Below are 71,142 nucleotides of genomic sequence, written 5' to 3' on the forward strand. Positions count from 1 at the left end.
GGAGGAGGGTCAGGGGCTGATCTTGTCAAGCCTCAGATGAGTCAGGGATTGGACTTTCTTCTGAGTGGGGGGGAGGGGGGGAAGGCGGGGAAGGGGGAGGGGGAGGCCCTGGCAGGTTTGAGCAGGTGAATACGGTGAGAGGATGCAGAGAGAACTTGAGGGGTTCCTGCCAGTCCTGGGAAATGATGGTGGTCACAGTACGGGTGGTGAGAGGTGCCAGGTTCAGCACAGGCTGCAAAGGTCAAGTCGAGAGAATTTTTGAGGGGTCAGATGTGGGGTAAGAGACAAAGAGAAGAGTCGAGGACAACTCCAGGGCTTTGGGCTGAAGCTGCCGGGCCACAAAGGGAGATGCAGGGGAGGAGAAGCAGGTTAGGAGGGGTTAAAATGGAGAGTTCAGTTTCGGAAAGGTCAGGTTTGAGAAGCCTATTAAACCTTCAAATGGAGTCAGATACAAGCATTGGATTTCAGGGCAAAGGTCAGGACAGCAGATATGAACGTGGATGGGCGTGGTCCACACTGGATGGACTTTACATTCCTGGGGCCGCCCAGCCCAGTCAGGAAGTGAGCATACAGAGAGAGGACACAAGGCACGGGAACTGAGAGGAGAAACACTCCAAGAAGGTGGGAGCCCTCAGCTGGGTCAAATACTGCCCAGAGGTGGGTGAGGTGAGGGCTGAGAACGGCATCAGGAAAACGGAGGTCATTGGTGGTTTTAACCAGCGGGTTTCAAAGCCAAGGAAGGTTGGTGGAAGTGGAGTCCAGAGAGGATGGTGGAGAGGGTGGGGCGTGGTCACCTCTTCCGGGGAGTTAGTTGTGCTGTAAGGGGAACAGGAAATGGGAGGGTAGCTGGAAGAGGCGCCCCGTAGAGTCAAGGAGGGGTTTGTTTTAAGATGAGAGATATTATGGCTTGTTTGTAGGCTCACAGGGATGATCGACAGAGGGGAAGATAAGATGCAGAAGAGAGAAGCGACAGCGGCAGAGCAAAATCCTTGGGTGGGTGGGAGGGGCTGGCGTCCTGGGGGCGGGGGCGGCGGGAAGGTGTGTCCAGATGGGAGCTCTTGCCGCACCTCCGCGGGGACAGGCAGGTCGCTGGGAGAACGCAGAGCTCTCTACTGATTGTTTCTTTCTTAGCGGAGTAAGAAGCAAAATCATAGTGCAGAGCAAGGAGGCAGGAGAGGGTCCTGGTGTTTTTAGGAGAGGGCCGAGTGGAAACGTCACAATGCGCGTGGAAGGGTGAATGGACCAATGAAAGGGGTGGGATTGCCAGCACAGGTGCCCACTCGAGGTTTGTGGAGATCCATTTAGAATGAAGCCTGTCATCCGGTGTGTTTTGTCTTCAGACACGTGGGCACCTGTGCTATGGGTGCAGGTGCAGAATGGGGGGTGGGGTGGGGAGGAGGAGGGGGAGAGCCAAGGGAGGTGGAGACAGCTTGGAGAATGAGGTGCTCCCGGTGGTCTCTGCAGGTCCAGGCTCCACACGCAGTCCTGAGAGCCTTCTCCTGAGAGCACATGCTGTCCTTCCACAGCCTTTACCTGCTGGAGACTCATAATGACCCAGTGAGCTTATAATGCCCCCACATTAGAGAAGCAAACCCAGCGGTCGCCTAGCCGGTAAGTGGCAGAGCTGGGATTTGACTTCAAACGTAGTTCGGTCTTCTCCCTTTAGGGCAGCAGGGGTATGCACACTGTGTTTAAGAAAGTCTTGCTTTCAGAGGCACATGAAAAGCTGCTCAACATCACTGTTAGAGAAATGCAAATAAAAACTACAATGAGGTATCACCTCACACCAGTTAGAATGGGCATCATCAGAAAATCTACAAACAACAAATGCTGGAGAGGGTGTGGAGAAAAGGGAACCCTCTTGCCCTGTTGGTGGGAATGTAAATTGATACAGCCACTATGGAGAACAGTATGGAGATTCCTTAAAAAACTAAAAATAGTATTACCATATGACTCAGCAATCCCACTACTGGGCATATACCCAGAGAAAACCATAATTCAAAAAGACACATGCACCCCAGTATTCATTGCAGCACTATTTACAATATCCAGGTTATCGAAGCAACCTAAATGTCCACTGACAGACGAGTGGATAAAGAAGATGTAGTACATATATACAATGCAGTATTACTCAGCCTTAAAAAGGAATGAAATTGGGTCATTAGTAGAGACATGGATGGACCTAGAGACTGTCATACAGAGTGAAGTAAGTCAGAAAGAGAAAAATATCATATATTAACACATGTATGTGGAATCTAGAAAAAGTGTACAGGTGAACCAGTTTGCAAGGCCGAAATAGAGACCCAGATGTAGAGAACAAATGCATGGACACCAAGAGGGGAAAGTGGGGCGGGGGGGGAATGAATTGGGAGATTGGGATTGACATATATACACTAATACGTATAAAATAGATGACTAATAAGAGCCTTCTGTATAAAAAAAAAAAGAGAGAGAGAGAGAGAGAGAAAGAAAGTCTTGCTTTCACCCAGATGGTGAAAAAAACCAAGCTTGGCTGTTGGGAGGTTGAACTTCAGGTGTTCCGTGCCGTGGCCCAGGCTTTGTCACGGTTCAACCATAGTGACTTGCTGCCACCCACTGGCCACTATCAGTATTGCATCCAAGCAGAACCTGCATCGCATTTGCTCAGCTAAGGAATCAGTATCTGGGTCCAAAAACGCCTTATTGGGGCTTCCCTGGTGGCGCAGTGGTTGAGAATCTGCCTGCCAATGCAAGGAACACGGGTTCGAGCCCTGGTCTGGGAAGATCCCACATGCTGCGGAGCAACTAGGCCCGTGAGCCACAACTACTGAGTCTGTGCTCTGCAACAAGAGAGGCCATGAGAGTGGCCCCCACTTGCAGCAACGAAGACCCAACAGAGCCAAAAATTAGTTAATTATTTTTTTAAAGTGTCTTAAAAAAATGCCTTGTTGAAAAGGGCTGCAGAGGAGTTCTCTTCCCCCTTTGACAAATGAGGAGAGAGAAGTCGAGAGAGATGACTTTAAAAAGCCATCTGCACCCGCCTACTCCATCCACTCAGTTGCTCATTCATTCAATAAATATTCACTGAACACCTCTGTGCCAGACACTGTTCTAGGCGCTGGGATTCAGCAGAGATCATTGCTGTTGTAGAGCTGACATTCCATGGGGTGGGCAGGGAGGACAGGTACCAATCAGGTAAATAAACCAGATAATGCTAGATTGTGATGGGTGATGTGAAGGAATTAGAGTGACTGGAGAGGGTGGTGGGAGGTGACATTTGAGGAGAGACCTGATGACTGGGAGGGTTCAGGAAAGATGCTCCAGGAAGAGGGAACAGCACTGCAAAGGTTCTGAGGCTGTGAAAGGTGTGGGCAGGTTCCAGAATGGGTGGAGCCCACCAACACCCCAGCCCACAGCTGTCTCTGTAGAACTAGTAGAAGTGGGAGCAGAACTTTCTAGAAGGAGGGTCATGCCATTAACCTTCACTCAATCAGTCCACAGCCTTGATCAGCACCCGTCTCACTCACACAGCTGACCACTCTCTCCTGGAAACTCTCTCTTCTCTTGGTTTGTATGACACCAACCTCTGGTGGTAGGAAAAGCTATGATTATTCTCCTGTGAAAATTAAAGCTTAACGATCAACATAGAGAAGTTTCTGGTTTGAAGGAAGCCACTGACATGTCAAAAGCTAGAGCAGGAAATACTGGCGTGTGGAGCCAAAGGTCAAGGTCGACATTTCTGGGCTCTGGGACAGGAGCATGTAGAGGAGAATTGGTAGAGATGTAATCAGTCTTGCTCATAGCTGTTGCCATGTTATAAGTGTGTGTTTGTGGACCTGTTTGCTGCTAATCTGTGAGCCATTCTTGGCAAAAAAAAATGAATATTTATAAGTTTATATATATAATATGAGTAAGCTTTACTCAAATCCTATGAGTGGTGTTCCAAGAAATAATAAGTTTTGGAAGCAAAACAAGTCCCTAATTTGGTAATTTCACCATGTTACTCGAATACTACCCAATTATGTTAGCTGGTATTTTCCAGTGTTTGAATGTTTGCTCTAGGCTATAGTTCTCTGTAAAGCAAAATTGTTCATTACTAAAAAGAGGAAAGTTATATGAAGTAACATGTACCTAATACCCAGCTTAAGATGTGTTTGAACACACTCAGTTCAACCAGCATCAGTGCAAAGTGAAATCAGTTCCTCCACACCAGAAATATTTATCATAAAAACAAAAGATCAAGGGCAATTAATACTTTGTGTTTTAAATTTTCATTTTAAGACCCTTTTAAGTAGTAAGCATTTATGATATCACTCAATTTTTTAAATGACTTTTATTTGGCATTTACGTTAAGTTAATGTTTCCCCTTTTTAATTTTTAAAAATATTTTATTTATTTTTGGCTGCATTGGGTCTTCATTGCTGCGCGTGGGCTTTCTGTAGTTGTGGCACGCAGGGCCTACTCTTCGTTGTGGTGTGCGGGCTTCTCATTGCGGTGGCTTCTCTTGTTGCGGATCACGGGCTTTAGGCACGCGAGCTCAGTAGTTGAAGCATGCAGGCCCTAAAGTGCGCAGGCTTCAGTAGTTGTGGTACGTGGGCTCAGTAGTTGTAGCGCAGGGGCTTAGTTGCTCCACGGCACGTGGGTCTTCCTGGACCAGGGATCAAACCCGTGTTCCCTGCATTGGCAGGCGGATTCTTAACCACTGCGCCACCATGGAAGTCCCTAACTTTTTTTTAATGATCAAGTGTCTATACGAGGTAGAGGTCATTGTTACATGTTACTGAAATACAGTAGTACCCCCTTATCCAAGGGCGATATGTTCCTAGACTCCCAGTGGATGCCTGAAATTGTGGAGAGTACTGAGCCCTGTATGTACTATGTTTTTCCCTATCCATACATATCTATGATAAAGTTTAATTTATAAAGTAGGCACAGTAGATTAACACCAACTAAAGAGAACAGTTATAATATACTGCAATGAAAGTTATGTGAATGTGGTCTCTCTCTTTCTCAAAATATCTTATTGTTCAAATTTCATGCCTTAACTAAGCACTTATCTTGCACTGTGGCCATAACTTTTGCACTTTGAGGTGTGACATCCAAACTAGCATGAATTTCTTTTTTCTTCACAATTTCAGGGATAGAAAATTTATTCTTACCATAGATCTTAGCAACCTCAGCATTTTTTCATTCCCTATAAGTTTAGGACTTTTGCTTAAAGGAAGGACTTTACAGCCTCTGTTTGGCATATCTGAATTGCCAGCATCACTACTCTTGGGCTTTGTGGTCCTTATTAAGTAAAAATAAGGGTTATTTGAACACAAGCACCAAGATACCACTACAGTCAATCTGATAACTGATGGATACTGAATGACTCATGGGCAGGATTACACTGATAAAGGGATGATTCATGTTTCCTGTGGGATGGAGTGGGACAGCTAGAGATTTCATCACGCTACTCAGAATGGCACTCAATTTAAAACTTATGAATTGTTTCTGGAATTTTCTATTTAATATTTTTGGACCATGGTTGACTGTGGGTAACTGAAACTGTGGAAAGCAAAACCATGGATATGTGGGGGTTGGGGGATTACTATATACCACCCTGTCATATAATGGCTTATAATAATAATAAACCATGCATCTATAATCCTGATTTTTTAAACAGGAAACCTCTGAAATGTTTAGTATAACCCTCTTACAGAAAAATTTTCACTGTTTATTATTATGATCGATCATTATTTTTCCAAAACCCATAAAGTGTTGGGGAAAATACAGAATAATGTATGATTTCAGGAATTCCTGAGAATTTCCTGGGATTCTGACATCTCATACCCAAATCCCAAAGAATATCTGTTGGGAATTTGGAAATGCTCTTTGACGTTTTACCTCTGTAACATCTCTCGACTCTGCATCCCTTCCCATCCCCAAGACCACTGCTCTGATCGTCAGACCTTTGTCATCTCTTCCGACCTTGTGAGTCAGACTCCAGACTCCTCCAGGCCATCCTCCACGCTGCAGAGGGATCTTTCTGAGGCACAAACTCAGCCTGTCATTCGGCTGCGAAATCCATCCCTGGCCCCCCCAATTCCTTCACCAATGTTTTTCAAAATGCATCTTGGGACAGTGGTTACATAAAAACATCTGTCAGTTTCTAATAAGTGGTGGTTTAGGTAGCTTCATTCAGAGATTCAGAATCTCTGGGAGTTGAAGCCTAAAAATCTGCATCCACATCTTCTGAATGATTTCTTTAAATCCTTTTTATGGTGAAATACAACATGAATACAGAAGCCACATAAAACAAAGGTACAGATTAGTGAACCATAATTAGGCAAACTCCCCTATAACCACCACCCCTGTCTGAAGGCAAATCCTTGCCCGCCACCCCAGAAACTCTCCGCACGCCCCCTCCTTAATAACCCCTTCCCACCTCCACCCCCAAGAGCAACCAGCTGCCTCTCACTTTGCCTGTTTTTTGCTTATTTTAATGTCATTAAATTTTGTTTAATCCTTGGTTCTCTTTCCATCTTTTTTTCTTCTTCTTGTGATTCATTTGCTAATGAAACCAGGTCATTTGTCTTACAGAGTTTCCCACAGTCATTGCTAATTGCATCCCCATGGTGAAGGTAGCATATTCCTCTCTTCTCTGAATTTCCTGTTAATTGGTAACTGGATCCAGAGACTTAATCAGATTCATATTTCTTTTTCTTTTTCTGACAAGCCTACTTGTATAGGTGATGTGTGTTCATCATCAGGGGCTCATGACTATGTTTTCACTTTCTCATCTTGTACATTTCCCACCCCAGATCTGAAATCAGCCCCGATATCTGGGGTAAATACCTAGGAGTAGAATTGCTAGTTCGTAAGGCAGAAAAATGTTTAACTTTCTAAGAAGCTGTTAGTCTTCTCAGGTGGTGTACTTATTTACACTCCCATCAGCAATGTATGAAAGCTCTAGTTGCTCTAAATCCTCACCAGGATTTAGTAGGTGAATCTTATTTTAGCCATTCTAGTGGTATGAAATGTTATTTCATTGTGGATTCAGTTTGGAGTTTCCTAACAACCAATGATGTCGAACACCTTTTCATGTGCTTATTGGCCATTTGTATATCTTCTTTTGTGAAACCTGTTCTGCGTATATATTCTATATGTGTCAATTGAGTCATACTGGTTAACTACTTTGTCCAAATCATCTATACCTTTACTGATTTTGTTTATTTGTTTGATTGAGTTTTGGAAAAAAGTGTGTTAAAATCTCCAACTGTGGTGGTATGTTTGTCTATTTCTCTTTTAGTCTCAACAACTTTTGCTTTATGTACTTTTAAGCTGTGTTACTTGGTGCATACAAATTTAGAATTATAATATCTTCCCATTGAATTGGACTTTTATTGTTATAAAACATCTGTTTTTATTTCTAGTAATACTTTCTGTCTTAAGCTTATTTTATCTGGTATTATTATAGTGACACTAGTTTTTTTTTAAAGTAGTTTGAATGGTATACCTTTTTTCATCCTTTTGTTTCTGTGTTTTTCTATTTTTTAAGTGTTTCTTATAAATGAATACAATTGGGCTTTTAAAAAATCCATTTTAATGATATCTGTCTTTAGTCAGTTTGTTTAAACCCTATATATTTAATGTAATTACTGATAGAGTTGGATTAAGGTCTACCATTTGCTATTTGTTTTTCTGTCTCATGTGTTCTTTGTTCATTTATTCACCCACTGTTCTCTTCTTTTGGATAATCAAGTTGTTTTTATTATTTAATTTTTTTCCTTTATTAGGTTCTAGTTATACATTTTTATAAAATTCTTTCAGTAGTTACTATAGAGATTTAAGTATGCATCTTGGACCTATTACTCTATGTCTTAGTTCAAGCTGCTATAACAAAATACCATAAGCTAATTGGCTTAAACAACAGAAATTTATTTCTCACAGTTTGGGTGGCTGGGAAGTCCAAAATCAGGGCATCAGCATGATTGGGCTCTGGTGAGAGTCCTCTTCCTGGTTTGCAGACAGCTGTCTTCTTGCTGTGTCCTAGCATGGCAGAGAGAGGAAGCAAGCTCTCTTGCCCCTCTTTTTTTTTTTTTAATTAATTAATTTATTTAATTCATTTATTTTTGGCTGTGTTGGGTCTTTGTTGCTGCACGCAGGCTTTCTCTAGTTGTGGCGAGCAGGGGCTACCCGTTGTTGCAGTGCACAGGCTTCCCATTGCAGTGGCTTCTCTTGTTGCGGAGCATGAGCTCTAGGCACGCAGGCTTCAGTAGTTGTGGCTTGTGGGCTCTAGAGCGCAGGCTCAGTAGTTTTGGTGCACGGGCTTCATTGCTCCGCGGCATGTGGGAACTTCCCAGACCAGGGCTCGAACCCGTGTCCCCTGCATTAGCAGGCAGATTCTTAACCACTGCCCCACCAGGGAAGCCCATACTTGTCAATTTTTAATTTTTACCCACACATTTGTCCTTGCCAGTTACCTGTATTTCTTTCTGAAGGTCTGTGCTTTCATCTGGGATTTTAATTCAGCCTGAAGAATTTCCTTTAATGTTTCTTGTGGTAGAGGTTGGCCAGCAATAGATTTTCTCAACTTTTCTTTGTACAAAAATGTCTTTGTTTCACCTTAATTCTTAAAAGATTGTCCCTCCTCTGTATAGAATTCTAGATTAGCAGGGTTGGGGATTTTTGTTTTTTTGTTTTTCGTTTTCATTTCTGACCTTTTAAAATGTCATTCCATTTTCTTCTGGATTTATAGCTTCTGTTGAAATTTAGGCATCAGTCTTATTACTGTTGCTTTAAAGATAATGTGTCTTCGTTTATCTAGCTGCTTTTAAGATTTTCTCTTTGTCTCAGTTTTCAGCTGTTGACAATGATATGTCTAAGTGTGGTTTTCTTTAGTGAAACCTGTTTGGGTTTTACTAAGCTTCTTGAATTTGTGGGTCGGTATCTTTCAACAGTTTTGGGAAATTATAAGTCATTTGAAGTAATCCTCAAATATTGCTTCTGTCCCAACTCTCTTTTCTCCCCTTCTGGGATTCTAATTACACAAATGTTAGAACTCGTTATGCTCTGTTCCTGCTATATTTTTCTCTGTTTCAGCTTGGATATTTTCTGTAGGATTGTCTTCAAGTTTGCTAATCCTGTCTTTTGTCTTTCTGCTGTACCCTTTTGTTGTTGTTGTTGTCATTGTTGTTAAATATATCCAATAAGTCTTCGGACTTCCCTGGTGGTGCAGTGGTTGAGAGTCCGCCTGTCAGTGCAGGAGACACGGGTTTGGGCCCCAGTCCAGGAAGATCCCACATGCCGCAGAGCATCTGGGCCCATGAGCCATGGCTGCTGAGCCTGCGTGTCTAGAGCCTGTGCTCTGCAACGGGAGAGGCCACAGCAGTGAGAGGCCCACGTACTACAAAGAAAAATAAATTAAAAAAATAAAGTTTCCAATCCCATAGCATTAAAAAATATATATATATATATACATATATATATCTCCAATAAGTTCTTGATTTCAGGTGTTGTATTTGCCAGTTTTAGAATATTTGATTATTTAAAAAAATTTATTCCACTTCTCTATTGACAATCTCTATTTTATATCCACCTTGTCAATCTTTTTTTCTTCTATGTTCTTTAACATATTATCAGAGTTATTTTAAAGTTCTTGCCTGCTAACTCCAGCATGTGGATCATTGTGGTTCTGACACTATCTTCTATTTTTTTCTCTTGACTACCAGTCATGTTTTCCTGCCTCTTTGCGTGTCTGGTAATCTCCAATACATGATATTGTTCAAATTGTAAATTATCCCAATATGATAAGTGTGTAGTAGCATCTTACTGTGGTCTTAATTTGCATTTTTCTGATTACATGTAAGGTTGAGCACTTTTTCATATGTTTATCAATCATTTGGTTTTCCTCTTTTGTGGAGGGCCTGTTCAACTTATTATTTATTATTTATACAGTGGTCCCCTCTATTCCTAATAATACTTCTTTTTTATTGAAGTATAGTTGAGTTACGATGTTGTGTTAGTTTCAGGTGTACATCACAGTGATTCAGATATATTCTTTTATATTCAGATATATTCTTTTTCAGATTCTTTTCCCTTATTTGTTATTAAAAATATATAGTTCCCTGTGCTATACAGTAGGTCTTTGTTGGTTATCTATTTTATATATAATAGTGTGCATATAATAGTGTGTATATGTTAATCCCAACCTCACTTTCTCCTTTGGTAACCATAAGCTTGTTTTCTATGTTTGTAGGTCTATTTCTGTCTTGTAAATAAGTTCATTTGTATTTATTTTTGATTCATGTATAAGCTATATATATACCAGAAGCCATTAACAAATAAGAAATATAAATGGCTTTTAAGCTATATCATATGATATGTCTTTCTCTGTCTGGCTTACTTCACTTAGTATGATAATCTCTGGGTCCACCCATGTTGCTGTAAATGGCATTATTTCATTCTTTTTTATGGCTGAGTGATATTCCTTTGTATATATATACCACATCTTCTTTATCCATTCATCTGTCAATGGGCATTTATGTTGCTTCCAGGTCTTGGCTATTGTAAATAGTGCTGCAATGAACATTGGGATGCATGTATCTTTTCAAATTATAGTCTTCTCTGGATATATGCCCAGGAGCGGAATTGCAGGATCATACTCTATTTTTAGTTTTTTAAGGAACTTCCATAATATTCTCCATAGTGACTGTACCAATTTACATTCCCACCAATAGTGTAGGGGGGTTCCTTTTTCTCCACATCCTCTCCAGCATTTATTATTTGTAGACTTTTTGATGATGGCCATTCTGACTGGTATGAGATGATACCTCATTATAGTTTTGATTTGCATTTCTCTAATAATTAGCTAATGTTGAGCTAATTATTAATTATCTTTTCATGTGCCTGTTGACCATCTGGATGTCTTCTTTGGAGAAATGTCTATTTAGGTCTTCTGCCCATTTTTTGATTGGGTTGTTTGTTCTTTTGATATTGAGTTGTATCCTAATAGTACTTCTCGCCTTAAAGCCCACTCTGTCTGATGTTAATATGCATAGGTATTTGGTTAGTAACCTCACCCAGAGGGGACTTCCACTTCCTTTAACTGACTTGGGAATTATGCTGTTTTTATTGTGTTAATGTTTATCCTAGAGGTTATAATCTACACACTTAACTTCTTCAAATGTAGAGTTAATCAACCCTCCCGCCAAAGAAGATTTTCACTTGCTTTTTCCAGGAGGCTGGAGGCACACAGTCTGGGGGCACGTCAATCTAAGTTCAAGACTTGAGTTTACAGACCATCCAACCGATATAAGCTGGGGCTGCAAGTCCACACTAGGGCTGGCTTCTGGAAGCATGGCTTTCGGGATTCCTGGCTTATTGTGGGGAAGGTTTTCTATATGATCATTCATTATGTACTCTAACTTTATCTGTGCCCCTTGCGCAGGGGAGTCGGCAAAACAACAGTTCCAATTGGCCAGAATCAGAAAAAATGACTTTCTTGCTTAGTTTATCTGTCAAACTTTCTGTTTTCCTTCCATTTTGTTCTGGTAATTCCGTACCCTCTGGTTACACCAGTTTACCAGCGTTTTTAGTTGTTTTCAATGGGAGAATTGATCTAAGTAACTTAGCCTGACATTACCAGAAAAGAGAAGTCTAACAGACCCCAGACTCCATTTGACAGAGATGGAAACTGTGGATCAGTGGGGGGTGAGGCCACTTTCCCAGGGTCTCAGAACCAGTAAGAAGTGGCACCAGCCTGCAGACTGAGGACTGTCCTACACCAAGTCTGGTGATCTCTCCACTCATTCCCTGGCAGTACCCTCTTTGAGACTTGGTTTCTCCATATGTAATGAAGAAGTCAGACCAGACGGTCTTTGAGGGCCCACTGGACTCCGAACAGAATTTCATGGTTTTTTAATCCTCTGAGACCCACCCAGCCTCCTCCCCAACCTTCAGTTCTGGATTGGCTCTTCTTAGATCCGACCCCTGAGGTTAGTCACAGATAATTCCCAAATCAGCCACAAGGGGGCAGTGGTGTGCAGAGATCGCCCAGGTTCTGAGATGATGGCTGAGCCAAGGGCTTCTTCTTGGAGGTCTTGGCTTCTCACTGTCAGAGTAAAAGGGAAAATGATTTTGCCTGTGATCCAAAGCCCCCTGTCCCTTCTGCTTCATTTCATTTGACAAACTCTGGCTGGTGCACGGAGATAAGTCATCCCCTGCCTCTACCCTTGAGGACTTCATGGTCCACTAAATCCTTCTCTCCAGGCTAGATTAAAGGCTGATTTTTCCACCTCCCTGTTTTTGCTCCTGCTGTTCTCCTTCCCCCATCGCTGCCATTTATCCTCATTCTTAATGCTCAGCTGAGATGCCAACTCCTCCCTGGAGCCTCCTAAACACTCCCATCAGAGTCCCCCTCTCCCTTCCCTGTGCTCACAGCCCTGGCTCTGTATTTCGAATCCTGGTCTGGCCATGTCCTTGTCTCATTCCTCAGGCAGTGCAGTGTCCCCCTCAACTCTGGGCCCCCTGTGCCAGCCCAGGACACCATGAGTGCTGGAGGGAAGGAGGTGGAAGGTCTGCTGGATGGGATTTCTGGCAGAGCTGCAGTGGATTGGAGCCCAGCACTGAGAGGGCTCCACCATGGAGGCTCATTTCTCTACCTCAAACCCCAAGCCTTTTTGGGATCCAGCTTTGCACTCACTGCTAAGGAAATGACAAGAAAAGCTTCTAGTTCCAAGAACCAGTGAATACATAATGAAACCATAAAAACAGCAGAAGAAAACATAGAAGGGTTTCTGATTAACTTTGGAGTTAGAAAGACCTTTCTATGACTCAAAACCAGAAGCCATTAACAAATAAGAAATATAAATGGCTTTTAAGCTTTTGAAGAAATCCTCAGCCTTTTTTTTTTTTTTTTTTTTTTTTTGCTGTACGCAGGCCTCTCACTGTTGTGGCCTCTCCCGTTGCCGAGCACAGGCTCTGGACGCGCAGGCTCAGCGGCCATGGCTCACAGGCCTAGCCGCTCCGCGGCATGTGGGATCTTCCCGGACCGGGGTACGAGCCCGTGTCCCCTGCATCGGCAGGCGGACTCTCAACCACTGCGCCACCAGGGAAGCCCTGAAGAAATCCTCAGCCTTATTTGTAAGAAGATAACCACAGATTAAAAATACATTGAGGGCTTCCCTGGTGGCGCAGTGGTTAAGAATCCGCCTGCCAATGAAGGGGACACGGGTTCAAGCCCTGGTCCGGGAAGATCCCACATGCTGCAGAGCAACTAAGCCCGCACGCCACAACTCCTGGGCCTGCTCTCTAGAGCTCACGAGCCACAACTACTGAGCCACGTGCCACAACTACTGAAGCCCAGGCGCCTAGAGCCCATGCTCTAGAACAAGAGAAGCCACCGCAATGAGAAGCCCACGCACCGCAACGAAGAGCAGCCCCCCGTCGCCGCAACTAGAGAAAGCCCTCACACAGCAACGAAGACCCAACGCAGCCAAAATAAATAGATAAGATAAAATAAATTTTTTAAAATTATAATAAAAAAAGCAATGTACTTTAAAAAAATACAGTGAGATTCCATTTTCACCTATCAGATTGGCAGAAATCCAGAAGTTTGATATCATTCTTTATGTGACACTGTGGAAAAGCAGGCATGCTCAGCGTTGCTGGTGGAGGGGAGATCCCATGGGGGACCAGATGGCAATATCTATCCAATTTACAAATACCCCTGTGTTAGATTGGATTCTAAGGTGACCCTCCTTGGCTTTCAACTTTGTGTGATCCTTTGCATGTGGGCAGAATCGGTAAATATGATGAAAATATGGGCTCAATGATTATGTTCCATTATATGGCGAAAGAGATTTTGCAGATGTAAGTTAAGGTCCCAAATCAGTGGATTTTAAGGAAGAGAGATTACCCTGAGGGGGCTGGACCTGATCAGCTGAGCCCGTTAAATGCAGAGAATTTTCTCCAGCTGGTCTCAGGAGAAGTCAGAGATTTGAAGCGTGAGAAGGATTCGTTGTGCCATTTGGAGGAAGCCACATGGTAGAGTATGTAGGTGTCCTCCAGAAGCTGAGGGAGGCCCTCAGCTGATCGCCAGCAAGAAATCAGAGACCATAAGGAAGCCATCTCTACAAACGACAGGAGTGAGCTTGGAAATCGATATTCCCCGAGGCTCCAGATGAGGACTAAGCCTCACCAACACCTTGATTCCATTCTGAGCAGAGAACCCAGCTACAGCATGCAGGACTGACCTATAGACTCTCAGGGTGTTATTTTAAGCTGCTGAGTTTGTGATACTGTTATGCAGCCACAGAAAACAAATACAGTACCTTCAACCCAGCCATCCACTGCTGGGAATTAATTCTGCGAGTATACCTTTAACATGTATTAAACAAAGTATGTACGTGATTATTTATTGCAGCATTATCGTAATACCAAAAAGAAAAAGAAAAACTAGAAAGGACTCAAATGTCCATCAATAGGGAATTGGTTAAATGAATTATTTCAGTCTACAATAGAATATTAGGCAGTGATATAAAAGAACAAGAAGCTCTATTGGCTGATTAAAATCTCTAAGATGTGTGGCTAGTGGGAAAAGGTACAGCACAGTATATATAGTTTGTTACGTTTTATGTAAAAAGGGCGTTCTGAACATTTATTCATTTTTGTACGTGCATGAAGCAACTCTGCAAGAAAACCTCAGATACTAATAAAAACTGGTGCTCAGGGCTTCCCTGGTGGCACAGTGGTTGAGAGTCTGCCTGCCGATGCAGGGGACACGAGTTCGTGCCCCGGTCCGGGAAGATCCCACATGCCGCGGAGCGGCTGGGCCCGTGAGCCATGGCCGCTGAGCCTGCGCGTCCAGAGCCTGAGCTCCGCAACGGGAGAAGCCACAGCAGTGAGAGGCCCGCGTACCGCAAAAAAAAAAAAAAAAAAAGAGTCAATGGGCGCTACCTCCCTAGATTCTTTCTGGGCCTGAGCCTGCTCCCTTGTTTTTCCCCCAAAAGTTGATTCTGGGGCATGTCCTCCACGGCACCCTTGACCTCTGGCATTCCATCCTCATTCTCCCTTCTGCCCTAGGGGAACTAGAGAGACAGATTCAAATAGCTGTGTCTGAGCACGTCATGTCTCTGGAACTCAGTTTTTCCATCTGTGAAATGGGGATGATAATACCTCTGAGGATTGTTGGGGGATTAAATGAGATAATCCATGTCAAGTGACCCACCTGTAGAAGGTGCTCCTGGCATTTGTGCTGGCTGGGATGCAGGAAAGGGCAGTCCTCGTGGAGGGAGTTTATCGAGCACATAGTAGGTGGACCACAAATGACAGTTCCCTCCATTTCCCTCTCACTCACTATGTGACCGTGGCCCAACTCCTCCCTCTGTCTAGTCTCCATTCCTTCAGCTGCAGATGAGAAGTTTGGACTGAATGAGCTCTCCGTCTTGTGTATGAGTTTGGGGCCCTCGGTGACCATGGAGAGCTCTCTCTCATTTCAGATATGGGTTAGTGAGGCCCAGACGGAGCGATGACTTGTTCAATGTCACACAGAATGTCAGAGGCAGAGCCAGGACAGGGACTGAAGGCCCCTGACTCCCACCCAGGCCCTTGACCTCTCTCTGCCCAAGCTCATCTGTGCCCGAGCAGCCATGTCATCACACAGAGACTCTCCCCTGGGCCTCTCCTTATCTCCCCAGCTTCTGGTTGTTACTACAGAAGGGCTGCTGCCCACCCAGCCTTGAGTTGAGAGGCTCCAGCTCCCCTGTAAGCCCTGAGGCCCAGCCAGGTGTCTCCCCCAGCCCCTCCCCACTATCTGCCCCCTCCAGCAGGAGACACAGAGTGCCACAAATGCCCTGGAGAGAGTACCCCTGGGGAGGCATGGAGCCAGTGAAGGGCCAGGGGAGTGCCTGTGACCCCTGGAGTGAGCTGCCCCACAGAAGCCTCTAACTTTTGATCTCTCACCTGAGACTCCCAACCTCCCGAGGGTCTCCCTCCCCTCATCCTGCTGCTCACTGAGCTACTGGCCTTGAGGGAGTTGCCTTCCCTCACTGGGCCAAAGAGAGAGTGGGCTTGGGTTCTGACAACCTTCTAGATCTCCATGGACTCTGAGCATACTTTTTGCCCCTGAGTTTCAGGAGATTCTTAGGGATCCTGGGTCAAGATATCCCAACTTCTGTCTAATTAACGTGAGGTTCGTTCTGAACATTTGAGGCTCGACCTAGGATAAGTAATTTGAGTGTTTCTTTCAGCAAATGTTGGTTGTGCTTCCGACAGGGAAATACGTCTCGGTCTCTCTTAGATGTGGATTTACTTCCATGGCCTCTGCCTATGCATCATTCTCACCCCTGGGAGATGTGTGGGGCTGTTTGTTACCGTCCAAACTGACACACACAGAGAACAGAGACCCTTCGCATGTGCAAACGCATGTACAGATTCCAGACCTGCTCTGATCCTATTTGACTGCTTTAATCTGGTTTTTGTAGGGTTGACCCAAGAGGTTTGAGCAAGTTTACATTAGTTTCAGCTAGTTTTAACTGGTTTGACTCACTATATGTAGGCGTAAGCACATTTGCATCTATTTGACTATTCTGAGCTCATTTGTGGCTGTTTTGATTTGGGTTATTGTAATAATAGCAGACACTCATATCGCACCTGTGATATGTCGGCACGGTCAGTTGCAAGGGCTTTACGCTAAGTCATATAATTCTTACAACTACCCTGCAGGTGGGGACTGCTGTTAGTGTCTTCATTTTACACGTGGATAAACTGATGCACAGAGAGATTCAGAAAACTGCCCCAGGTTTCCTGGTCCCCGAGAAGTGGAGCCGGGATTTGAGCCTACTCCATCTGGCTGCCAAGTCTGTGCTCTGAACCTTGACGTTAGGCTCTATCACTGCCGATGAGTCTTTGAACCACTTCTTGATAAGTCAATTCTGTCTGAGCCCGTTTGTTCTGCTTTTGCCAGTACAAGCTGCTTGGTGCTGGTTCTGTCCGCAAACAGACTTGAATTTGGCCCATTCTGATTGACCCACAGATCTCAGGCCTCACAGAGCCTAGAAAGGGAAGACCACTATATTAGTTTCTTGGGGCTGCTGGAACAAACTGCCACAGATTTGACTGCTTAAAATGGAAATGTGGGGGCTTCCCTGGTGGCGCAGTGGTTGGGAGTCCGCCTGCCGATGCAGGGGACACGGGTTCATGCCCCGGTCCGGGAGGATCCCACATGCCGCGGAGCGGCTGGGCCCGTGAGCCATGGCCGCTGGGCCTGCGCGTCCGGAGCCTGTGCTTTGCAATGGGAGGGGCCACGACAGTGAGAGGCCCGCGTACCGCAAAAAAAAAAAAAAAAAAAGGAAATGTATTTTCTCACGGTCTGGAGGCCAGAAGTTCAAAATCAAGGTGTCAGCAGGGCCATTCTCTCTCTGGAGCCTCAAGGGGAGAATCTGCTTCTTGCCTCCTCCAGCGTTTGGTGGCTCCACGTGTTCCTTGGCTTGTGGCCGCATCACTCCAATCTCTGCATCCATGGTCACATGGCTTCCTCCTCTTCCTCTGTGTGTCTCTTATAAGGACATTTGTCAGTGGATTTAGCACACACCTCCAACGGCCCCCCACCCCAGATATTCAGGATGATCTCATCTCAAGATCTTTATCTGCAAAGACTCCATTTCCAAATAAGGTTGCAGCCACAGGTTTTAGGAATTAGGACTTGGACATATCTTTTTGGGGGGGCTCCATTCAACCTATTACAGCCATTAGGGTAACATCACAGCATTTCCCCCTGAGAATCTAGCTCTTAGAAGTGACTCTTTCTATCAGATTGGGTTTTTACCCAACCTTTAGGGCTTTATTACTTTCTGCTTGGGGATTAAAAGGCAAAAGTGTTCAGTGTGCTTGCAGCCACGGAAGAGCCTCTTGTACTTTTCAAGACCCATTTATTAATATTCCTGGCCGGAAAAATCAGGAATTACTGGAAACACCAAGCAAGGTGTGGAAATGTTTCTGTAAATAGGCACCGGAAAACAGAACCCGCTTTCTAAGATGTTTGCTGATGATAACACCAAGCTTACTGTTCCCTGGGGAGCTCTCTTTAGTGAAAGTAATGCTGAATCAAAAGAGGGCAGATAATTAAGAGATGAGGGGGAGCCGTTAATCCCCCCAAAAAATCTCCGCACTCCTGGCCCAGGGTTGAAAGGAGCTAGTCATTTAGATAAAGATAGAGATGAAGAAATGGTGTCCTTACTCAGCAAATAGACCTTGCAAGGAAGCAGCACTCGGGGCGCTTTGTACTGAACTGGCCCCAGCACCAATATACTGAAGTATAACAGAAAAAGGAAAGCCCTGTTTCTCTTTTCTGCATTTCCCCACTTGCACCCATAGCGGACGACCATGAACACTACCGGCTGTGAGAGTCAACTTAGTCCTTGGATAGTTTTGGCATCTGCAGAGGCTTCAGGGATTGGGCTCAAGGTCCTGCTCTGCCCCTCCCAGCTGTGTGACCTTGGGCAAGCCAGAAAGTCTTTCTGAGTCTTGACTTTCCCATCTGCCAATTGATTTAATAGGATTACCTGGGGAAAGGCCCACGTTTGGCACTTGCCGTGTATGGCAGAAAACACACTAGTAAACAGACTGGCCGGCCAGGGTCATTACAAATTCACAGTCAGCAACTTCGAATGGTCACTCCTCACTGCCGGAAATCCTACTCTGTTTCTTTAGTGGGCTTGACTGTGATAACTATTTCACATTTAATCCTTGATCCTCCGTCCCCTCCTCTTTTCCTGTCTCACTTTGGCTGCAACTTGCTTCCACTCCACTGGCAAAATAGAAACCATCAGAGGAGGTTCCCTCAGCTTTGCATGGCTGATTCTACAAATCCACCTCCTCTTCTTCTGCCTCTCAGATGATTGTCCCTGCTCCTATCAAACGCCAGCTCTCTCCTCCTGTGCTCTGGGTCCCCTCCCTCTTACTTTAGCAAGAACTTTGATCCTGGGAAATCCCGTCTCTCTGTAGCATCCGTTCCTCCCCAGCTCCTTGCCATCAGCACAGAGATACGATGTTATAGTATCCATATTTGGACAAAACTCTCCCTTCACCCTCCTTACTTCCTTCCAGCCAAAGCCCCATTTCTCAGCTTCCCTTTGCATTAAAACGTTCTAAAAAGTGGCCAGTGGTTGTTCTCTCTGGTTCATTGGCTCCTATTTGCAGTTCCACCCGTGCCATTCAGCTTCCATCCTCATTCTTCCACTAAGACTGCTCCGTCAAGGTGGCCCCAAGGTCCTTGCTGCCACATCTAGTGGACACGTCTCTGTCCTCAGCTTACTCGACCTTTCCACAGCATTCCACACAGGCAGCTCCCCTCCTAGGTCTCGAAGCACTCTCTTCTTCCCTTGGCTTCCTGACAGCTCTCTCACCTGGGCTCCCCCTTCCTCCCTGACCAATCCTGCTCAGCCTACGGTGCCCTCTCCTGCTCTCTGCCCAGCTCCTGATATAGGAGCGTCCCCAGGCTCTGTCCTCCCGCTTTTCCAGTCTGAGCTGGAAACCAGCCTAGGTCACACAGTCTATGTGGGTCCAACTGGTCCCCAAGCCTGCCCAGACTCCAGGAAGGGGAATAGCAGAGAATTTGGGACCATCCTCAACCCACCAGGTAGAAACCCACAAGTCCTCCTCAATTCCTCCCCTCTCTCATCCATCACCTCTGACCTGCCAGCAAGTCCACAGTAGGTCCCCAACAAGCCTGCTTCTCATGATCTCCACGGCCCCCAGCCTTGTTCAGGCCTCAGCATCTCTAGCCTGGGTCACACCATCGCCTCCTACCTGGGCCCCCTGATTCCACTCTTACCTTGTAGTCATCTGTTCTCTACAGAGCAGGCGGAGTGGGTTTTTGCACGTGTGAATCAGATTATTTCACTGCCACGGTGAAATCTCTTTAGTGCTCAGAAGACAACTCAAGCTCCTAACTACAGCCTGAGGGTCCTGCGTGCCGGCCACGCAGCCTACCTCCCAGGCTCATGTTGCTCCTCTGCCCTCCTCGTTCACTGTAGAGTGGCCACTCTGGGCTTCCTTCTGTGTCTCAAACAGACCGATTTGTGCCCGGCCTCAGGGCTGTTGCTCATGCTGGCCCGGCTTCCTGGAACACCCTCTAGGAAGGGCTGCCTCCTTCTCATCCTTCAGCCTCAGCTCAAATGCCATCTCCTCTCTGAGACCCCCTTGACCATCACATCACTCCAGGTTCCCACGCCATGTGCACGGCTTCATAACACTCAGCACCTAGCACAGAGCCTGGCACATAGTAAATGCTCAATAAATACGTGTGGAATGAATGAGAAAAATCAAACAGGAAAGCATTCCACGGCTCAGTACAACAGACTTCCACATGGCCCCGAATCTCATCTCCCACAAGCTCCAGCATGCTAAGGCAGTGCCACACTTTGCCACACAGCCCTGCGGGCAGTGCTTTGATAACACAGTCCAACAGGCCCCAGGAAGCCCGACATGTCACGACAGGGCCCAAGAGAGACAACATTAGGCCTGGATCTCAGACTCAGCTCCTGGTATCACTGCTCCAAGCTCTGGATGTGTCCAGCTGACCACAGGGGCCCACAAGGGACCCAGAGCTCTAGCTGTGGTGCCGTTTGGGACCCAAACATCTGAGCCCCCATGCCTCAGGTGGTGGGTAGTCAGCCACAGACCTGGGCTGAGCAGAGTACAATGGGTCTTTGTCTTCCCAGGAGGCCCTGCTCAGCCTCCAGAGGAGAATGGTCCATTCTGAGCACCCAGAACAGCTGGGGAAGGGGGAGGTGGAGGAGGGGCAGCACTGGACTCCCGGGGAGAGGAGAGGAGGCCCAGGTCTCTGTTCTGCTGTGCAACCTTAGGCATGTCACTGCCTCTTTTTAGCTTCGCCTCCCTTTTGTAGAAAGAAAAGAGCATCACAGGGCCTCTAGGGAGCATCTGAGTACAGATGGGAAACCAAGGCCCAGAGAGAGGCAATGTCTGCCCAGGGTCACAAGTGAGGGAGGTCAGAGTCACTGCAGAGCCCCAGGCCACCTGCCTCCCAGGAAGCCAAAGGGCTCAGAGGGTAAGGCCTGCTGCTATCTCCTCACCTGTTGCTCTGCCCTAGGTCCTTGGACAAGAATAAAGACAGAGAATGAGTCACCAGGAAAGAGAGGGGCCATGGAAAAGGAAAGTGGTTTCCAGCCCCTCCCCCAGAGCCCTGCCCTTTTCCTTTCCTCTTTGGCCAAGGAACCCAGTGAGTCACAAGATTCCACTGGGGCGGGCTCAGTGCCAAGCTCAGTGATGATGAGGGACCTCGGAGCCATGCTTTTGGCTCTGCTCTTTCCCCGCTCTGTGTTCCTGCTTCCTAGGCATGGACAGACAGGCAGGCAAGGACAGGCAGATAGCTAAAACCCGTGAACAGACACGAACAGACACCTACACAGACACACGGACTCCTAGCAAGACAGACACCTAGTAGCTAGGCAGACACAAACAGGGACAGTCACACAGCTATACACAGCGACACACAAGCCAACAAGCACACAAATACAGGCAAACAGTACACTGATGGACAAGACAGACAAACCCATGACCACACAGACACAACATCCAGACAGATATGCAGGCACATAACAGGTAACAGAGAGACAAGCAGACTCAGACACACTCAAGCAGAAACACCTCACAGACTCAGATACACGTACAACACTGACAACATGGGTGGCCTACAGGGGGGTGATTTGGGGCAAAGAACAGGCCAGATGCCCCCGGGCCAGCCCCAAGCCGCAGAACCACACTGAAACTGACTCATGAAAGTGGGTTCTCTGGGCATGAACTCTTCTGAAGGCAGCATTCATCTGCTTCCCAATACGAGGGGCCCACCTTGCAGTAAGATGAATGGAGGTTAGACATGGAAAGGGACTTCCCGACCAGGAGAGTGTTGAGACCTGCAGTGGGTGACTAAGGGTGACAGGGGAAAGGAGTGGAGTGGTGGTAGGTAGGGAGACTGCATTCTTGCTGTGTGCCCTTGGGCAGCTCTGTCCTTCTGAGCCTCAAGTGTCTCATCTAGGCCCTGTCCTCCGGGGTCCCCTCAGGGAGCAGATGGCCAGCTCCTGTGAGTGTTCCCGCCAACGCTGGCCATTACTCCTCCATCCTCCGCATGCGCACCCAGGGCAGGATTCCCTCGTTGACTCCCTGCCCAGTACCCCCTGGCAGGGGGTAACCCAGTCAACCCAGTCACAGATGCCCGTTGTCCTGGTCCCTCCCCTCCCCCTGGGGCTGGCCAGCTGAGGATGCCCCAAGGCTGGGGGAGGGGTGCAGGGAGGTCAGAGAGAGGGCAAAGGGAATCCCCGATACTTGAAGCTTCCCTCACCTAGGGGCGGCTGTGAGGCTCAGGCCAGGGATGGGGGGATCTGTCCAGGTGGAGTCTCTTTCATCCTCCCGCTGTTAGAATCCTCTGGCCCGGACCCAAACTGTTGAAAGAGAGGGGACTTCGCGATGGGGAGGTAAGAGGTGATGGGCAGGCCTGGCGGGACAGAAGCCCCATTGTTTGGGGCCCAGGCCAGCCTGGGCAAAGGCAGGGTTTATAACCAGGGCAGGAAGGGGGGGCTCTGCAGGGGGCGCCAGCTGGCAGGGCTCTTCCTTTGGACCCTGGATGGGGGACAGGTCCCGAGCAAGCAGGATGCCCCCTGGCAGCAGTGTTTGGCGAGCTGCCGGAACTGAGTGGGGAGGGCGGAGGCAAAGAGGGGTCTCAGGGCATGGAGACAGCTCCCACCCCACACCCACCCCGCCCCCTCGGGAGGATGAGCAGCCCAAGGGTCCTAAATCCTCCTCCTCCAGATTCCAGTCATTCCTGGGAACGGAGGCGGCTTGGGGCGGCTCCAAGCCTAGTGGGGGCGGGGGGGGCACTGTGAAGAGGGGTGTGCATGGCTGTCTTTATTACTGAGGGGTCACGGGGGGCTTAGAGATTTTTGCCGCCCACACTCTCCCCATCATTTCCCACACTTAGGTCCCAAACTCGGAGCTCCGCTGCCCCCTATCTTCCCTTGTCCGCGCGAGCCCCTCAGCCCCACGGCGAAGCCCACTGGGCAGTCCCTACCAGTGTCACACCACAGTTGTTTCTGCTTCGGTTGGAGTTCCGCCCCTAAGGGAACGGCTTCCACCGGAGACCCAACAAGGTCAGTCACGTGCTCACGGTCCCTCTCCTTAGTCCCAATTTCGGAGTTACGCGGGGCTATTCCAGGTGCAAAAGAGCCGGGGCCCCTCCCTCCCGCCGCCGGGGCCGGGGCGGCGCGCAGGGCGGGGCGGTACAAAAAGCGATCCCGCCCCGCGTTCCTCACTTGACTTTGAGTGTCCGGCGGTCGCGGGAGCGGGAAGGCGGAGACGAGTAGGGCAGTCGGGCTCAGCCCACACCCCTCACCAGGTAGGGACGCTCCCCTACTCAGAGGGGAGACGGTGTAGACAGAAGGATCAGAGAGCATGAGGGGCCAGGTGGGGGGACCAAGACAGGTGGCAGAGAGGGAGAGTGGAGGGGGGCAGAGGGGCACAAAGTCAAGGACCCCCATCAAGGACGGAGGCTGAGGGAAGCACAGGGATCCAGAACAGGAGGAGACCCCGGGTGCGAAGCATGGGTGTTGAGTGGGGAGCACCAAGAATGCCACCATCCCCACCTCCTGTCCTTGAAGGTCCCCCGGCAGGTCAGGGAGGGGCTCCGTTTCTTGCCTAAGCCCCTTCCCCCGGTAAGCCAGGGCACGTAAACTGTGGCTCCTTACCCCTGTCCTGCCTGGGGACACAGGAATCAGGGTCCCTGCTGGGACCCCTTGGACTCACAGCCCCAGTAAGCTGGGAGATCAGTCCCTGGGGTGCAGGGAATATCTGTTGCCCACCACTTCTGACCCCTGAATTCTGCCCTCCCTGGGCCCAGGAGGCACCATGTGGCGATGTCCACTGGGGCTGCTGCTGCTGCTGGCTGGCGATTTGGCCCTGGGTGCCCAGCGGGGTCGTGGGCGCCGGGAGCTGGCACCGGCTCTGCACCTGCGGGGCATCCGGGACGCGGGTGGCCGGTACTGCCAGGAGCAGGACCTGTGCTGCCGCGGCCGCGCCGATGACTGCGCCCTGCCCTACCTGGGTGCTACCTGTTACTGTGACCTCTTCTGCAACCGCACCGTCTCCGACTGCTGCCCTGACTTCTGGGACTTCTGCCTCGGCGTGCCACCCCCTTTTCCCCCCATCCAAGGTGGGCACCAGACGGCCAGGGGTGGGTCGCTTTGTCAAGCCCAAACTCAGCAAGGCTCAGGAGCAAGGCTGATGCATTGACATTTCCAGGGGGAGGTTTTGTAGAATCTGGGAAAGAGACCCTGCCCCTCTCTCTGCGCTTCTGGGAAGTCCCCACTCTGGTCTAACTTGAATCTCTCCAGTAAGATGGAAAAAGAAGAGCCTCGGTCTGTGGGATTTTAAGTTGGCCCAGGAGAAGAGCAGCCTCCTGCCCTTTCTCCCAGTCCTGCCTGTCTCCATATTCTGGACTTAGAAGGTGCTGGCCACACCTGCTGACTCACCCTCAGACTGATAAAGCACACAGGGGTTGGTCAGCGTCATCTTAACAATTCCTCTGCCTTTGCTCAGGATTCTCTACCCCTGAGATGGCTGGTCACTCCTGGGAGGTGGGTTAAGTCTGTTCCTGCTCTCAGCTCTCACCACCATCCACTCGCCCTTATGCAAAGGAGAGTCACTTGAATTCTTTCCCACAATTCCATGTGGCTGCGGGTGTGAGACTGTATACCTGGGTTGTCACCCCAAAGTGCTGTGTCATCTTAGGGGAGTCACTTACCTTCTCTGGGCTTTGGCTTCCCCATACCCCTTCCACTCCCCATCTCCAAACCCCAGCTCATTTAAATGGCATAGGATCTAAGGAATGTTGTGGCTGGCATCCAAGTTAAGCAAGAGGGATCCAGGTTGGAGTCACTGAAGAACTTCCCAAGTAGCAGCTGGTGTGTGACCCTGTAGGAGATGTCTTAAGTTATAGCTTGGCTTTAGTTTCAGTGAGGGCTGGTGTGTGTGTGTGTGTGTTTGGGACGATTTGGGACACCTGACCTCTGAGGACCTGGCCATCTCAACCCATCGTCTCTGGTCTTGGCTCCACTTCTCTTTCTGACTTTCCTCCCACCAGGATGTATGCACAGGGGTCGCATCTATCCAGTCTTGGGAACCTACTGGGACAACTGTAACCGTTGGTGAGTGTTGGGGGCTTGCCTTGTGGGCTTTGTGGAACAGACTTGATTCAAACCCTATCCCTGTCACTCACTTGCTGGGGGCAAGGCCTTTCCCTTTTCTGAGCCTCAGTTTCCTCATCTGTAACATGGGAATTTTTACACGGACCATGTCAACTTCTGTACCAGCATTCCAACAGCAGTCCCCAGGAGCAGTCAACCATGGATGCCCAGCTCCAGGTGCAGCCCCTCCTGCCTGGAGCTAGGCTACTGCCCCTCCCAACCTTTCTCCCTGTCACGGGCGAGTCCAAGAAGGGGGCGCCAGGAAGGAAACCTCTGACTGCAGCATCCGTTGCCCTGGACCGGATGAGGGTCAGGGATGGCTGAGCTGGCAGCCAGCCAGACTGTGTAGCAGGGCCTTCCCTGGAATGTGGCCCCTCCTCTTCCCCCACCCCTCCCCATCATTCCCAGTAGGAGGATGAAGGGGTTGGGGTGCCCCCCTACCCTAATCTGAGGCCTGAGATGGGAGGTGCGAAGGCTTGAATGCCTTAATGGAAATAATGGGGACCCTAAGACTTAGAGGAGGAGGCCCTGCACCCACTCCACCCCGTGCCCTGGGACTGAGAGGGCCCCAGGGAGGAGGAAACTTTTTGGAATGCATTACGCATAAGCTGTTTCCATTGCCTCACTGGCGTGAGGGGTGCCTGGGTCACAGTGAGAGTGGGGACTCTTGCATTTTAGCGTGTGTCTGGATAACAGAGCATGTGTGTGTGTGCATGCTTTGAGTGTGTGTGACCTGTGTGTGTGTTTCAAAAGATGGAGCATGCTTGCATGATTCTGCTGTTACTGATAGGATGCCTCTGGACATGGAGGGGTTAACACTCTCTCTCGGTCCCTTCCCTAGGGCCTGGCCACCCAGGCCCCCTCTGGAATGCTGGGACCTGCTGCCACTAGTCCTGCCTAGACCTGCTTGGACAGCCCTGGGGGGCAAAGAGGGAGGTGGCAGGAAAGGACTGACCAAGCCACTGCCCTCCCAGGCCAGTTCTGGCTGTGTTCCCTGCACTTGACACCTGAGGGAGGGTGTGGGACAGTGTCTGTGGCCTCCCAGGCTCTGTGAGCCCTCGAGGATGCTTTTGAGAGTCAGAGGGGGAAGGGAAGGACGAAAGCCTCTCTGAAAGTGCCCCCGCAGCTCCTGGGGCTGGAGATCCCAGCCATACTGGGTCTTCGTCCCCTGAGGCTCCTTAAAAGGGAAGAAGGGAGGCGGGAGCCTTGGGCAGGCTTGAAAGGATGCAGTTTAGCATCTTGTCATAGCAGAGTTATGAGCTTGTAAAAGCACTATAGAATTCATAGAATTCAACTGTTCAGTCGACACCTATTAGAGACCTACTATGTGCCAGGTGCTGTGCTGGGCCAAGGAGATGCAGCCAGAATGAGGCAGACAGTCCTTGTCCCTGCAGTAGAGCCTCTAGTCTAATGGTGACACAAATAATAAACCTGTCATTACAACCTTACAGGTGTGATGGGGGGAAAAGATGTTACTGGGGGACCCTAGTTTAGAGTGGGGTGGGGGCGTGGGAAGGCTACTCAGGAAGGGATATTTATGCAGATACCAGGGAGATGAGAGCATGAGTGGCCCAGGCCCAGAAGGAGGGAACATGGGGGGAAATGGCTTGTGGAACGGCCAGGAGGTGGGACCGAGCTCATTGCAGCTGGAGCTGTGAAATGGGGAGAGAGGCCCCGAGGAGGGGCAGGCCGCGTCCCGTGGGTCTCATAAGCTGTGCCAAGGATTTTGCATTTTGCTCTAAGTGTCGTGCACAGCCACTTAGGGAGCACACAGTCTGATCTGTGTTGTTCAAAGATCTCTCTGGCTTTAAGAGTGGGGTGTATGTATTGGGCAGAGGGAATCACAACGAAGCAGGGAGCCTGGTTAGGAAGCCACTGCTGGGGTCCAGGTGAGAGGGGATAAGGGGCCAGAGTAGGGTGGTGGTGGTGGTGGAGGGGTGAGAGGCAGGTGGATTCGGAGTCTTTCATGACCGGCTGATAGGGCAGGCTGCTGGTAGGTGGGTATGGGTGAGGGGCAGGCGGTAGGGGAGACACCACGGACCACATGGAGTTCTGGCTTGAACAGTTGGGTAGATAAGGTGCCATTTTCTGAGTTGAGGATGTTAAGGGAGGAACAGGTTTCGGGGGAGATAGTTTGGCCATTCTGAGATGCCTTTCACCTACCCAGAGGAGCTGTCAGGAGGCCAGCTGGATATGAGTTCGAAACTCAAGGGGGTGGGGAGCTGGGGTTCCTGTAATGAGAACAATCATGGAAGATAACAATTCTTGAGCACATCACATGGGCCAGGCCCTGGGCTGAGTACTTTGCAAGCTTGCCTTTTAATCCCTGGAAGGTGGTACTATTATTATCCTCATTTTACAGACAACATTGAGGGAGAGTTTAAAATAACTTACCTAAGGTCACATGACTAGTCAGCTAGACTCTGAACCCTGGATTCAATTCAGAATCCATGCTCTTAATCACTTCACTGCACTGCTCCATCCATTCATTCATTCATTCATTCCACAAATATCTATTGGGTGGCTACTATGTGCTAGGTTTTGTTTTTAGGCACTGAAGCTATCAAACAATACCTGCCCTCAAGAACCTTTGATTCTGTGAAGAAACAGGTATAGACAATATAAAGAACTAAAGATATAATACGTCAGATAGTGATGACAGGCTGAGGAGAAAAGAAAACAGGGAAGCAGGGTAGGAAGGGTGGAGGATGCTGAGATAGGGTGGCCAGGGCAGGCCGCCCTGAGAAGGTGACATTTGAATAAGGACTTAGAAGAAGTGAGGGGGCCATGAGGATGTTGGAGGAAGAACAGTGCAAAGGCCCAGGGGCAGGAGCATGGCTGGTGTCAACAGTCAGGACCAGCCTGGCTGGGACCTCAGGAACCAGGACGGGGACGAGGGGGTCAGAGAGGGGACAGGAGGACAGATCGTGCAGGGCCTTGTTGGCACTGGAAGGACTTTGGCTCTTATTCTTGATGTGAAGCCAGTGACAGGTTTTGGGCAGGGGAATGGCATGATATGATTTGGGTTTAACAGGATCGCTTGGGCAGCTGTGTTAAAAATATACCGAAGTGGGGGAGGGGGGGCACAGCGCAGAACTGGGGAGAACAGTGAGGAGGCTACAGCAGAATTCAAGTGAAAGGTGATTGGACCGTGGTGGCTGCGGAAAAGAATGAGACGTGGTTTGGATTCTGGATGTGTTTTTAAGGTAGAGTCAACATGATTTGCCGGTGAATCGGGTTAGCATGTGAGACAGTCAGGGGTGCCTCCCAGGCTTTTGGCCTGCGCACCAGGAGAGGATGGAGTGCCGTTTTCGAGGACTGTGGCAGGCACAGGCCTGGGAGTAGGGGAGAACAGGAATTTGGTTTGGGATGTGGTGAGTGTGACCTGTTAGACACCCAGGAGGTGATGTGGTGTAGCAGTAAGATCCTTGAATCTGGAGTTTAGGGAGAGATCTGAGAAGCAGATATAAACTTGAGAATCATAAATTTGAAATTGACATTTAAAGCCATCAGGCTGGATGGGATCATCTGGTGGTCCTCTCATAGGTGCTGATGCAGAATTTCAGGCCCATGTTGACCTCTGAGGCCTCCTCCCTTCCAAGGACGCCCAGCACCACCTCACCTCTTCCTTCCCTCCTGTTCTTCCAGCACCTGCCAGGAGAAAGGGCAGTGGGAGTGTGACCAGGAGCCATGCCTGGTGGATGAAAACATGATCAAGGCCATCAACCAAGGCAACTATGGGTGAGAGGCCCTAAAAATGCCCCGAGTGGACACCCATGCACGTGCACACGCATACACACATATGTTCTGCCCGAGATGCATGTCCTGCCAGGCACACCCACACTCAGATCTTATTCATGTGTACATTTAGCTGGTAGGCATCTCTCCCACCCACATGCGCATACCTCCAGGACCCCCAGCCTTGGCCGGTCTGTGACCTCCATCCCCTCTCTTTCAGCTGGCGGGCTGGGAACCACAGTGCCTTCTGGGGCATGACCCTGGATGAGGGCATTCGCTACCGCCTGGGCACCATCCGCCCGTCTTCCTCCGTCACCAATATGAATGAGATTCAAGTAAGTCCATCCCTGCCCACAATCCTGCCATCTCCTCTTGGCCTACGACCCCAGGGATGCTGGCACCCTGTGCCCTGCTTCTCCAAGGGCCTAGGCCTGTCCCCTACCAATAGGCTGTGTATCCCTGGACAAGGGACTCCCCTTCTCTGGGCCTTAGGTTTCTGCCTATAACAAGATATGCTGCACTGCAAGAACTGAGGCTCAGATTCTGAGTTTTGTGGTCCCAGCATCTGACCCTCCCTAGCTTCTCCGGCCTCTCCGGCTTGGGAAAAATGTCATTGGTCCTAGTATGGCTGGGTTAGGGCCCTAAGGGCCAGGAGGTCACCTTAGTATTTTGGGAAGGGAGGGACAGGCACTCCTCCAGCTTTGGCCAGAGAGCAGCAATTCTCGGAAACAAACGCCATCTCAGCAGAGCCCCCAGGGAGGAGGGGGTTTCACCCTTCCCACCAGTGGGACCCTCCAGAGGGAGAAATGAGAACCAGACCCAGAACAAAGGGTGAGGAACTTCAGCGGGACAGGGCTGGGGCACATGCCGGAGGCTCCTTCCATCAGTGGCCGGCAGGGAGGAGGTGGTGGCTGGCCAGAGCGGCCCTCCCTGCAGAGGGAGCTCAGCTCAAGGCTGAGGTGACCAGACCCTGCCCCTGCCCTTACTCCCCTGGGCCTCCGGCTATTTTCTGCCTCCTGCTGTTTGCCTTGGCAGCCTGCCCAGTCACGGGACCTTACTGCATCTTCCCTCCCCTGCCCTTTGGGGCCTGAAGCCCAAGGTCCTGGTGGGAAGAAGGATGTAGCAGATCAGAAGATACAGAGGAGGGAAGAGGCAGGGGTTGAGGATGGAAAGTGGCCCGACCACTTCCCTATTCCTGGCTTCAATTGCCTCACCTGTAAAACAGGACTAGTCACCCCCCACCTGACACTAGAGAGTCACTAAATGGTGCCTGGGTCTTCCTCTGGGTCACCGTGGAGGTTGCTGGACTCTCTCAGCAACAGAGGGCTCAAGATCAAACTGCAGAAGGCCCTGGACTCTTTTTTTTTAACATCTTTATTGGAGTATAATTGCTTTACAGCGGTGTGTTAGTTTCTGCTGTATAACAAAGTGAATCAGCTATGCATATACATATATCCCCACATCTCTTCCCTCTTGCGTCTCCCTCCCACCCTCCCTATCCCACCCCTCTAGGTGGTCACAAAGCACTGAGGCCCTGGACTCTTGGGAGACCTCCAATGCCTAGGGCCCCTGAGGGGCAGTCTGGGGCAGAGGCAGGAGGCAGACAGAGTGACCTTTTCCTTGCAGACAGTGCTGGGCCCAGGGGAGGTGCTTCCCAGAGCCTTCGAGGCCTCTGAGAAGTGGCCCAACCTGATCCACGACCCTCTCGACCAGGGCAACTGTGCAGGCTCCTGGGCCTTCTCCACGGCAGGTACGTTCAAGGGCAGGGGCTGGCCAGGTGGGAAAGGAGGGCAAAGGCCTGAGCCCCCTGACAGCCCCTCTACCTCCCCTCCCACCAGCTGTGGCATCTGATCGAGTCTCAATCCATTCTCTGGGGCACATGACACCTGTCCTGTCGCCCCAGAACCTGCTGTCTTGTGACACGCACAACCAGCAGGGTTGCCGCGGTGGGCGACTTGACGGTGCCTGGTGGTTCCTGCGCCGTCGAGGGTGAGCAGCAAGGGGGTAGGGAAGAGGGCATGAGGCGGGGGTCTTAGGAAGGGAAAGCCTGCAGGAAGGGCCTGGGCCAGGCTGCCCCATGCCCACTCTGTCCCCACTCCCTCCTGCTGCCCCTGCAGGGTTGTGTCTGACCACTGCTACCCGTTCTCGGGCCATGGGTGGGACGAGGCTGGCTCCGCACCCCGCTGCATGATGCACAGTCGGGCCATGGGTCGGGGCAAACGGCAGGCCACCGCCCGCTGCCCCAATAGCTATGTCCATGCCAATGACATCTACCAGGTCACTCCTGCCTACCGCCTCGGCTCCAACGTAAGTCTGCACTTGGGTGAGGGGGCAAAGGCAGGAGAGCTGGAAGGTTGGCCAAAGGCTTGAGCCTCGCGCCTGATGGATACTATCCTCCCCACCCCCTCACCCTCCAGGAGAAGGAGATCATGAAGGAGATGATGGAGAATGGCCCTGTCCAAGGTAAATGCCCCTCATCCTGCCCCCTGATTCCAGAAGCTTGTGCCTGCTTGAGACTGGGCACAGAGGCACAGGTGGTCCGTACAGCATTGAGCAGCAAGTCCATTGGGGCCAGGAGTTGGGGGACCATGTCCCTTCCCCAGGAGCAGCACCTGGAGGGGGCACTTTGAGTCTTGGTACCAGAGGCCCCGGGGCCTGGGCATGCATCTCCAGGCTTGGGTATCAGTGCCTGTGCTGATGGGCTGAGCCAGCCCCGTTTTGACCTCTGCCCACAGCCCTCATGGAGGTGCACGAGGACTTCTTCCTGTACCAGAGCGGCATCTACAGCCATACACCAGTGAGCCTTGGGAGGCCGGAGCAATACCGCCATCATGGGACCCATTCGGTCAAGATCACAGGGTAAGGGGCTTGGTGGGAAAGGGGGTTGGGGGCAGCAGGGCTTGCACTGGGGCCTCGGAGTCTGCCTTGAATCCTTACCACTTCTCTGCAGAGCTCCATTTCATAGGGGAGGAAACCGAGACTCAAAAAGAGGAGGTACTTGCCCTGGGTCACACCAAGAGTTAGGGGCCTTTTAAGGTGTTCTAGAACTCTTCCTTCCTTACACACTGGGAAAACTTAACTCCAAATGAAATACAGACAAGGATTCAAGAGTTGCTCAACCTCTCCCCAGCTCAGCACCTGTCCCAGCTCTGCCTGACTCACTCCCCCAGCCCTCAGTTTCCCCAGCTGATATAAGAGGCAATGCTAGAGTCACTGATTTCAATAGTCCAACCAATGAAATGTACTTTGCACACACACCCCGCCCCCCGCCCCCCATCCCCCACCAGGTGAGGAGGGAGGGCAGGCAGATGTGTGAGGTCCCAGAGAACTGGTCGCTGGGATGTGGATCCCTGGAGGGTGGAGGCCCAGTTTCCCTCCTTTTCTGCTTTCCCCTCCAGTTATCCCTTTGGGACCGTCCCCACACCGGGCACAGGTGCACAGAATTAGAGATGTGGAGACTGAGGGAGGTGCAGAGAGGGACAGAGAGCTGCCCAAGTCCTGAGGGTGCACCCAAGTCACCAATGGCAACAGGGGCCTGAGCAGGGAAGGCCGCGGGTGGGAGCTCCTGAAAGCAGGTGAATCAGCGCCCTTCCCCTTCCGGCTCTGCCCCGCAGGTGGGGGGAGGAGACGCTGCCCGATGGAAGGACGCTCAAGTACTGGGTGAGTCCCTGCGCCGCGTGCCCTGCGGCCGCTGTCACCTTCCCCCGGGCCTCCTGTCCTCCTCCCTCACTCCGATTCCCGTCCTCACGGCTCCTCCTCATTCCCAGACGGCGGCCAACTCGTGGGGCCCAGCCTGGGGAGAGAGGGGCCACTTCCGCATCGTGCGCGGCGCCAACGAGTGTGACATCGAGAGCTTCGTGCTGGGCGTCTGGGGCCGCGTGGGAATGGAGGACATGGGTCACCACTGAGGCCGCGGGCACTACGCCGGGAAGAGCCCTCTGTGGGGCAGCAGCCCCCGCCCCGCCCGCCCCACGGAGCTCCGGGCCCCAGGGGCCTAATCCTCGCGCGCGCGAGGGTTCCGCTGACCCAGCGCCTGGCTTGGGAGCCTCGGGCAGGCGAGGCTGGCGGAGCCCCCAGACCTCCCAGCGGGGGCCGGGCAGGGCCTGGTTGGGAAGGAGCAAGACCACCGAAGCTAGGACACCCCCTTCTCCGGCCCCACCACTCCACCCCATCCTTGTACTCTTATTTCTCAAAGATATTTATTTTTCTTTTCACTGTTTTAAAATAAAAACAAAGTATTGATAACTATGTATCTTGGAACGTCGGGGCGTGGAGAGCCAGGCCAGAGTTTGTGTGGCATATGGTTAGACATCAGAAAGGACTGCCTGAGGCCATGCTGGTAGGCAGGGGTGGGGGGTGGGGTGGACCAGAAATCTTAGCCTCCATTCAGCCCTAATTGTCAGTGGCCCTGGACACTGACCCACTTGGAGGTGGGGCATGGATGGCATGGCCTTTGGCCCCTAGAGAGTCGTGGGCTCGTGGGAACCACTTCTCAGACGCTGAGTCAGCACCGCCTGAGGCGGGGGAATCCAACCCACCAATCAGCAGAACTGGTGCCAGTGCCCAGCAGGCAAGGGGGGCACAGCCCCACAGAAGCTGGAGCCTCTGTCTCTGCAGATCAGCCTCTCCAAGCCACCCAGGCAAAGAGGACCCCCCTGCTTCTCCTACCCCTAGGCCAGGCTGGGCCTGCCTCTCTGAGCCCTCTCCCTCCTCCACCTCCCGATGCTCCCAGTGCCAGGAGAATTAAGTCCAGGCCTCGGCCTGGCATTCAAGGCCATCAGGACCCACCCCACCAGCCTCCTCACCAGCTTCTTCACCCAGTGCCCAGGCGACTCCAGAGTCCTCACTGATCGCTAATGTCCAGTGCACACACAGACCACTGGGCATTTGTACATGCTGCTCTCAGTCCAGATGCCCTTCTGTTCCACCCCCACCCCCCGTCCCACTGCTGTTTCAAAGCCAACTCCAGGGTTTCTTCAATCAGACAGTACTGGTGGAGAGTAACTGATGTGCCAGGTGCCGTGCAAGGGACCCATGAGTCCCCAAACCACCGCCACCCCACTTAGCATGGCTTAGACACCCCCTCCCTGAGCTCATCTGCATCTTGCCCTTTCACCAGTATTTCACATTTCCTTCTTATGCTGGAAGTTCCTTGGGGGCAGCGACTGGGTCTGGTTCATTGATGAGTCCTGGTACCCACACCTGTACACGGGATAAGGTGATGTTACAGTTTGTGGAATGGTTGAATGAATATAACCCATTCTTTTCCCCCCATTCCCTTCTCAAGACTCCCAGCCCACCCCTCTAGGCACTGAGGTCAGTGTGAAGCCCTGCCTTTCCCGGAGCTCAGCGAGGCTGTGCCTGGTGATGGGGCCTCCCATGGCAGAAATCCTCCTTGCCCCCACCCCCAGCTGAACAGGAACGCGGGGGAGCCAGAGTCTCTGAGCAGAGGCAGCAGGGAGGTCTGTCCCCTGGCAGGCATCTCCTCAGGGCCAGCCTTGTCGCCCGGGGCCGCTTGGGCCTCACCTGAAAGGAATGCGGGGTGACCGATAAGCCGCTGCCTTTGTTTCGTTTCCTGTTTGCTAGGACGTCCCAAGCCGGCCCGCCTGTCCCCAAGGAGCCAAGTCTGGCCCGGGGCCCTGGGGACAACGAAGGGAAGGGAGTCCTGAGCAGGGGTGACGGGGGCTGCCCAGTTACCACCCGCCCTGCGGCTTTGGCTGCCAGACGCGCTCACTGCTCCCATCCCGCTGGAAAAACCCCGGTCCAGGGGCGCGGCTGGAATTTTCTACAAGGACCTTTGGCGGAAGCAATGGGGGTTGGGAAAGGGAGGGGAACAGGGACGCGGCCGGGTCTCCAGGCTCTTAGCTCTGCCAGCCCTGCTGGGAGGCCTGACCCTGTGGACCCAAGTGGGGTCGGCCCAGCTGTGTTCCTGGGCCAGGGGCCCCAGGCCCGCAAGGTCCGCTGTGGAGTGGGAGAGCGTGTGAATGGGGCTGGGGGAGGGCTTAGCGGGTGCCTCGTCAGCCACCCCTGGTTCTCTCCATGAGAACCAACACTCAATGAACATGTTGTTGTAAAGGGAGAGGCAAACCAAGGACCTCCAACCAGATTACTGCCCTTGAGTGGGTCCAGAAAGAAATTCTGGCACCCCAGCATCCTGCTCTGTGTCCTGAGGCTAGTCCCTTGCTCTCTCTGGGCCAAGGGCGTCCTTAGACAAACCTGAGTTTGAACGCCTACTCTGCTTGTTCCCCACTGGCTATGTAATCTTGACCTCTCAGAGCCTCTGTTTTTCTATCTTTAATGGGGATAATAGTACTCACCTCCTGGAGTTATTGGGAGGATTAAAAGAGACAAAGTATGCTAAGCATTTAGCACCATGCTTGGAGCTTATTAAGGGCTCAATAAATGGTAACAGCTCCAGTCTTCTAAAGGTTGGGGTGGACTTGATAATGTAAATGTTTTTCATAATGAGCTGAACATTTATTTAGTGCTTAACCACAGCCTTCTGACAACACGTTGTTCTGAGTGTTTTACATATATTTAATACTCATTTAATACTAAAAATAAGCCCCTATTTCCTTATTTTGCAGATAAGGAACAGAAGCATAGAAGAATCTGAAGGTTGGTTGAGGCAGGATTAAACCCAGGCTGTCTGACTTCTCATACTAATCAGCTTTGTACTAATAGTGGTTGTTTGGTCCAATGTCTTTTTCCAAGTCCTTTCCCTGTTTGACAAACTCTTATTCATCCTTCAAAACCCAGCTCAAATGTCTCTCCTCTGGAAAGCCTTTCCTGGTGTCCACCTTCTAGACCTCCAGGGACTCCAGCATACATCCCTGGCACAGACAACTTTTCCTCCCACAAAAGGTTGGGGCAGGAGTTTTTTTCTTAGTCCCGTCCTTTCTTATGCACCAAATGTTCCGCTTGGGCATTCATTCTGGTCTCCCATAGAGCTCTGCAGGGTCCCGAGGCACCTGACTTTCGTTTCCCCGAGAGCTGCTCAGTTACATCACTTCACTAGTGCTGATGCTTCACATCTTCCTGGTATCTTGCCAAACCCCATCCTTGCCAGGTGCCCATTAAGGGAAAGGAATCCATGCCTACTGAGTCTGCAGTGGGCCAGGCCTTGGGCTGAGCGCTTCACACACTTTAGCTCATTTGATCCTACAAACAACCCTGTGAAAAAGTGTATCTTTAGAAACCAATGCCAACAAGTGAGGTGACCCTGGGAATCTAAGGTTGGGGGGTGAACTTCCAGATTGTGAGCAGGGCTAGTGGACCCAGGCACAGCCGGAACTAGGGATCCAAATCCTGCCAGGGCTCACTCACATACTCTGCCTCTCTCTCCCCTGCCTCTCCCTCTCTAGACTAACTCTGCCATGAGGTAGGACATTTGACCAGTGACAACTCCTGAGCCTCTCACATTTTCACAGCCATCTTCTCAGTTTTGACTCAGAACAGAACAGGGAAGGCTTCCGATTGGCCCAGCTCTAATCAGGTGTCCACCTGTGGGCCAACCATCTATAGCCAAGGGACAGGATCATACATGCCATGACTGCCTTGGCTGAACCAGTGTTTGGAGGAGAAGATCCTAAAGAAGGGGAAGACTGCTGTTCCAGAGGAAAGGAGGGATGCTGACCAGATGATGGAAACAGTCCATAATAGCTAGGGACTACTGTTACCACCATTGGACAGATAAGGAGATAGAGGCTCAGGGAAGTATGGGATTGGTCAGGTCACTTAACTGATAAGTGGTACATCTGGATACAGCCCACACTGCCTACCACTGAATTTGTAGATCAACCCAGAAAGATGACTTTGTGGGTCAGAGAATGAGACGTTCCTCCCCCAGCTTCTCCCTGATGACTCATTCCTGAACGCTGGGAGATAACTTTTCTAGAATCCCACCCATTTTGTGAAAATTCTCTGGCTCTGACACTAACACCCGAGGCAGTCTTCCCAAAGTAAAGCAAAGCTGAGTCTGAGCAGGCCTTCCAGGAGAGCATCCTGCTTCCTGCTCCAAGGGGAATAGCACGGCCCACCGTGGGATGTGATGAGATGGTTTGACAGGAGCTGTTTGTTTTGAGAGCAGAGGTATGAGTGAATGAATGGGTACACACAGGCAGGGCCCAGAAGCACGGTCAACGTTGGCAGCAGGGCCCCCTGCTGGCTGAATCTGCACCGCACCCACCACAGCCCAGACAAGCGAAGAGCAGGGACCTGGGAGACACCTGGAACTGCGCAGCTACCCGCATGCACATTTCACAGACTCCCTGGGTGAGTCCTCATAACTGCTCCATGAAGCCTGGAGGCCGGCCCAAGGAGACAAACAGAAAGGGGCAGAACTGGTAACGCATCTCATTCTGTTGGACTCCAGGGCCCCCCACTCTGCACCTCTCACCCAGATGTTGTGCCCCAGCCTGGCCAGGAGAGGGCTTGGAGGTTCCTGTGGCTCTGTCCTCCACTCAGGCTCCCCTGTCTCCCCCCAGCACACACAACCTCCCTAGGAAAGCCTCTAATTCAGAGCCAGACAGACCCAGGCTCAAAGCCAGGCCACACTGGACTCCCCGAAGCTCACTTTCCACTCTGAACCTCAGTGTCCTAGTCTGTAAAATGTGAACAGTTATCTCTGCCATCTCTGTGTGGGAGCTGACCAAGATTGAACATTTCCCTAAGAATGAGGAAATGAGGGAAACAAGCTGGGCCCACGGAGAGTCAGACTGAAGAAACTGGTACCTAATGAATCAGAGCAGAGATGTGCAGTCACCTTAAAGGGCCAGGTTGACTCTGGGTCCTGCAGAAGCTGACAGTCCTAGGTGAAAGTACTGACCCACCTAAAGTAATAAAGCACCCTCAGACAAAGGTGAGTCCCCGTGATCCTGAGATACTGAGTTTGTCCAGGGAGAGGCTGCTCTGGCCATCAGACCAGTGGCCAAGCTGAGTCTGTGTTAACGATGGACAAGGTGGGTGTTATTGATGGGCTTTGAGTAGTTCCTTCCCCCGGGACAGGGTAGTGCTCTGGAGACCTGGATGTGGGGTCTTAGACTGGGGCCATTAACCCAGGGTCTCAGCCTCAAATGTCTTTGGGACTAGACAGATACAAGGTGAGCCAGGAGTGTCGGAATAGGGAATAGAGGGGCCTGCGTCCAGCATGTATTGGAGAGTGCACACTTGCCTAAAGGCATTCAGAATCAATGACTTTTAAACACAGGATGCCAGCCTGCATCACTCAGGGTCCCAACAGGAAACGGCGTGTTCTAATGAAGAGAACTTGGGCAGAGTTTATTTTCAAAAGGAATAATGACAAAGTAGGGCATAGGGGAGTCGCAAGAGCTCTGAGGCTAGCAATAGCATAGCTTTCATTCCCCTAGGCTGCAGGGTCAAAGGGAGGGAGCGGTGACCAGGCTCTGATGGAGAGTTATGTAGAGCAGAGGTGACCTCATGGTGAAGGGGCAGGGGAATAAATACCCCAACCTCACTCTTTCCCCTCCCTCTCCTCTCCTGCTGGCTCCTCATTTACCAAACCCCACAGGAACCATAGCTGTGGACTTTCACGTGGACAAGAAATAAAGTTCTATCTTATTTAAACCACTGTTTTTTAGGGTCTTTTGAAACAGCAATCTAGCCCTAACCAACACACACATAAAAGGAAACATCTGCCAAGAAGATATAATAATCATGAACTTATATGGATCATAAACTTATATTTATTTTGATGAAACATATAAAGCAAATCTGTCAGAACCACAAGGAGAAAGGCAGGAATCTATAAACAAAGTGGGAATTTTTTTTTTCAAAGTGGGAAATTCTAATTAAGCTTTCTTAAAACCAGTGGATCAAATAGAAAAACATTAGTAAAGATACAGAAGTTAGGACAATGTAATTAAGAACTTCATCTGCTAGATAAACATAAACTTTACACCTCCTTACACACAGAATACCCATTGTTTTCAAGTTCACATGGAGCACTTTTTAAAATACCACATATATGGCCATAAAGGAAGTCTAAAATTTTTTTAAGGAATCAGTTTCATTGGGACTTCCCTGGTAGCAGGGTGATTAAGAATCCACCTGCCAATGCAGGGGACACGGGTTCGAGCCCTGGTCCGGGAAGATCCCACATGCCGTGGAGCAACTAAGCCCACGTGCCACAACTACTGAGACTGCACTCTGGAGCCTGCGAGGCACAACTAATGAAGCCCACGCACCGCAACGAAGAGTAGCCCTCGCTCACCGCAACTAGAGAAAGCCCGTGCACAGCAATGAAGACCCAACGCAGCCAAAAATAAATAATAAATAAAATAAATAAATTTAAAAAAAAAGAATCAATATCATTCAGTCATGTTCTCTAGTCCCAATATGATAAAATTAGAAACCAACAATAAAAAGTTGGCCAAGGAAATCCAATATATTAAGTTAAAAACTCATTTCTAAAAAAAACAAAAAACAAACTCGTTTCTAAATAATAACCTCTGTATGAGACAAGGAGAACATTATAATGAAAATTACAAGATATTTGAAACTGAATAACAAGTTAAAGTGGAACTTGAAGGAAAAATTATAGCCTTAAATGCATTTATTAAAAACAGGAAAGATTGGGACTTCCTGGTGGTGCAGTGGATAAGGCTCTGTGCTCCCAATGCAGGGGGCCTGGGTTCGATCCCTGGTCAGGGAAGTAGATCCCACATGCATGCTGCAACTAAGATTTTGTACGCTACAACTAAGGAGCACGTGAGCCGCAACTAAGGAGGCCAGGAGCTGCAACTAAGGAGCCTTGGAGCCGCAACTAAGGAAGCCACATGCTGCAACTAAGGAGCCGGCGCTCCACAACTAAGGAGCCTGCCTGCCACAACTAAGACCCGGTGCAACCAAATAAATAAATAAATAAATAAAATTTTTAAAAAAACAGGAAAGATTGGCAACAAATGAATCCAGCATCCAACTCAAGATTTTAGGAAGAGACTGTCAGAAAACCCAAAGAGAGTAGAAGAAAGGAAATAATAAAGCAGAAAATAATGATATGGAAAATAACAAAAAGTTGAACTAATTCTTTAAAAGTCAATAAAATAAATTATTAGCACAAAATACACAATATTGGGAACAAAAAGAAGGCTATGACCAGAGATGCAACCAAGGTTTTAAAAAAATCACTAAAAAACACCATGAGGACCTAGTGTTCTGGCAAGATATCAGATTAAGAAAATATGAAAAACTCAGGAAGTAAACCCAAAAGGATGGAATAGATTACAAGAAGTGGGAGCAGAAAACCAAAAAAAATTAAATGTGGGAAATTCAAACAAGCATGGACTTTATAAAAATAATTTTAAAGGCTGACCTGGGGGATAAAATAAACAAGGTAGACTAAAAACTGGAAAACAATCGAATTATAAGCAGGAAGCTATGATTAGAGTTCAAAAGCATTCTAAGGTCCTTGATTGCTCTAGAACTGATTAACTTTAGACTCTGTTAACTGAAGTATGCACGTTAAAATTTTAAGGATGACTAATGAAAGAACAGAAATAGAATGCATTCTAAACCAGCAGAGAGGAAACAAAGGGAGTGCAGACAGTCCAGTCAGTTCACCCCCAGGCAGGAAATGACAAATGGAAGAAGCAAAGGTAGTCAGTTTCCAAGATGGCCCCAGTGATCCCTGCCTCCTGGGACCCATACCCTCATGTTATCCCCTCCCATAATGTGTAGGCTGGACTTAGTGACTGGTTTCTGTTCAATAGAATGTGGTAGAAGTGATGGTATGTCACTTCCAAGCAGGGCTGGCTTTCTGGGAGTACAGCCTGTGCTCTCACACAGGGTAACTTCCTCAGAAGGGCTCCATGCTCTGTTTAATGCTCTGCTCTCACTGACTTGAAATTCCTAACAATTTTTAAATAAGGGGCCTCCCAAATTTTGTAGCCAGTTTTGCTTCCAAGATCAGATTATAAAAAGGGTTACCAGATGTTATTCAGGAAGCCCAGTCAAATTTGAATTTTGAATAAGCATGAATTATTTTTTAGTATAAGTATGTCCCATACAAATGTTGAAATATTATCTGAAATTTAAATTTAGCTGGGTATCCTGTGTTTTTATTGGCTAAATCTGACAACCCTATTAGAAAGGGATGGCGGCTTCCATTTTGGTTGCTCTTTCTCTGAGCTCTCTATCTCTCTCACCTTTCTCACATCACTCACCCTGGGGAAGACATGTATAAGTTACCCTACAGAGAAGCCCACGTGGTGAGGAACTGAAGACCCCAGCCCCCAGACATGTGAGTGAACTTGGAAGCTCATCCTCCACAGACCCTTCTGGTGGCTGCATCTCTGGCTGACAGCTTGACTGCAACCTCCCAGAGAGCCTGAGCCAGAACTATCTAGCTACATGGTTCCCGGACTCTGACCCCAAGAAACAGTGTGAGATAGTAAATGTTTGTTGTTTTGAGCTGCTCAGTTTTGGGGTAATTTGTTACAGAGCAATCAATAACAATTGATAATACTTATGATAAATGGGAAACACAAAATAAGATATAGAAATAAAATCTTAAATGCTGGCGATCACACTAAATGTAAATGAACTGATTTCATCATTGAGTAGATTATCAGTGTGAATGAAAACACACAATTCAGCTACATGCTGTTCATGAGAGATACACTTAAAACAAAAATATGGAAATATTGAAAGCAAAGATATGAAAAAACATACCCCAGGTGTAGCAGACACAGTCTATTTTCTGACCAACAGCATGCCCCAAATCTTTTGCTCTTTGCTGTACAATCCTGATTTTGTTTTTAAGGCAGTAGGCGGAGATCTGTTGGTCCAGGAGGAGTGCCTTTACCCCAGGCCAGTTTATTTCTTTTTTTGTTTCTTTTCAAAAGTTGAAGTAGGACTTCCCTGGTGGCACAGTGGTTAAGAATCCGCCTACCAATGCAGGGGACACGGGTTTGAGCCCTGGTCCAGGAAGATCCCACATGCCGCGGAGCAACTAAGCCCATGTGCCACAACTACCGAGCCTGTGCTCTAGAACCCACGAGCCACAAGTACTGAGCCCGCGTACCACAGCTACTGAAACCCATGCACCTAGAGCCAGTGTTCTGCAACAAGAGAAGCCACCGTAATGAGAAGTCCATGCACCACAACGAAGAGCAGCCCCTGCTTGCCACAACTAGAGAAAGCCTGCTCACAACAACGAAGACCCAACGCAGCCATAAATAAATAAATAAATTTATTTTTAAAAATTAAGTATAGTTGATTTACATGTCATGTTAGTTTCAGGTGTACAACACAGTGATTCAGATAAATATATATGTATATATATCTGAAATATATATTATGTGTGTGTGTGTGTGTATGTGTGTATGTATATATATATTATAATATATATATACATACACACATACACACACACACACACATCTATATATATATTCTTTCTCAGATTCTTTTCCTTTATAGATTATTACAAAATATTGAGTATATTTCCCTGTGCTATACAGTACCCAGTTTATTTCTTGTAGTGTAAAAGTACCAGCTCCAAAAGATTTATTATGATTTGGTCTAAGCCAATTGTGGAATCTCATTTCTCTTGGTCAATGATTAAGGAAAATGTGCTCATGTGACCCAGTTCTGGGAAATGAGATGTATAAGGGAAATCTTCTGGGAAATGTTTCCTTCCTTTTCCCTTTCTCCTGCCTGGTACATGGACACAATGTCTGAATGAGTAGCAGTCTTTTTGCCATCTTGACATAACATATGTGAGCACTAAGGCTCACAAGCTAATGCTGATGAAGAAGAAATGCAGAGCCAGCCTGGGTACCTGATGGCATCACAGAGCAGCTAAAATCATGCCAACAGGAGTCTAACTCTGGAATTTTTGTTGTTTAAAGGAAATATACCCCACTTTGTTTCAGCCTTTGTAGTTGAGGTTTGTTATTTGCAACTAAATGCATTCCTAACAGGAACATCAGATGAATAATAAGCCAAAGGAAACTGGTGTAGCTTTAGAAATATCAGATGAAATTCATTTTAAGTCAAAAGGCATGATTTTGAGGATGAGAGGATCATTACATAATGGTCAACAAGTAAATGTTACCAGGGAGATGTAATTCTGAACTTCTTTGAATCTAACAGCATGGCCCTCAGATTATATTTTTCCTATAAAAGGACAGATAGTAAATATTTTAGACTTTTCAGGTAATACAGTCTCTATCTCAACTTATCTTTGCAATAGTAGTAAGAAAGCAACCACAGATAACACATAAGCAAAAGAACATGGCTGTGCTCCAATAAACCTTTATTTACAAGAACAAGGAGTGGGCCAAATCTGGTCCACATACCATAGTTTGATACAATGCAAAACTTGAGACAATTTCAAAGAAAGATGAGTGGATTCACAACTCTCCCAAGGATTTTATCTTTCCTTTCTCCATAGTTACTAAATCAAGCAGCCATAAGATTAATAGATATGCAGAAAATTTGAATAGCATAATTAAGAAGCTTGTTCAAACAATCAGAAGATTGACATTCTTCTCATACAATAAGGGAAATTTTATAACAATTGATCACATACTAAGTCATGAAGCAAGTCTGCCCACAGAGTGAAGAAATGATATTGTATAGGCCATCTTCTATGATTACAATAAAATGAAATGAGAAACCCATCACAAAAGGATAACCCTAAGTTTGAAAATTAAAGTCATACCTCCAAATATTTAATAGGACAAGAAAAAATACAAAATTAGGAATTAGCTGACAATGAAAGCATTACATTTTGAAATTGAATGCAGCTAAAGCAATCCTTGATGGGTATGCATATTCTTAAATACATTTATTAAGAATTGCACATTAGTAAAGATTTCATATTAATGAGCTGAGCATCCAACTTAGGAAACTGGAAAGAAAACATAATAACATCCTTCCCAAATAGCAGAAAATAGTGACAGATTCTGGGAGGGCTCACGCCAACGAGTACTTCGCAGAACTTCTGCTGCCAGTGTCCTTGTCCCCACGGTGAGCCACAGCCCCCCCCCCACCTCTGCAGGAGACCGTCTAGCACTAGCAGACAATAGGTAATCATTGGTCTCTGACTGCGACACACATACTTCATGCATTTGTCACTGGTCTCTGGCATTTGAGGATGATGTTGCTGAGAATGGTTACCACCTACATGTGCAGTTGCAGCTACAAATTCTGAGCAGGGAGAGAAAAACCTCCAGGGGAATATTATTGAGAATTTTACATGATGGCAATCTATCAGGAAAGGCCAGTCCACGTTAAGGAGAATGAAAACTGAGAAGAATTGTTGGAAGTCACTTCACAAAGGTAAATTGCTGTGCACAGAGGAGAGAATTTGAAACCAAGAGCTCCTAGAAAGAAGAACATTCTAAATATATGCACAGCCATCTCACCCTCAGGAGTCAATACTGAGTTTGAAGTGATTGAAGAATTAGCCTTTAGGAATAGCCTGCATGGAATAACCACAGATTCTCCAGAGGGCAGACAGCAGAAGCAAGAAGAACTACAATCCTGCAGCCTGTGGAACAAAAACCACATTCACAGAAAGATAGACAAGATGCAAAGGCAGAGGGCTATATACCAGATGAAGGAACAAGATAAAATCCCAGAAAAACAATTAAGTGAAGTGGAGATAGGCAACCTTCCAGAAAAAGAATTCAGAATAATGATAGTGAAGATGATCCAGGACCTTGGAAAAAGAATGGAGGCAAAGATCGAGAAGATGCAAGAAATGTTTAACAAGGACTTAGAAGAATTAAAGAACAAACAAACAGAAATGAACAATACAATAATTGAAATGAAAACTACACTAGAAGGAATCAATAGCAGAATAACTGAGGCAGAAGAACGGATAAGTGACCTGGAAGACAGAATGGTGAAATTCACTGCTGCGGAACAGAAAAAAGAAAAAAGAATGAAAAGAAATGAAGAGAGCCTAAGAGACCTCTGGGACAATATTAAATGCAACAACATTAGCCTTATAGGGGTCCCAGAAGGAGAAGAGAGAGAGAAAGGACCATAGAAAATATTTGAAGAGATTATAGTTGAAAACTTCCCTAACATGAGAAAGGAAATAGCCACCCAAGTTCAGGAAGTGCAGAGAGTCCCATACAGGATAAACCCAAGGAGAAACACGCCAAGACACATAGTAATCAAATTGGCAAAAATTAAAGACAAAGAAAAATTATTGAAAGCAGCAAGGGGAAAATGACAAATAACATACAAGGGAACTCCCATAAGGTTAACAGCTGATTTCTCAGCAGAGACTGTACAAGCCAGAAGGGAGTGGCATAATATACTTAAAGTGATGAAAGGGAAGAACCTACAATCAAGATTACTCTACCCGGCAAGGATCTCATTCAGATTCGATGGAGAAATCAAAAGATTTACAGACAAGCAAAAGCTAAGAGAATTTATCACCACCAAACCAGCTCTACAACAAATGCTGAAGGAACTTCTCTAAGTGGGAAACACAAGAGAAGAAAAGGATCTACAAAAACAAACCCAAAACAATTAAGAAAATGGTCATAGGAACATACATATTGATAATTACCTTAAACGTGAATGGATTAAATGCTCCAACCAAAAGACACAGGCTTGCTGAATGGATACGAAAATAAGACCCATCTATATGCTGTCTACAAGAGACCCACTTCAGACCTAGGGACACATACAGACTGAAAGTGAGGGGATGGAAAAAGCTATGCCATGCAAATGGAAATCAAAAGAAAGCTGGAGTAGCTATACTCATATCAGATAAAATAGATTTTAAAATAAAGAATGTTACAAGAGACAAGGAAGGACACTACATAATGATCAAGGGATCAATCCAAGAAGAAGATATAACAATTATAAATATATATGCACCCAACATAGGAGCACCTCAATACATAAGGCAACTGCTAACAGGTATAAAAGAGGAAATCAACAGTAACACAATAATAGTGGGGAACTTTAACACCTCATTTTCACCAATGGACAGATCATCCAAAATGAAAATAAATAAGGAAACAGAAGCTTTAAATGACACAATAGACCAGATAGATTTAATTGATATTTATAGGACATTCCATCCAAAAACAGCAGATTACACTTTCTTCTCAAGTGCGCACGGAACCTTCTCCAAGATAGATCACATCTTGGGTCATAAATCAAGCCTCAGTAAATGTAAGAAAATTGAAATCATATCAAGCATCTTTTCTGACCACAATGCTATGAGATTAGAAATGAATTACAGGGGAAAAAACGTAAAGAACACAAACACATGGAGGCTAAACAATATGTAACTAAATAACCAAGAGATCACTGAAGAAATCAAAAAATACCTAGAGACAAATGACAATGAAAACACGATGATCCAAAACCTATGGGATGCAGCAAAAGCAGTTCTAAGAGGGAAGTTTATAGCTATACCAGCCTACCTCAAGGAACAAGAAAAATCTCAAATAAACAATCTAAACTTACACCTAAAGGATCTAGAGGAAGAAGAACAAACAAAACCCAAAGTTAGCAGAAGGAAAGAAATCATAAAGATCAGAGCAAAAATAAATGAAATAGAAACAAAGAAAACAATAGCAAAGATCAATAAAACTAAAAGCTGGTTCTTTGAAAAGATAAACAAAATTGATAAACCATTAGCCAGACTCATCAAGAAAAAGAGGGAGAAGACTCAAATCAATAAAATTAGAAATGAAAAAGGAGAAGTTACAACAGACACTGCAGAAATACAAAGCATCCTAAGACACTACTACAAGCAGCTCTAGGCCAATAAAATGGACAACCTGGAAGAAATGGACAAATTCTTAGAAAGGTATAACCTTCCAAGACTGAACCAGGAAGAAACAGAAAATATGAACAGACCAATCACAAGGAGTGAAATTGAAACTGTGATTAAAAATCTTCCAACAAACAAAAGTCCAGGACCAGATGGCTTCACAGGTGAATTCTATCAAACATTTAGGGAAAAGCTAACCCATCCTTTTCAAACTCTTCCAAAAAATTGCAGAGGAAGGAACACTCCCAAACTCATTCTATGAGGCCACCATCACCCTGATACCAAAACCAGACAAAGATATTACAAAAAAAGAAAATTACAGACCAATATCACTGATGAATATAGATGCAAAAATCCTCAACAAAATACTAGCAAACAGAATCCAACAACACATTAAAAGGATCATACACCATGATCAAGTGGGATTTATCCCAGGGATGCAAAATACATTTCCTTTTTTATTTTTTTGCGGTACATGGGCCTCTCACTGTTGTGGCCTCTCCCGTTGTGGAGCACAGGCTCTGGACGCACAGGCTCCATAGCCATGGCTCATGGGCCCAGCCACTCCGTGGCATGTGGGATCTTCCCGGACCGGGGCTCGAACCCATGTCCCCTGCATTGGCAGGTGGACTCTCAACCGCTGCGCCACCAGGGAGGCCCTCATTCTTTTTTTTTTAATTTATTTTTAACTTTTTAAATTTTTATTTGAGTATAGTTGCTTTAAAATGTTGTGTTAGTTTCTGCTGCACAGCAAAGTGAATCAGCTATACATATACATATGTTGATGAACATTTGGGTTTTTTCCAGAAATGTGTTTTTAAATTTCTAAACATGTGGGAATTGTTTATTGTTATCTATTCTTAACTTAAGTGCATTTTGGTCAGAGAATATTTATGTGTATGACTGATTCTTGACCTTAAGACTTGCTTTATGGCTTGGTATGTGGTCAGTGTTTGTAAACGTTTCATGTGTGCTTGGGAAGAATAAGTGCTGGGTGTTGGACCTGCTTTGTGTCAATAAATCAAGCTTGTTACTTGCGTTGTTTAGACCTTCCATATCCTTACTAATTTTTTTCCAGTTAGAAATATGTCAATAATGGAGAAAGGTGTTTTGAACTTTCCCACTTCAAACTGTGTATTGTTGACTTACTATTATTACTAATGTATTTGAGCCTCCACCATTTTACCATTTGCTATTTGTCCCACTTTTGCTGTTTTTTGTTCTCCATTCTTATTTTTTTAAGAGTAGACTGAATTTCTGTTTTCTGCATTTTTACTCCCATTTAATGTTTTTGACACCATATTTTACATCTTTTTGTTTCACATATCCCTTAACTATTTATTGTGGATATAGATGGTTTTACTACTTTTGTCTTTTAACCTTCCTACTAGCCTTTTTATTTGTTTTATCTTATTTTATTTTTTATTTTTGGCTGCGTTGGGTCTTTGTTGCTGTGTGGGGGCTTTCTCTAGTTACGACGAGCAGGGGCTACTCATCCTTGCAGTGTGTGGGCTTCTCATGAGGTGACTTCTCTTGTTATGGAGCATGGGCTCTAGGTGTGTGGGCTTCAGTAGTTGTGGTGTGGAGGCTCTAGAGTGCAGGCTCAGTAGTTGTGGTGCACGGGCTTAGTTGCTCCGCAGTATGTGGATCTTCCTGGACCAGGGAGTAACCTGTGTCCCCTCCTTTGATAGGCAGATTCTTAGCCACTGTGCCACCAGGGAAGTCCCCCTACTGGGTTCAAAAATGGTTGATCTACTACCTTTACTGTGTTTGCCTTTACCAATGAGATTTTTCCTTTTGTAATTTTCATATTTCTAATTGTGGTATTTTCTTTTCCACTTAGAGAAGTCCCTTTAACATTTCTTGTAAAGCCGATTTCGTGGTGCTGAGCTCTTTTAGCTTTTGCTTGTCTATAAAACTCTTTAACTCTCAAATCTGAATGAAAGACTTTCTGGGTAGAATATTCTTGCTGTAGGTTTTTTCCTTTCATCACTTTAAGTATATCACACCACTCTCTCTGGCTGGCAAAGTTTCACTAAAAAGTCATCTGATAGCCTTATGGGTGTCCCTTATACATAACTTGTTGCTTTCCCTTTGCTGCTTTTGAGATTCTCTCTTTATCAATTTTTGCCAATTTAATTACAATGTCTCTTGGTGTGAACCTCTTTAGGTTCATCTTGTTTGTGACTCTCTGTGCTTCCTGGACTTGGATGTCTGTTTCCTTTCCCAAGTTAGGGAAGCTTTCAGCTATTATTTTTTCAGATAAATTCTCTGCCCCTTTCTCTCTCTCTTCTCTTTCTGGGACCCTTATAATGCAAATGTTAGTATGCTTGATGTTGTCCCAGAGTTCTCTTAAACTATCCTCATTTTTAGAAATTTTTTTTCCTTTTCTCCATTCAGTTTGGATGATTCCCACTCCTTTGTCTTCCAGTTTGCTGATCTGTTTCTCTGTATCATCTAATCTACTATTGATTCCTTCTAGTGTATTTTTCATTTCAGTTATTGTATTCTTCAGCTCTGCTTGGTTCTTCTTTATATTTTCTAACTCTTTGTTAAACTTCTCACAATGTTCATTCATTCTTATCCCAAATTCATTGAGCATCTCTATGATCATTACCTTGAACTCTCTTTTGGGTAGATTGCTTATCTCCCCTTTGCTTAGCTCTTCTGGGGATTTATCTTGTTCCTTCATTTGTAGCATATTCCTCTGTTGCCTCATTTTGCCTAATTCTCTATTTTTCTTTCTTTCTTTTCTTTTCCTCTTTTTTTTTTTTCTTTTTTTGGCCATGCTGTGCGGCATGTAGGATCTTAGTTCCAGGGATCGAACCCGTGCCCCCTGCTGTGGAAGTGCAGGGTCTTAACCACTGGACCACCAGGGAAGTCCCTCTATTTTTATTTCTATGTATTAGGTAGGTCAATTACATTTCCTGATCTTGGAGAAATGCCTTTATGTAGGAGACATCTTATGTGGCTCAACAGCACACTCCCCTCTGGTCACTCAAGCTATGTGCTCTAGTGGTGCCCCCTATGAGGGCTACATGGGCCCTTCTGTTGTGGTGGGACTGACTACTGTAGGCACACTGGTAGGTGAGGCTGGCCCCCAGACCAGTTGGCTGTCAGGCTCTGTCTTGTGTGGAGGCTGCTGGCCCACTGGTGGGCAAGACTGGGTCCTGGTGCTAATGAGCTAGAGAGAGGATTCCAAAATGGTGCTTACCAGCACCAGTGTCCTGGCGGTAAAACAAGCTCTCCACAATGACTGCTGCCAGTGTCTGTGTTCTCAGGGGGAGTCCCAGCTGCCTCCTGTCTCTCCAGGAGGCTCTCCAAGATCAGCAAGTGGGTCTGAACCAGGCTCCTTTCAAATTCCTGCCTCTGTGCTGGGTCTTGAGACTGTGAGATTTTGTGTGCACCCTTTAAGGGTGAAGTCTCTGTTTCCTATAGCCCTCCGGCTCTCCTGGACACAAGCCCTACTGGCCTTTAAAGCCAGATGTTCTGGGGGCTCATCTTCCCAGTGGGAACCCTGGGCAAGGGGGCCCAATCTTGGGCTTGGACCCCTTACTCCTTGGGGACAAACTCTGCAATTGTGATTATCCTCCTGTTTGTGGGTCGCCTAACTGGGAGACGTGGGTCTTGACTGTACCTCGTGTCCACCCCTCCTACAAGTCTCTCTGTGGTTCCTTCTTTATATCTTTAGTTGTGGAAAATCTTTTCTGCTCGTCTTCAGGTTGTTCTCATCGACAGTTGCTCTGTACATAGCTGTAATTTTGGTGTGCCTGTGACAGGAAGTGAGCTCAGGGTCTTTCTACTCCATCAACTTGGCCACAGCCTGAGTTTCTGTTTCCTTACTCCACTTTTCCTGTCTACTGGCTTGAAAATTAACTCTTATTCCTTTGAAATCATTGACTCTATTCTTAGAGTGCTTATTTTTAAAATTTTACATTGCACACGTAACAAAGCCTGAATTTAATATTCCAGCTCACTTTCCAAACAATACAAGAACCTTGGCGTACTCTAATTGCAATGGCTGTCCCCTTCTACCTTGCAATCAAGTTTCGTTTCAGTCTGTCCTTTTTTTTTTAGCCCACAAATTTGCCATCATGCTCATTATATTATAAAACATTTGTTTAGATTTATCTACATGTTTATCATTTTCTTTTCTCAACAATCCTCCTTGCATCTCAGGTTTGTCTTCTTCCATCATTTTTCTTCTTTCTAAAGTACATACTTAGGGAATTCCCTGGTTGTCCAGTGGTTAGGGCTAGGCACTTTCACTGTCATGCACCCAGGTTCACTCTCTGGTCAGGGAACTAAGATCCCAAAAGCCATGTGGCCACCCCCCCGCCCCACCCAGAAAAGTACACACTTAGACATTCTTTTAATGTAGGTCTGTTGGTGGTGATTTTTTTTAATGTTTATTTTGAGATAATTGTGTCTGGGAACTAGGGAGAGCCGCTGACCTGAAATCACTTTAACACACTTCCAGGGTCCCTGTTCAAGCTGGAATCTCAGACTCAGGTCTCCCCACTTGCTACTGGCCCCATCTGTGCTCCTGATTGTGGGGCTGAATAGGCATTCACCTTTACATATCACCCCTCCCTAAATGTGTACCCCTCATAGATGTGCGTTCAGGTCACAATTTTGTTTTGTTTCATCTCCTTAGGGATTTCACTTGCTGGGTTATAAAATAACAAGTTATTGGGTTTTGTTTGTTTGTTTGCAGCATCTGGTTCTTTTGGAGTAGGAAGGCCTTTCAGAGTACCTAGTCCACCGTACTGCCAGAAGTAGATGTCCTATTTTTTTTTTTTTGAAGTATAATTACTTTACAATGTTGTGTTAGTTTCTGCTGTACAACAATGTGAATCAGTCATATGTATATATATATATATCCCCTCCCTCTTGGACTTCCCTCCCATTCCCCCCATCCCTCCTATCTAGGTCATAACAGAGCACCAAGCTCAGCTCCCTGTGCTAAACCGCAGGTTCCCACTAGCTGTCTATTTTACACATGGTAGTATATTTATGTCAAAGCTAATCTCCCAATTCATCCCACCCTCCCCTTCTCCCTCTGTCCACACTTCTGTTCTCTACATCTGCATCTTTATTCCTGCCCTGGAAATAGGTTCGTCTGTACTATTTTTCTAGATTCCACATATATGCATTAATATACGATATTTGTTTTTCTCTTTCTGACTTACTTCACTCTGTATGACAGACTCTAGGTCCATCCACATCTTTGCAAATGACCCAATTTCATTCCTTTTTATGGCTGAGTAATAGTCCATTGTATATATGTACCACATCTTCTTTATCCATTCATCTGTCAATGGACATTTAGGTTGTTTCCATGACCTGGCTATTGTAAATAGTGCTGCAATGAACATTGGGATACATATGTCTTTTTGATTTATGGTTTTCTCAGAATATATGCCCAGTAGCGGGATTGCTGGGTTGTATGGTAGTTCTATTTTTAGTTTTTTAAGAAACCTCCATACTGTTCTCCACAGTGGCTATATCAACTTACATTTCCCCCGACAGTGTAAGAGGGTTCCTTTTTCTCCACACTCTTTCCAGCATTTACTGTTTGTAGATTTTTTGATGATCGCCATTCTGATCAGTGTGAGGTGATACCTCATTGTAGTTTTGATTTGCCTTTTTCTAATAATTAGTGATGTTGAGCACTTTTTCATGTGCCTCCTGGACATTTATATGTCTTCTTTGGAAAAGTGTCTATTTAGGTCTTCTGCCCATTTTTTGATTGGATTGTTTGTTTTTTCAATATTGAACAGCATGAGCTGTTCATATATTTTGGAGATTAATCCTTTGTCCGTTGCTTCATTTACGAATATTTTCTCCCATTCTGAGGGTTGTCTTTTCATCCTGTTTATGGTTTCCTTTGCTGTGCAAAAGCTTTTAAGTTTAATTAGGTCCTGCTTGTTTATTTTTATTTTCATTACTCTAGGGGGTGGGTCAAAAAAGATCTTGCTGTGGGCTTCCCTGGTGGCGCAGTGGTTGAGAGTCCGCCTGCCGATGCAGGGGACGTGGGTTCGTGCCCCGGTCCGGGAAGATCCCACATGCCGCGGAGCGGCTGGGCCCGTGAGCCATGGCCGCTGAGCCTGCGCGTCCGGAGCCTGTGCCCCGCAATGGGAGAGGCCACAACAGTGAGAGGCCCGCGTACCGCAAAAAAAAAAAAAAAAAAAAATCTTGCTGTGATTTATGTCAAAGAGTGTTCTTCCTATGTTTTCCTCTGTTTTTTGTTTTGTTTTTTTTGTGGTATGCGGGCCTCTCACTGTTGTGGCCTCTCTCGTTGCGGAGCACAGGCTCCTGACGCGCAAGCCCAGCGGCCGTGGCTCACGGGCCCAGCCGCTTCGCGGCATGTGGGATCTTCCTGGACCGGGGCACGAACCCGTGTCCCCTGCATCGGCAGGCGGACTCTCAACCACTGCGCCACCAGGGAAGCCCTCCTCTTAACAGTTTTATAGTGTCTGGTCTTACATTTAGGTCTTTAACCCATTTTGAGTTTATTTTTGTGTATGGTGTTAGGTAGCGTTCTGATTTCATTCTTATACATGTAGCTGTCCAGTTTTCCCAGCACCACTTGTTGAAGAGGTTAAATCTCCTGCATTCCTATACACTAACAACAAAAGATCAGAAAGAGAAATTAAGGAAACAATCCCATTTACCACTGCACCAAAAAGAATAAAATACCTAGGAATAAACCTACCTAAGAAGGCAAAAGACGTGTACACAGAAAACTATATAACACTGATGAAAGAAATCAAAGACACAAACATATGGAGAGATATACCATGTTCTTGGATTGGAAGAATCAATATTGTGAAAATGACTATACTACCCAAAGCAATCTACAGAGTCAATGCCATCCCTATCAAATTACCAATGGCATTTTTCACAGAATTAGAACAAAAATTTTACAATTTGTATGGAAACACAAAAACCCCGAATAGCCAAAGCAATCTTGAGAAAGAAAAATGGAGCTGGAGGAATCAGGCTCCCTGACTTCAGACTATACTACAAAGCTACAGTAATCAAGACAATTTGGTACTGGCACAAAAACAGAAATATAGATCAATGGTACAGGATAGAAAGCCCAGAGGTAAACCCATGCACCTATGGTCACCTAATCTATGACAAAGGAGGCAAGAATATACAATGCCCTTTCCATTTGAGTTTTTATAATTTTGCTCCTCTTCTTTGTATCCTTGAGCAATTGATAGTATTGTTTTGCTTGTTTTTGAACCTCATATAAAGTTATCACATGGTACATATCATTCTGCCTTTTATGTTCAGTATTACAGGTGAGATTTGTCCAAGTTAACACACAGCACCTCCCTTAGATTCAGGTCCTCCTCTAGGGGTTAAAGTGTCAAGGATCAACCAGGAGCCTTCCCTCGCCCTTCTAAACCACATCTGGGTACCCAGGATCCTGGAATTCCCTTGCTCCAGGGGCCCAGAACCTGTTTCCAAGGCCAGAGCAGTCATTTCGCTAGTTTTTCTCCTGAGGTTGACCATGAGGCCATGTACCCCCTAATCCTAAGGGGTGTCCAGGATGGCTGTTTTGGGGGAATGGGTTTGGTGGACAGAGTTTAGACAAATTGACTGATGTGTGAGGTCCTTCACTGTGTAGGATGGACCCAGAGTGAGAACAGAAGAGGCATGGGGCCTGAGCCTCCAGATTATTCTTGCCCTTGGCCTCATAAATGTTAGGGGCAGGACTGTCAATAAACACATATATAGGTTTTTCAGTGCATTCATCTTTATCTTTTTTTTTAGCTCTAACATGATTTAGTTATGCACCATTCTATTGTTTTTAATTTTTCACTACACACAGCATTGTAATGAACATTCTTATACTTGTCGAGTTAGAAGTTATTTCCAGAAGTGAATTGCTAGGTTAGAGGGTACGCACATGTTGAACTTTACTAGATTTTGCCATATTGTTTTTCAAAGTGGTTAAAAGTTAAACCCTCTTTAGCATTAACAGGAATGCCCATTGTTCCACATGCTCACCAACACAATATATTCAGCCTGAAAACGTTGCCAATCTTCACATTACCAATTTGAGATATAAAATTATATCGCATTGCTGCTTTAATTTGTATTCCAAAAATTTCAAGTAAGGCTATAAACATTTTATATATTTGTATGGTTTCCCTCTTTATGTCCTTTACTCACTTTTCTTATGAGTTGTTTATAATCTTTTATTGATCTGTAGTTCTTTATGTAACATGGATACTAATGCTTTGTTGTATGAACCATATATATGTATATATATACATCTTCTCCCAGCCATGAGTCTTGGCTTTTAATTTTGTTTATATTTTTACTATACAGTACTTTGGAATTTGAATGTAGTCAAATCTATCTGAAGGTCAATCTGAGGGTCATTCTCCTCGCCTCGTATTTTCTTGTTTATGCTTCTTGTAGCTTGAAATCTTGACATCATGACGTCTAGAAAAGATTTTCATTTAAAAGTTTAAAATTTTGGGGCTTCCCTGGTGGTGTGGTGGTTAAGAATCTGCCTGTCAATGCAAGGGAGACAGGTTCGAGCCCTGGCCGGGGAAGATCCCACATACCGGGGAGCAACTAAGTTTCTGCTCCACAACTACGGAGCCTGAGCTCTAGAGCCCACAAGCCACAACTACTGAGCCCACATGCCACAGCTACAGAAGCCTGCAAGCCTAGAGCCCGTGCTCCACAAGAGAAGCCACGACAATGAGAAGCCTGCACACTGCAATGAAGAGTAGCCCCCATTCACCGCAACTAGAGAAAGCCCACGCACAGCAACAAAGACCCAACACAGCCAAAAATAAATAAATAAATATTTTTTTTAAAAGTTAAAAAAATTTTTTTTCACATTTAATATCCCTCTGCATTGACTTTGGTAACCAGAATGATAGGAGGGTGCAAGTCTCTTTTTTTCCACATGGAAAACCAAATTCCCACCATTTATTGGAGGGAACTGGTTTAAATATTATCTCTAACATATGTTGAACCTCCAGTCTTCATGGCTCTGCCTCTGAGCTCTCAATTCTGCCCCATTTATTTATTTGTACACCATTCTGCCAATCTTTCCTTGTCTTAACTACTTTAGTTGTATAATAAGTCTTGTTATCTGAGGGTCATTCTCCTCACGTTGTTCATTTTCTTCAAATTTGCCTTTGCTACTCTTGGCTGTTCTTTAATATAACTTCAGGATAAGCTTGACATGTTTCCAAAAACATTTTTTTTCTGAAAACATTAATTTTAAAAACATTTTATTTAACCCTTTGAAACTGAAATAGCTTTATAGATTAATTTGAAGAGAACTGACATGTTTACTGTTGAGTCTTTCCTTCTACAAGCAAGTTATACTCTCTATTGATCTAAGTCTCTTGAATGACCACCAATCAAGTTTTCTAATATTCTCCATAAAAATCTTGCACATCTCTTAGATTTATTCCTAATCATTTAAGAGTTTTATGTGCTTTTATGAATGGTATCTTTTATAAATAGCATTTTCTATATGTTGCAAGTATTTAGAAATGAGATGGCAGAACTACCAAGAATGTGAAGCGCCTGGGATTTCGCACTACTCAGACCCTTAGCTACCACTGTGTCCTGGATGCTGGCAGAAGACGTGAGACTCCTGGGTCAGAGACAAAGGACTTTGTTCCTTGTGGCTCAGCAAGCAACACTAGCTTCATGTTTAAGTCAGTGGTTCTACTTGCCTTCGAAGTCCCACAAGGATGCAGCTCATGCAATGATTGCGTTTGCATAATTGCTGAGGACCCCTGAGTTGAGGGGACCCAAATGTCTGATCTTTGCTGCAGAGGGAGACATTATCTTCATTACACTGGACAGTAAGCAAATCTGCCTTCTGTTCCTGAAGGAGACACTTACTCTGTATTCCAAAGATGGTTGACATACAAATATTCTTAAAGAGATTGTCAAGAAAAAGACCAAAGAAAGGGCAGTTAGTGCCTCTGTTTGCAAGTCATCCAGGAATGCAACAGACCCGTGGAAAATTGCCTCTCAGTGTGAATTATCTCAAGTGTTTTAAGAATTTGTCTGTATGACTGATTCACTTTGTTATAAAGCAGAAACTAATTTTTTAAAAAAAAGAAAAAAAACTGAAAGAAAAAAGAATTTGTCTGTAGGATCTCTTAGATTTTCTGGGTAGACAATCACATGACCTACAAATATATAATGACTATTTTGTTTCTTCTTTTTCAATGGTTTATAACATTTATTTACTGTTTCTTTTTCTTATTGCATAAGCTAAGAAATCCGGTACAGTTTTGAAGAGAAAGAGGGATAGTGAACATCCTTTTTAGGTTTCTGACTTTAAAGGGAATGCTTTTTAAGTTTTTATCATTAAGTGGTATGTTTACTGCAGGTTTTAAAAAGATCCTTTATTATGCATCATGTTAAGGAAGTTCCCTCCTATTCCTAGTTTGCCAAGAATTTTAATAAATTGCTTAATTTTATCAAATGCTTTTTCTCCATCTGTTTTACATGATCACAGGATTTTTGTGTCTGTTAACCTGTTAATGCTGTGACTTAAAAATGACAATATTCAAATGTTGAAATATTCTTGCATCCCTGGAATAAACCCAACTTGGTCATTATGTTTTTTAAAATATATTGCTGTATTTAGTTTGATAATATTGTGCTTAGGGTATTTGCATCTATATCCATCATTGAGACTGACCTAAGGCCTTCCTGTCTCAAACTGTCCTTGCCTGGGTTGAGTATCATGATTCTTCTAGACACATAAAACATAGTGGGTTGTTTTTTCTCTCTTTTTTAAAATTTTTTGAAGCAATTGGTATATATTATGGACTCTCTGCTCTCTGAATATGTACCTGAGCCCAAGATACTTGACTGTCATAGTCACATGCCACTAAGAGTAAAAGGGAGAGAAAGAACTGAGACTCTGAACCCATGACATGGGAAATTGGGGTCAAACCATTTATTCACCAGGCAATGACGGCTGTGATGGGGGTTCAGTTAGCAGATCCCTCAACTCATACCCTAAGCTGAGGCTTCCCACTTTACATCATCAACAATAAAAGTGATCTTTTGTCTCCCATAATTACTCTTTTACTTTATTCCCCAGCATGTCAGAATCAGGCCAAGGAGGAGAGGAACTCTTTAAAGGAGCCCCACTTGGAGACCCAAACTGGCAGGTACACAGAGAAGGCTCAGGCAATTGATTAGAAGGTAATCAACATGGTAATTAAAGAAATATTTCCTAAAGTATGGTACGTGCACCACTGCTGTGGATGATATTTAGTGGTAAATAAATAAACCTCTGTTATCTTTTTTTAATTTTTATTTTTATTCATTGAAGTATAGTTGATTTACAATGTTGTGTTAGTTTCTGGTATGCAGCAAAGTGATTCAGTTTATATATATACATATATATGTATATGTGTGTATATATATATATGTATATATATATATATATATATATATATATATATACACATATATATATATTCTTTTCCACTATGTAAACCTCTGTTATCTTAAGAGTTATATGTTTATTTTCATATAGATTAGAAGATATAACTGTATAATTACAAACAATAAGAGATATAACTATAACATCACACTTGCAATTTTACAGGCATAGTGTAGAACTAGCACAGTCAATTTAAAGAAAAATAATACCATAAGTAAATAATAATGCAGATAGTAAGAAGATATGGCAAAAATGAGATGGTGGTATGCAAATAACCAAAGTTTGGAAAATATTCAAGTAAAGGCCTGTTTAGTAAATAACGAGCCAGTGTCAGCCACCAGCTCTCCCCTGCAAATGCACTCACATCAGGAGCATACAAGGAGAGTGACAGATTAAAAAGCGAGAGAGAAAGAAGACATACAGATGGCCAACAGGCACATGAAAAGATGCTCAACATTGTTAATCATCAAAGAAATGCAAATTAAAACCACAATGAGATATTACCTCACACCTTTTAGAATGGCTATCATCAAAAAGACCACAAATAACAAATGTTGGTGAGGATGTGGAGAAAACAGAACCCTTGTACACTGTTGGTGGGAATGTAAATTGGTGCAGTCACTGTGGAAGACAGTATGGTGATTTCTCGAAAAACTAAAAATAGAACTACCATGTGATCCAGCAATTCCACTCCTGGGTATAGATCTGAAAATAATGAAAACACTGATTTGAAAAGATACATGCACCCCAATGTTCATAGCACCATTATTTATAATTGCCAAGATACGGAAGCAACCTAAGTGTCCATCAACAGATGAATGGATAAAGAAGATGTGGTATATATACAGTGGAATATTACTCAGCCATAAAAAAGAATGAAATTTTTCCATTTGCAACAACATGGATGGATTTGAAGGGTATTATGCTTAGTGAAATAAGTCAGACAGAGTAAGACAAAAACTGTACAATATCACTTATATGTGGAATCTAAAAAATAAAACAAACTAGTGAATATAACAAAAAAGAAACAGACTCACATATATAAAGGACAGACTAGTGGTTATCAGTGGGGAGAGGCGCAAGATAGGGGTAGGGGATTAAGAGGTACAAACTACTATGTATAAAATAAATAAGCTACAAAGATATATTGTACAACAGAGGGAACATAGCCAATATTTTATAATAACTATAAATGGAATATAACCTTTAAAAATTGTGAATCACTATGCTGTACACCTATAATTTTTTTTTTTTTTTTTTTTTTTTTTTTTTTTGCGGTACGTGGGCCTCTCACTGTTGTGGCCTCTCCCGTTGCGGAGCACAGGCTCTGGATGCACAGGCTCAGCGGCCATGGTTCACGGGCCCAGCTGCTCCATGGCATGTGGGATCTTCCCGGACCGGGGCACGAACCCGTGTCCCCTGCATCGGCAGGTGGACTCTCAACCACTGTGCCACCAGGGAAGCCCACACCTATAATTTTTAATACTGTACATTGACTATATCTCAGTTTTTATTAAGTAAAAACATTTTTAAAAAAGAAAAAATGACCAGGGCTCCTATTCAGAGTATCACGGTCTAGAGTAAATCCCTTCTTATTAGGCCCAGGGTGGGAACCCAGTGTCTAATTTCCTATCTGCCCCCCTTCCACAAGCTCTAAAGTCGAGCCTGCTGGTTGACCTCCCCGTTTAGTAAGCATAGAACAAATTAAAGACATTTTCAGACACACAAAGATTCAGATAGCTTTTCTCCCAGGTAACCCTTTTTAAAATGTTATTTGAAGGTATACTCCAGCAAAACAGAGACAAAACCCAAGAAAGAGAGAGCTAATAGATTCATGAAAAAGTGGAATTAACCCAGGAGTGCAGTGAATAGAAATACCAGAGGTCCATAAAACCATCAGTCAAAATTAGAACAGGAAGTCAGAGGGTTTGGAGAAGAATGTCCTTAAGAAGAAAATGGGCTTCATTCAACAAATAATGTAATTAAGAAGCTGGAAGATTTTAATGACCTGATTAAAAAGGCATATGTTTCTTTTCACAAGAAGAGAAGAGAAAAGCAGTTAAAAACTCCGGGAGAGGGCTTCCCTGGTGGCGCAGTGGTTGAGAGTCCGCCTGCCGATACGGGGGACACAGGTTCGTGCCCCGGTCCGGGAAGATCCCACATGCCGCGGAGTGGCTGGGCCCGTGAGCCATGGCCGCTGGGCTTGCGCGTCCGGAGCCTGTGCTCCGCAACGGGAGAGGCCACAACAGTGAGAGGCCCACGTACCGCAAAACAAAACAAAACAAAACTCCGGGAGAACAAAAAGTTGTGTAAGAAAGTCATGGCCCAAACGTGAAGCAAATTAAAATATAACATGATTTTGAGTATCTGAAGGAATGTAGAAAAATACATTTGAACTTGGAGCCTGGAGCATTTCTTCTTCAAGAGCATTTAAACCATAAGATTATAGCTCCTTCTGTATAGGTCCCAGGATGCTAGTTAGCTCTGCAGAGAATAATGTTTACATAGTCATAATATTTTTTTTAAAACACCTTATTGATTTTTCAATTTTTGAAGCTCAGAGATAGACAACACACAAAAACAGAGCATTTTAATTATGGGAACAGGACCAGATGAAAATGTAATGGTTTAGCAAGAAGAGAGAAGAAAAGAGTAATCAAGGACGTCTCATCTTACACAGCCAAGAGTCAAGAGATATTGCATAAAATTAAGAACACAAAAAAGAGGAGCTGGAAAATGAGTAGCTATCCAAACTCTGGGGGGAAAGTACCTTTGCTAAACTTCTCGTCTTTCAAAGTAGGACACTGTTAACTCCTCAGTAGCCACCTTCCCTCCTTCCTTTAGTCCTAGAACCCCTACATTTCAGCCGGACACATGGCTACTCAGAGAAAAATTATATCCCTCAGCTTCCCTTGCAGCTACATGTGACCAGGTGACCAAATTCAGGCCAACTGGATGTAACAGAAGTGATAGTCCTCTCTACTAGCTGGAATACGGATGGGACTGGCCATCTCTGACCCAAGCCAAGAGTTTTTCCATTAATAATACTAGCTAACACTTATGTGTAGGCTTCGTGTCAGGCACTTTTCTAAGTGCTTTGAATGTATTAACTCATTTAACCTAATGAGGATGTGTATTTCCTTTTGCTGCTGTAAAAATTACAGCAGTGTTGCCCTAGAGCCCACAAGCCACAACTACTGAGCCCACACACCACAACTACTGAAGCCTGCGCTCCTAGAGCCCATGCTCTGCAACAAGAGAAGCCACTGCAATGAGAAGCCCGCACATCGCAATGAAGAGTAGCCCCCGCTCGCTGCAACTAGAGAAAGCCCGCGTGCAACAACAAAGACCCGATGCAGCCAAAAACAAATTTTTAAAAAATTTAAAAACAAACAAAAAAACAAGCATTAAAAAAATTACAGCAGTGATTTAAAACAGAACTCTTATAGTTCTGGAGGTCAGAAGTCTAAAAGCAATGTGTCAGTTGGGCTCCTTCCATCTGGAGACTTAGGGAGGAATCCATTTCCTTACCTTTTCAGCTCCGAGTGGCCACCTGCAATTCCTTGGTTCGTGATCCCTTCATCATATCACTACAGTCTCTTGCTTCCATCATTGCATCTCCTATTACTACTTTGATTTCCTGCCTCCCTCTTAGAAGGACCCTTGTGATTACATTGGGCCAACCCGGGCAACTCAGGATAATATCTCAAGATTCTTAACATAATCACTTCTGCAAAGCCCTTTTTTGCCATATAAGGTAACACTCACAGTTTCTTCGGGTTAGGACGTAGACATCTTTGGGGGAACATTATTCTCCCTACCTTAGACTGGAACGATATTATCTCCATTTAACAGACGAAGAAATTCAAGCACAAAGTTAAGTAGTATGTCCACGGTCACACAACTCATAAGCAGCAGACCCATGATTTAAACCCAGACAGTCTGGCACCAGAACCTGTGCTCAAAACTGGGATACTTTTCTGTCCTGGCAGAATTCTGGGTTTCTGATGATTGTAGGGTCACCTTGCCGGCCCTGGATAGCCTGCAGAGAAAAGTCGATGTTCATCTTTCTAAGGCACTGTCATCTGGGGAATCTTTGTACTAGTAGCTATATTCTTATACAGGAATCGATAGCTACTCTACATAATTAAAAATAATGATTTTATTTTATTCTGAGTGGTTTGAATCTTTTACAAGGAAAACGTACTCTTTATTCATTTCAAATGTGTTTCAGTTGGAGGGTATGACTGCCAATCAGCCCACATCATACCCTCACTCGCACCTTTCAGGGACTCCACTGCCTCTGGGATGGAGTCCAAGCTCCTCAGCCTAGACTGAAAGCGAGCCCTTCACCCATCTTTCTGTTTCTTGTTGGTTCTCTTCCTGGGATCACCCTCAGGCCAAACTAGCGTTTACTGTGACCCCAGAACAGACCTTTGGCCATGCCCACCCCTCATGTTGTCCCCTCTGCCTGGAATCCTGCCCCTTTTTCCTCTCTCACTCCTGCCCAGCATGTCTCACTCAAAACCCACCTGTGAACTCCTATTCATCCTTCAAGACCTAGCCCCTAGCTGCCTCTGGAACGTTTTTGCTTATCTTGGTTTTTCTGTGTCATGTTTAAGATTTTCCTCAAATGTCTGGTGATCCAGGTCATAGTTAACTTGCTCCCCACCCCCAGTCTGCACACACACACACACACACACACACTCACTTACACCCCTCCCAGGAAGATCAGGCATCTCCTTTTTTGCTTCTCCTTGTATGTTCCTGTGTTGAAATAACCACACCAGCACGTATTTCCTATGATCATTGTTTATTACTAATATTACTTATTATTTTAGGAATTGGATCTTTAACAGCCTCCAGCAGCAATACATGGCTCAAAATAAAAACAATAACAAATAACAGGATAAGCATAAGGATATCTGGCAAAGTCCTGATTCTTCCCATGAGGACCCCTCTGATTTTTAAAAATATTAAATTATTTTTTAAATATCATATGAATGAACGTGTGGTTGTCTGTCTTGTTGGTGCCCAGCACTTGCTACTCTGCACGCCTGCCTGTTCACAGTGAATCCTTACACAACTCTATATGGTAAAGGTTCCTGTTGGTCTCATAACCCGTGAAATGAGACACAGAGAGGTTGTATTATTTCCTATTGCTGCTGTAACAGATTACCACAAACTCAGTGGCTTAAAACAACACAAATTTTTTTCTCTTATGCTTCTGGAGCTTAGAAGCCCAAAATGAGTCTTATGAGGCTAAAGTCAAGGAATTGGAAGGGCTGCGTTCCTTCTGGAGGCTCTAGGAAAGAATCTGTTCCTCGCCTTTTCCAGCTTCTAGAGGCTCGTGGACCCTTCCAGCATCGGCATCACTCTAACCTCTGCTTCTGTCATCACATCTTCTCTTCCTCGCCCTCTTGCCTCCTTCTTATAAGGACCTTGTGATTATATTGGGCCCAGCTGGTTAACTCAGGCTACTCTCTCCAACTCAAGATCTTTAACTTAGTCCCATCTGCAAAGCCTCTTTTGCCTTGTAACTTATTTATAGATTCTGGGGATTAGGACATGGATACCTTTGAGGGCCATGACCCAGCCCACCAGAGAGGTGAAGTGACTAGTCCAAGATTACACAGTAGTAAGCAACAGAGCCAGGACTCTAACCCACTCTAACTCATTCTGGCTCCAAAGCCTGTGCTCCAAATCTTCTTTCAACACTAGGCTTAAAAGGCTGAGGGGTTTGTTTGTTTTTCCTTTGGGTCCACATGCACCATCCGTTGTTGGTCCCAGATCCATCCTACCCCCGGCCCTGACTCCACAGGCTCCCACACTCATGCATTTGATACCCACCCCCACCCATGTTTACATGGGGTCTCCCCAGCCTAACCAGGAGGGACCCCAGCTCTGCACCCTACCTGCCACCAGTGTTTGTTGAGTGGGTGTGTGAGTGAGTGAGCAGACAGGAGACTGCTGTCTCCAGCACCTTCCCTCTAGCTCCTGCCTCTGGCTTGAAGATGCTCCCTAGCTTGCGAAGCCACCGAGGATGCCTGACCTCGGGACCTGGGCCCCTCATTCTCCTGGTGGTTGTTGGTTCCCTTCCAGCCACTCAAACCCTGAAGGAGGGCCGGCCCTCCCCAAGACAAGGGGCACAAAAGCTGAGTGCCTGGTCTGGAGATGGAGGACATGAGGTCCCTCAGTCCATCCCGTGGGCATGGCACTTTGTCAGAAACTTCCAGAGGCCAGTACTGTTGGGCCTGAGGGCCAAAACACCCCAGCTGCCTAAGTGGCTTGCCTGGACTCAGCCCTCAGAATCCCCCTTTCTGGGCTCACAGCCCAGTCACTGCTGGCCCATGCCTCGCCCCACCCCACACTTCTGCTTGTTTCCTGATCTCTGTTCTTCTAAGAAGCACCTCTCCCCGCCTAGAGTGTTCCCATCCCCATCCTGGGCCTGTGGTGGCGTTAGCAAGTTGAAAACGCAATTACATTTCGATTATTCTAGTGCTGGCCAGACAGAGGTTACTGTAAGTCACAGTGGAATTGGAAGGTGGTGGGGGGGAGGCAGCACCTGGGGCCAGTGCCTGGGCTGACATTTGAAGATGGATGTGACAGGGACCTGTAGCTCAGAGGCTCAGGATTAGATCAACAAGGCTGGAGCTGGCTGGTTCCAGGAAAGAGATCGTGTGGTCTCGGTTGACTCTCAGCTCAGGCAAAGCAAAGGCTTCAGGTTGGCCCTCCCTGGGAGAAGGAGATTCCAGGCTGAGGGCCCAGCCTGGAGATGGAGGATATGAGGTCACTGGGGTCCCTCTCCTGGGCACAGATGCTTTGCCAGAAGCTCCCAGAGTCCAGTGCTGTTGAGCTCCCAAATCAAACAACTGCAGCTTCTTGTGTGTCTCCTGGAGCATCACTGGCACCCTTGGGACCCCAGGATTTTCTCTGAGCAGGCATACCAGGGTCTCTACCCCATGCCCGCGGAGGACAAATAACTGGCTTCTCCTACTCTCAGGCCGTGGCTAAGTGAGCCAGACTCAGGACCTGGGGACCCAGAGCCTCCTCCCTGGCCAGAGTCTGATAGGGGAGGGAAAAGTATCTGCTGCTTCGGGGTACAAGGAATCACTCAGGATCCTTTGTCCTGGGGAGCAGCCATCTCTGGGGTACCAAGGGATGAAGAGAGGGTTTGGCGAGTGGGAGCCCTCTTAAGGGGAGACGGGACTGGCTCTGTGACATTGGGCTTTGCGGGGGTGGGGGTGGATTCTCCGCTTGACTCTGTCCCTACACAGACACGTGCACCCCCATTATAATGACTTGGGGGCACCTGGGAAACCGCTTGATCACTCCAACCCAGGGTGTCTGGGAGGCCTTGAATCATGGCACTCTGAGCTCTGGGCTGGGTTCTAAGCCTTGTCTGTGCTGGGCTCAGCTGGTGCCCGCCACCCACACAGGCACAGAGGGGTTTGTACCTTTCACATCGCCGGCTGCAGCTGTCATTTGACTGTCCCGTGCTATGTGCCTCCCCTCCCCGCGTGTGCCGCGGCCCCGTCCCTAGCCCCTAGCAAACAGTCACAGCTCTAGATGGGGGGTGGTTCACGTGGGGGATTAGATGAGTCATCCCCGTGGGGGCAGACATACTGAGTTCCACGCACGCACACTCGCTCGCAGAGCCATGGACGCAAAGGCACACCACACTCACATCCCCACACTCACAAGAGAACACACTGGGAGGCCAATGCTAGTCAAAGCCACAATCACACACCCAGACACACCAAGAGACAGACACCCCCCAACACACACACACACACACACACACACATCCCTCATAGACACAAACACCAGTACACACAGAGACAAATCAAGACCCATACAGACATATCCCACCCAGGATGCCCCCCAGTCATCAGCCCAGAGCCTGTCCGCTACCCACATGCAGGCTCAGAGACACAAACACACACACAGCAACACACTGGATTCCCCAGACACACAGTCACAGCCCTTACTTCTAAATACAGACACTAACTCCATCTCTCTCTCTCTCTCTCTCTCTCTCTCTCTCACACACACACACACACACACACACACACACGCACACACACGTCCCCTGATCCATTCTCCTACCTCTGCCAGCACCTAGGGCAGGCAGGACAGAGCGTTGTTACTGCAAGGATGCTCTGACCCATCACGCACTGTGCGGATGCCATCCAGGGACAGGGTTCTGCCCTAGGGCCAGCCTCAGTCCTTCCTCCTGCCCTGGACAGGTGAAGGAGGTCCCTGACCCGTCCCCTGGGCTGCCCCAACTTCCCTCCCACACACTCTGTGCCTAATGGTACATGTCTAGCTCCTTTGAAAAAAGGCTTTGGCTGCAACAGGGAAGATGGAAGTTCCATCTCAGGAGTCATCTCCCAGGAGGGAAGGGGTGTGACTCTCCGAGGGTCAGAGGGGAGGGTGAATCTGATGTTTTAGGAAGGTCCCGTCCTGAGAGATAATAGCCAAGGTGATGGCTTGATGCTCAGAAGGTCGCCCTTCACCCACTTGTGACTCCTGGAAAGTCCAACCTCCCCACCTTTGCCCCTGTTGTTTCCTCTGTCTTGAATCACCCGCTGCAGGGCTTCCTTCTCGTTCTTTAGGTCTCTGGTGTGTTCCTGCTGTAGGAGGCCTGTCCTGACACCCTGGTTGGATCAATCTGTCCTTCTGGGCCCCCCAGCTCCTGGGCCCCCTGGCAGCTCTCCTCGCTGTATAGAGGACTTGCCTGGCTGTGAGCCCACCTGGCTCCAGCCAGCCTCCGTCTGGCGTGGGAGGAAGGTAGACCTGGAGAAGAGTGCAGGTTTGAATCCCATCTAGGCCTCTGCTGTGTGACCTTGGGCAAGTCACTGAACCATGTGAGTCCAGGGTCCTTATCTGTGAAATGGGGATGGTAACAGCTGCCTCACTGGGTTGATGTGAAGATTAAATGAGATCACGCACATGGTGGGGACTGTACAAACGGCAGCTGTATTATTCTAGCTCATTGCCTGGCACACAGCTTAGAAAATGTTAGTTGAATTCATCAGCCCTTCTGGCGCCCCCTCTTCCTGCCCCTACCTACCGTCCCTGTCTTGGGAGGGGGGAAAGTAGGTATGAACAGAAAGGATTGGAGGGCAGATGGAATCGGAGGCTGGGAGAAGGGCGAGCAGGGCCTTCTGGCATCGCTGGGAGCTAGCTGCTCCAGCAACAGCCGGAGCCTGGCTGGAGGCGGTGCAGTGACCCACCTGTGCCCTCATCCGCATCAGCTAGGTGAGGCAGTGGGGAGAGGCGGAGCTGGGATCCACCTCTGCACTGTGGCTCTTCGAAGCTGCCCGGGGCCCGCCGGCACACAGTAGGTGCGCTCTGAAAGCAGCGTAGCCGGAGGCAGAAATGTTGAATGAATACGAAAGGTATGAATGAACGGATGGAAACATGAATGGAGGTGGGATGGACGCTTGAAGTCTGGGGCAAGGAGGAACGAGCATCTCCCTCCCGGTCTCTGGGTTGGGAGACCTGCAGCCGAGATCGGTCCGGGGCTCCCTCCCCTCCCTGCCCCTCCCGCCCCGGCCTCCCCCGCTCCGCAGCGCGCAGCCTGGCGGAGCCCGCGCCCAGCCACAGCCCGCGTCGGAGCCAGCGCTCGCGCCCAGCCGAGCGAGCCCAGGCAGCGCATCCTTGGGAGGGGGTTGCCCCGGCCCCCTCCCCTCCAACCCCAGTCCCCGGAGATCGGCCTTCGGGGCGGGGAGGCAAAGTCCCGGTGCAAGATCGGGGGACCAGCAGCCGAGGACGCCGGGGTACCGGAGCCAACAGGTGCGGGGCTTGGGGGACCCCCGGGCTCGGGGTGGGGGGGGTTCCAGAGGACCCTCGGCGGGAGCCAAGAGTCTCGGGAAATAACCTGGGTGCTGGGAGGCTGGCTCCCCGGCATGATCTGCCCTCCTCCCGGCAGGCAGGAGGACCCTCCTTAAGAACGCTTCGCGCCCTCGCTCCCCCCACCGCAGCCCCCACAGCCCCAGAGATGCAGGGAGGTCCCGCTGAGGAAGCGGGTCCGCCGGCGCCCGCTGGGGGTGTGAAGGAGACCCCTCATGCTCCCCGGGGGGTCTCCAGGGATCGGCAACCCTCCTACATACGTCCGGGGTCCTCCCTTCTCAGCCGGGGAAAAGACGGGTCTGAGCGAGCGAGGAGGGGCGGGGTGCGAGGCCGGATTTATGAATGAAGAGGGCGGCCCGCGCGCCGGTCCAGCGACCCCTGGCGGCCGCCGGGGCGCATCGCGGCCACGGGATTCAGGGGGGACTAGCGGGGGTTGGGGGCTGACGGGCCCAGCCCCTGTGCCTGAGGCTCTCCCCTCGCTTTCTGAGAGGTTGTCAGCTCCTCCCTGCACCTCTACCCACACTGTGTGTGTGCTTGCGTGTGTGTGTGTGTGTGTGTGTGTGTGTGTCCCCACCAGGGAGGGTCTGGCAGGTCTTGTGGGCGGGGCCTGGGTCTTTAAAAGCCTCCCTTGACCAGTTTTTCAACCAAAAATTCAGGCCTGTGACCTGACTCAGGAGAAAACATTTAAATCAGGATGGCTTCCCCTCTCTAATCTGTGGTGTTTGGTGGACTCAGACAGACCTGGAATAGCAGCTTTGTGACCTTGAGCAAGGGGCTCAACCTCTCTGAACTTCTATCTCACCCTCTGCAAAGCAGGGCTCTTAATAGTGGTAACCGGCAATGACCGTGAAGCCGGCTTCCGGTGCCAGTTTCTGGGTGAAGCACTCAGCATTCATTAGAGCTCATTACTCCTCAGCGGGGCCCTGTGAGGCCAGTTCAGTTATTACTCCACGGGATAGATGGGGAAACCAAGGCTGAGAGGGGTGAGGTAAGTTACCCAACTGGTATGAAATTGGGATGCAAGGCAGATCTGTCTTTCTCCATCGATTTCAGGCTCTCCATAACCCACATGACTGGGAGAATTAAGAGGAAGCTTCTCTGCAAGTTGCCTGGCACTCTCCCTCACATTCCCTTTTGCTTCCTTCAGAAGGTTTCAGGCTGGGACCACAAACACCTGAGTGCAAGACTCTGGGTCCCCTGAGGGAAGTGGGCTAAGGCCTGGCCCAGGGGAGCCCCTCCCTTGGGGGATCCTGGGACGTCCATCAGCTGTAGTGGCTCCTGAGCTCATGGAGCCCTTGGCCACCCCAGGGCCCCAGATGGGGGTCCCCACTGACAGCGGGGAACCGTCCCCGGTGCCTCCAGACTATGAAGACGAGTTTCTCCACTATCTGTGGCGTGACTATCTGTACCCGAAGCAGTATGAGTGGGTCCTCATTGCCGCCTACGTGGCTGTGTTCCTCGTGGCCCTGGTGGGCAACACGCTGGGTAGGTCTCTAGGTCCCTGTGGTGCTTCGGGCTTCCCCTGGGGACTGGGAGGGGTCCTGGGCCTTGCTTCTCTCCCCCTCCCCCCAGTCCCTACTGGGTACTGTGGGGGAAGGGTCTCACTGATGGGACCCGACTAGACTGGGCGTGGCTCTGCCGCCGGCCTCATCTCATCCCGCTCCCACCCTGCAGTCTGCCTGGCCGTGTGGCGGAACCACCACATGAGGACAGTCACCAACTACTTCATCGTCAACCTGTCCCTGGCCGACGTGCTGGTGACGGCCATCTGCCTGCCGGCTAGCTTGCTGGTAGACATTACTGAATCCTGGCTCTTCGGCCATGCCCTCTGCAAGGTCATCCCCTATCTACAGGTGAGCTTTGCCTGGGTGCCCCTCAGGACCCCCCTGTCATACCAAGTACAAAAACCATGGCCTTGCGTAGGTCTCGGTGACCCTCAAACTTGCCTTTTAGACAGGACATGGCTCAGTACCTCGGCAGTGTCATGCTCTATTGTTAGCAAGGGCAGGCCGCCAGGCACGACACTCAAGGACACAGACACAGACACAGCCCCGTATACTCATACAGAGATCGCCTCCAGGTCACACCCATAGACATACACAGAGGCATGTTCGGACACATGTACAGTCACTTCCAGGTACACGGGCACACAGTGGAGGAGAGAGGCGCAAGCCCACCGTGACCAAGAATGGGCCTGTTCCCTGATCCCAAGGGGGCAGCTTTGAGGTGGCTGGCTGGCAAGAGTCTCCTCCCCGGCCCTTCCGCTCCTGGCCGGGGCCTTCCTTCTCCCAGTGGTGGGCATCAGGCTGTCCCATAGGGTTGTTGGGCCGGAAGGAGAGCTGGCCAGAGGGTTGCATCCCTCGACCCTCTCCCTGTACCCCAGAGGGCAGGGGGCACTCCTGGAGCCAGTGCCCCTGCGCCTCTGGCCTAGGTTCATCTCTGCCTCCCAGAATGAGGACTCTTTTTCCTCACAGCCTGGGGAAGGGATAGGATTCCAGGGCAGAGAGAAATGCCTCTTGGATTTCCCATTATTTGGAGGTTTCCCACTCAACCCATTAACTCTGGCAACCCTGAGAATAAAGACAGGCAGGTGAGGAAATCCACCTTAGGCAAGTTATTTAATCTTTCTTGCTTTAGTTTCCTTACCTGTACCTTGGGGGTAAGAGGACACACCTCAAGGGTTGTTGTGAGGATAACGAGAACAGTGGCCGGCACGAAGTCATTTCCTAACGTGTAAATTATTATTCATAGTAGGGAGCACCTACTGTGTGCCAGGTCTCAAGCTGGACCTTCTCCATCCATAATTTCATTTATTCTCACAAGAATCCTGCCAGGTGGATGATACATTCCCATTCTGCCTACGAGCCTGAGAGAGGGTGAGTGATTTGCCCAAATCTACACAGGCGGTAAGTGGCGGAGTCAGGATTTGCACTGCACCTGGCTGCCTGGTATTTCTGGGCTGGGAGCTCCGTCACTCACCCCATGTCTCTGGGTGGCCCCCAAAAGGACTGACATTGTGTCCCCGTGGGGCAGGCCGTGTCTGTGTCAGTGGCAGTGCTGACTCTCAGCTTCATCGCCCTGGACCGCTG

General features: G+C 47.4%; 2 protein-coding genes across 15 annotated transcripts in view; both read left to right on the top strand.

Moving 5' to 3' along the window:
* Positions 1-543: 543 nt before the first annotated feature.
* TINAGL1 (tubulointerstitial nephritis antigen like 1) lies at positions 544-33,060 on the top strand. 14 transcript variants are annotated; one of them, XM_060089356.1, is made up of 15 exons: positions 562-657; positions 1,465-1,611; positions 22,373-22,457; positions 22,961-23,129; positions 23,876-24,187; positions 25,118-25,181; positions 28,869-28,961; positions 29,179-29,293; positions 30,585-30,708; positions 30,797-30,947; positions 31,076-31,265; positions 31,376-31,421; positions 31,694-31,817; positions 32,573-32,618; positions 32,726-33,060. In XM_060089356.1, exons 5-15 carry the CDS (start codon positions 23,884-23,886, stop codon positions 32,864-32,866), a joined length of 1,398 nt encoding a protein of 465 aa, XP_059945339.1. In that variant the 5' UTR covers positions 562-657; positions 1,465-1,611; positions 22,373-22,457; positions 22,961-23,129; positions 23,876-23,883; the 3' UTR covers positions 32,867-33,060. The 14 variants fall into 14 exon arrangements, with proteins under 14 accessions (XP_059945337.1, XP_059945341.1, XP_059945339.1 ...); XM_060089354.1 differs by lacking the exon at positions 22,373-22,457 and having other exon boundaries at positions 544-621; XM_060089358.1 differs by lacking the exon at positions 22,373-22,457 and having other exon boundaries at positions 561-621; positions 1,527-1,611.
* Positions 33,061-69,339: 36,279 nt separating this feature from the next.
* HCRTR1 (hypocretin receptor 1) overlaps positions 69,340-71,142 on the top strand; it is a 7,694-nt gene continuing 5,891 nt past the window's right edge. Inside the window, exons 1-3 of the mRNA XM_060081628.1 lie at positions 69,340-69,538; positions 69,728-69,906; positions 71,087-71,142. The exon at positions 71,087-71,142 is cut by the window's right edge and continues 188 nt beyond it. Coding sequence (XP_059937611.1) covers positions 69,340-69,538; positions 69,728-69,906; positions 71,087-71,142 — 434 coding nt within the window. The remainder of the gene's footprint in view (positions 69,539-69,727; positions 69,907-71,086) is intronic.

The sequence above is a fragment of the Mesoplodon densirostris genome, chromosome 2 (assembly GCF_025265405.1).
Source record: "Mesoplodon densirostris isolate mMesDen1 chromosome 2, mMesDen1 primary haplotype, whole genome shotgun sequence".
NCBI lineage: Eukaryota > Metazoa > Chordata > Mammalia > Artiodactyla > Ziphiidae > Mesoplodon > Mesoplodon densirostris.

Excerpts from the sequence above, each read along its gene's own strand:
- TINAGL1 (XM_060089354.1), top strand. The coding sequence starts at position 23,884 with ATGTGGCGATGTCCACTGGGGCTGCTGCTGCTGCTGGCTGGCGATTTG. Across the intron at positions 30,948-31,075 it reads TGGTTCCTGCGCCGTCGAGG|GGTTGTGTCTGACCACTGCT; the intron begins GTGAGCAGCAAG and ends CTGCCCCTGCAG. Across the intron at positions 32,619-32,725 it reads GAAGGACGCTCAAGTACTGG|ACGGCGGCCAACTCGTGGGG; the intron begins GTGAGTCCCTGC and ends CCTCATTCCCAG.